Source organism: Podarcis vaucheri, assembly GCF_965113315.1.
Source record: "Podarcis vaucheri genome assembly, chromosome: 10".
Lineage (NCBI taxonomy): Eukaryota > Metazoa > Chordata > Lepidosauria > Squamata > Lacertidae > Podarcis > Podarcis vaucheri.
Window position 1 is genome coordinate 46669957 of NC_138748.1, and position 56285 is coordinate 46726241.

Here is a 56285-nt window from a genome sequence, read left to right on the forward strand (position 1 = left end):
GAGATATAATGCATGCATGCCTTGTGTGGTTAAACTCTAGAATTTGGGTTTCCATAACACAGAATTTGAGTCTTTGTTTTAGTGTGAATGGCTTGCCTCTGACCTCAAGACTATTGCCCTGGTCCCTGCTGTGTGACATCAGGTCAGGAGTCACTAATACTGCTCCATCTCTCACTCTCCTTCTCTGAATGTAATTTGGAATTAATGACCTTCACAAAACTCAACCTGCAGGGGTCACTAGAGAAGTACTGGGAAAGAGGAGTGCAAAGCCACTTGATTGACACTTTGGTCCTATAACTAGCACTTATGAAGCTGGAAATAAGAGTCTCATGGAAGAACAGGAACCTTTTTCTAATTGGCTAGGAACAGCAGTATTTCCTTCTGGAATTTTTTTGTATGTCCATTTTGTTTTAGGAACTGGAAGTAGAGAAAACACACACGCACAAAACCTCCAAATCGACTTTTACAAGCTTTGAAAATGATTACATGGGAAGAGCTGTGGGGTTTGATTCAAGGGCATGTGGGAAAGGGAAGGTTTAAGGCATCTCGTTCATGGCTGTGGGTGAAGGGCTTGGATAAGCTGCAGAAATAAAACAAGTCAGATTGAATTGGTTTTACTCGAGGGATCAAGGATAACACACAAAGGTCTTTCTGAGTTTCTTTTCAGGGGTGCTGAGTGTTTTTAAATATCTCCAAAATAATGTGACAGAAAGTGGAAGGACAACCGAAATATCTTATATTCCCTCAGACCCAGCTCATGTAAACAGAGGAGACTGTAAACCTGTTTCCAGACTGAACTACTTTTAGATATAGGGACTCCCTATCAAAAGTAATAAAATCCCTTCATGTGGAAAACTCTTGTCAGGCTTAAGACTTCCAGCTTCACCTTCTCTCTGACATGCCATTTTCTCTGTGTATAAATATTTCCCCCTCTCAATACCAGTTCCTGGGGCTACAAGGAAGCAGTGGGCTGCTGCACTCAGGGCCTGCTTGTGGGCTTTCCATGGGCATGTGGCTTGATCACTGCAAGAACAGGATGTTGGACTAAATGGGTCTTTGATTTAACTCAGCAGGGCTTTTCTTATATTCTTACGTAAGCCTCAAGAGGGGGACATGGTAGAGATGTATAAAATTGTACGTGAGGAGAAAGTGGGCAGAAATAATTTTTTTCTCCTTCATAACACTGGAGCTCAGAAACATCAACAAAACTGAACGTTGGAATATTCAGGACAGGCAAAATAAAGTTCTTTTTCAGACTGTGCCTTGCTAAACTATGGGATTCACTTCCATGAGAGACAGTAGTGGCTGCCAACTTGTATGGCTTTAAATGTCATGAAAGTTAAGACCATCGTTGGCTACCAGCCATGGTGGCTAGGTTCTGCTTCTGCTGCTGGACTCAGATTGCCTCTGAACGCAAGTTGCTGGAAATCACAAGGGCAGAGTGTGCTGCTGTTGACCGCATGTCCTGCTTGTTGGTTTCCCAAAGGGAGCTGGTTGGCCTCTGTGAGAACAGGATGCTGGACTAGTGGGCCTTTGGCCTGATCCAGCAGGGGCACTTACACCTTTATGCTCTGTGTCTACTGCCAGTGTTGAACGAAGATCTGTCCTACTGCTCGTATTGAAGGAAGCTTCAACAGCCCAGTTTGTTTTTATACATGGAAGGAGAAGAGAGGGCATCATTTTGTCCTTCACCTCAGTTAGCATACCTAACTTGAACTGAGAAGAAACCTCTTTTGCAGGCCCTAATCTCCCTGTGAACTGTCACCTGCATTGCCTTTTCCCCACCTAACCCAACTCTGCAATTGACTGGGAGAGAAATGCCTGGGGTAAAGGAGGTTAAGATAGGGGAAAGTTGCACTCCCCTAATTTTTGAGCCCCTTTTTGATGTTGAAAACACACATACACTTTGTTTAACAAAACCTGGCTGATGGTATCATGTTTCATTTGGCCTTCCGAATACTGACCCCAATGTGTGGTTTCCTCTTTCTTACAAGCTGTAAATCTGATAAAAATCTATACAAACACAAATAGACTTTCTAGAAGGAAAGTGCTTTCTTCTTGGTACAGAAGTGTTTGGTGCCTTATATATGTTGGCTAGGTGAGCCAGGGACAGTTCCAGGTTTGAGCAGGTCCTGGGCAAAGTGAATCCTGGGGGTGCTTATCAGGCAACAGTGGCAGCAGTGCTCCTCAGACCAAACAACTGGGTCTAGCCACCACTTGCATTAAGGCATCACTCTGGGGCAGAGGTTTTCAACCTCTTTGTGTCTGCGGCTCCCTTGACCACATTCTTTCTGTGACACTCCTGTGGGTCTCAGGAGCCCAGTTGTGTCACCCCTTGCCTGCAGCCTCTCACCCTTTTTTGAACAGCCTCCTTTGTGGAGTGTTCCCTGAGCCTCCTCTCTTCTCCCCCTCTCCTTGGGAGTCCTCTGGGCAGCTGCAGCTTCCACCCTGGTCTCTGAGCTGCCCCCTGCCCCAAAGAAAGGTGCCTCCCCACAGGGACCTGGGAAGCACTCCCTGGCCAGCCCCAGAGGCACCATTCTCCTGTGGAGCTTGTAGCCAGAGCTGCTGCAACGAACAGCTGTGCAAGCCTTTGGGAGGCAGAGATGCAAGAGGGCATCAGAGGAACAGAGGGTAGAAAGGAGGGACAGAGGTCAGTGTGCCCACAGCACCCCTGACCATCATTCAAGGCCCCCCAGGGTGCCAGGGCACACTGGTTGAAAACCACTGCTCTGGGGCATTGTGAGAAATTTTAATGACTGCTGAATCCAGCAATCCAGCACTGCTCAAAGAGCTAGAACAGAGCTGATGTTTTCTGAAAGGTGAGCCCAAGACAGGTGTTAGCTGGGGCTCTGGGCTGCATAAGAAAGCAGTGTTTAATGTGGCCAGCAGCATGCTTTTGCAGAGGGCAGTGCTGCTGTGCCTTCCAAAACCTCAAAACCTCTCCCCTTTGCTCTGCCAGCTTTTCATATTCCAACAAGGTCAGACTTAACACTGAAGCACTACCTGGTCACTATAAGCGACAAGGCATTGCATGTTGATGAACGAGTGGGTTGGCAGAGGAGGGTCACAGCACCCTCACTAGGCTAGCATTTATTCATTCATTTATTTGCTTATTGCAGACTAGCAATTTTTGTAGACTTATATGCAAGTCTGGGCAAGATTTCTGGACCTTTTAACAGTTACAAAAACAGTTTAAGTGGTGAAGCTTTCCCCAACACTTCATGGCAAGAAAGCCCTGCATTTACCTTGCCAGACAGCTGCTAAAGTCACAGGAACTCTGTTGGAAGAAAAGTTGGCTGCCTTTCCATCATCAGTGCACACAGAACCAAATGACAGAAGGCATGTCCTGGGCATGGGGCAAGAGGTGATTGCCAGGACATCTTAAAATGCACTATAGGAGTTAGAAAGCACCCCCATTCCCCATTTGAACTCATATCATTTTCTTCCTCCCACCCCACATTTGCCTATAGGCTGTCATAACAGAAACCTACTTTATTCTATACCCCACCTTTATCTTCCGAAGGATTTCAAGGGGTACATGATTCTCCTCCTCCCCATTTCATCATCACAACACCCTGTGAGGCAGATTAGGCTTTGAGAGGCAGTGGCTGGCCCAAGGTCACCTAGTGAGCTTCATGGCTGAGTGGGGATTCAAACCCCAATCTCCCAGGTCCTAGTCTGACACTCTAACCATTTCACCACACTGGCTTTCACGTACAAAATCATGCCATTCAAATTATAGAAAAACCACAAGGGAATACAAAGAAAGTATGCTAATTTAAACATGCCTAGCCTGTGCATTCCTGGTTTGCATATATTTTGTGGGCTCCATATTTCTTGCATTGAGATTTCCCTCTGTTTCCAATATTGCTTTCTAGCAGGGCTTTCTGGTAGTGCTCCTGGAGAATGGAATCCCTTCTTCTGGCTTCAGCAAATCACACGTAAATCACTTCCTTATTAATTCTAAGGCTGGGACTTACGCCTCACCGAAGTAATCCACATTCTGTGCTAAGAATAAATTGCACAGATTAAGGACATTTGCATCTATTTGCTTTGCATAATTTGTTCTGCTTCCATGGTTGAGTTCTTAAAAGAGGTCGACATTGTTTGACCATGAAAAGAGTGGCAGAGGTCGGAAGTTGCGGGGGGGGGAGGCCACAGAGACAAGAGTGAGGGACCGGAAGAGACAGCAGGCAATGCCCACCTGGCTGCAGGATTGCCAGTTCACAAGCTGGACACCACGACACATTCTCTTAAATCCCCCCACCCCAATTCCCCAGGAGGCAGTCCTACCATTAGACAGAATGAAGCAGCCCAACAGAGGGGAGGGGTGAGGGTAGGATCTGCCACCTGAAACAAATAGCTTCACCTCACCTAATTCTGTAGGTCCTTACTGGACCTCCTGGAGTGGCTGAGGGGGTCACTGCAGGTGAAGCCAACTTGTTTCGGTTCTTCCTCATTTGTTGACATGTCAAATCAATGCTGTAGTACACTTACCGTATTTTTCCATTTATAAGACACCCCCATGTGTAAGATGCCCCCTATTTTGGGGGACTCAGATTTAAGAAAATGGGAGGGGGGAGATGTATCTGTGTATAAGACGCCCCCTAATTTTTGACATTTTTAAAAGGAAAAAACCTAGTCTTATATACGGAAAAATATGGTACTTAGCATCTAACCAAATGGAATAGTGTCTGTCAGGCTCCAGGGACTTGGCTTCCTCCCCCCTCCCCCCTCCCCCCTTTGGCCGTAGATAAGCAGGACAAAGCGAAACGAGTCCCTTACCATTTAAAGAGTCTTTAATAATCAAATATCCATTCTCAGAATAAAGGTGTTCCCAATTAAGGATTCTACCCACTTCCCTCCTAGTCACTTCTGTCTTGCAACCTGATCTCACAACCACCCTGCTTCTTGTGTAGCCACCTTATCTGCTCTACGTGACCTCGGACTGATAGGCTGGACACTCTCCAGCAAGAAAGAGTCTGTTAGCTCTCTATCTCTCTTCCAGCTCTTCTTCACTTTGCTGCTCACCCCTCAGTTCTTCCCAACTTTTGTCTTCAGAACTATGCCCCTCTGCAAACCACTGTTCCGAATCTCCACTGCTCCTGGGCAGCTTCAGGATCCTGGTCAGGAGCGGGAGGGGAGGCTCCCACCATTCCTCATCAGAGCAGTACTCTTCAGCCTGCTCTCTGACAGTGTTCCTCCTTTTTCAGTCTTTAGCAGATGTATAAAAGAGGGAACTTAAGCAGCTACAGGTGCCCTTGAGTTACCCTAGTTGCAGAATAGGGAGAAATTCAGCAGGTGGATATTTTTCATGCATGAGGATGATAGGGAAGCTGGGCTTGAAAGATTTCTGCTTGCCATGCAGCTGTTTCCATTTATTTGCTGCATTTTACCCATCCTTCCTCCAAGATTTGTAAGTGGGTCAATCTTCACAACTCTATGATTTCTCCCTTCCACGTATACCAGGAGGCACCCTTAGGAAACCGGCTTGGCACTGCAGGGATGGCAGCAGGTGAGTGACAAGTGCAGGTAGGAGACATCAGGGCTACCTTCCCTCCCAGTGAATCAGGGGTTTCTACTGTCTGGGTTGCAAGATGGCAGCCCTATCCCACTCTCAGTTCCAGTTAATCAGGTCTTTCTTGTTTTCATTGAACTCTGCAAAATGTATCTAGCTAGAGAGGATGTGGAGCAAAAAAAAAAAAAAAAAAGACTATGTACATCAACCTTCCCAAACTTGATACTCTCAGGAGTTGTGGTCCAAAAAATCTTATCATCCCTGATCAAACATTATCAGGATACAGATGAGAAGATTATTAGGGGAGTGAATCTAAGATGTTGCATCACCACATTTTGAGAACTATGCTGTCACTCCAGGAATTTTGACAGCTATGTTTCGCTTCTCATGCCCTTTTATGGTGTATCATTCTGCATTCCACTTGTAGAAACCTTTCCTTGTTTGAAACCTTTGAGAAACACTTGATCACACCTTATTTGCATAAAGCTATAACTGTGGTCTCTTGACCATTTGGATCTTATCATCATGTGCAGCCTCCTGAGGCTTCACCAGCACTTCCTCACCATATTTCCACCTGCACATCTCATGCAAATATTCCTTGGTCTTTTTAGACATTGGACCCACATTTTACTTTTTTACCTGCTGTTTCCCCCATAGTTGGCAATTGTGGCAAGTAGGATCCTAGACCTGCCTCCTTTTGAAGTGATCAGTGCTATTTTTCTAGAAAAAGAGGAGCTGGTAAAGGTAAAGGACCCCTGGATGGTTAAGTCCAGTCAATGACAACTATGGGGTTGTGGCGCTCATCTCACTTTGAGGCCGAGGGAGCCGGCGTTTGTCCGGAGACAGCTTTCCAGGTCATGTGGCCAGTGTGACTAAACTGTGACTGAAACCAGAGTGCACGGAAATGCCATTTCCCTTCCCACCGCAGCGGTACCTATTTATCAACTTGAACTGGCATGCTTTCGAACTGCTAGGTTGGCAAGAGATGGGGCAAAGAAATGGGAGCTCACTCTATCACGGGGATTTGAACTGCCAACCTTCCAATCAGCAAGCCCAAGAGGCTTGGTGGTTTAGAGGAGCTGGAACTCCTCTAACCATTGACACCTCCCTTGAATAATAATAATAATAATAATAATAATAATAATAATAATATAATAACAACAACAAATTTTTATTATGTATACCCGCCCATCTGGCTGCATTTCCCCAGCCACTCTGGGCGGCTTGCAGAATATATAAAACATAATAAAGCATCAAACATTAAAGCAATGGCACCCACCTGAGAGGCACCAGAACTTAGTTCCGGTGAGTTCCTGCTGAAAAAAAGCCCCGGAAGTGATAAGATATATTTTTAAATTGTATCTTTCATTCTTTGTTATCTGTTCCCAGCTTGTGCAGCTGGTGTAAACAGAGGATACACCTCAGAAGGGACTGCCTGACCCAGCCTAACCTTTTTAGAGCAACTCTGGCGCCGTTTAAAACTTGAAAGGGTTCTGTTCCAGGAGCTGCCCTTTCAACTGGATTCCTGTTGTCGCTTTTATGGTTATTTGCGGTTTGCACACAGGTTTAAAGTGGCAAATGGGGAAAACACCAGGCAAGCCAGTTGTCTTTGCAGCTGGAAGAATGGTGACAGGATGCCACACTCAGCCCCAGAGCAGAACAGCTGGAGAGAAACTGTGGATCTCTCTCTCTCTCTCTCTCCACTGCCACGTGTTAAAAGGAAAGAAAGAAAGAGAAGTGGAGATGTAAAGAAAACCCTGAGAGGAACTCGGAAGGGAGGGGCAGGAACTCCAAAGCCAAAAAAACAAACCAAAACAAAGAGTCACTGAAAACAGAACTTCAAAATCCCAGCTGCAAGGGGGTGGGTTCAAAGGCAGTGACTGAGGCCAGAGAGAAGGCGGCTCAGGTCTGTATCTTGAAAGGAGAGCAGGCACAGCACAATGAGAACTGGGGGATCAGAACTGGGAGGCAGAAGAAAATCCCCTTGTCTGTTCAGCAACTTCTTAACAGGCACAGTTAGGAATTCCTTCCTCCTCTGTTCTCCTGATTCTCAAAGACACACACACACTTTACATGTGGTGTTGTGTTTCCAGGCCAGCTGTGTGATGTGGCTGATTTAGGATTGCCAGCTGGCTGCTATTCCATTTGTTCGTTTGTTTTGCCTTCTGGGTACTGCCCTCCCCCCTCCCTGCTTCCAAACCTTAGTGCTAGTTAGGGGAAACTTTGCAAACTCTTTAATGAATTATCAGTCCTATGGAAAAGAGCAATGGGAGGCCTGTCTCACCCCTCCCCCACCCAATCTGGAATGGCCAGCAACCCCGGGCTCAGCTAACATAATTCAATAGTACATCTGTGAGCCGGGAGGAAAAAATAGCCTAGCAGAATGGAAAGAGGATATGAAATCTATGCAGTCCAGACCAACTTATTTCTTGTTGGCCCTTGAAGCATGTGAGAAAAGCTCGTGTGTGTGAAAATGACAGAAAACCCTAGAACCTTTCAGAAATGTCACACATCTTAGTGAAACCTCTAGCATCCCTCCAAATTTCTCAGATATTCTGCTCAAGCAACTTGTTGCCTGCATTGTGCCTTGAAAATCTCTCAAGGGAATGGAGGTGTACGACATTTCTTGGACATTTTGCTCAAGCGGGAGCCTCCTGGCTTGCCTCGATTTTCACTTTAGGCGAAATCTGGTAGCAGCTCTAAGCGCCAGAGCAGCCATGCCTACCGCTTACATAGGCATACAATGGTACCTCGGGTTACGTACTTAATTCATTCTGGAGGTCCGTTCTTAACCTGAAACTGTTCTTAACCTGAAGCACCACTTTAGCTAATGGGGCCTCCCACTGCCGCTGCATGATTTCTGTTCTCATCCTGAAGCAAGGTTCTTAATCCGAGGTACTATTTCTGGGTTAGCGGAGTCTGTAACCTGAAGTGTCTGTAACCCGAGGTACCACTGTAATGTGTTCTCCTGCCTGGGGAGGCTCAGTGCCTGCAACTCTTTTCCTCCAACACTGTCTGCTTGTTAGGGTGGTCTGTGCCCACTTCCTGTTTCCCTTTCTGCCTGAGGTTACTACTATTATTTATCATCGTAACAAGACCAATGAGACATGTAAAAGGTACATCAGACACTATAAGTGATTGTTCCAGAAGATTAGCAGGCACCATCAATTTAGGCTGCATACACACCGTGCCTCACCCACCTGTAAAGATTTTGTAGCAGGTAAGGCTATTCATTGCATGTTAGCTACAGTATGAGAGGCAGTACTGCGCTTTCCACTCAAGTTCTCATAGAAATCTTGTTGGCCATTGTGGGAACAAAGTGCCCGTCTAAATGGCTTCTTAAGGTGTTACCCAGTTGTGTCGCAAATCCACTATCTTCTTTAGCACGGGTCCCCATTTTCCAGATCTGGATCATTAATTATTTATTTAGGTTTTCAGTTTTACAGTAGTGTGTCTATATATAAAGGTTTCTGGTGCTGGGATGATCACATCACACAACTTGACTCTTCTCTCTCTCTCTCTCTCTCTCTCTCTCTCTCTCTCTCTCTCTCTCTCTCTCTCTGTCTCTCTGTCACACTGTCTCTCTCTTACCTACCCAGACTCAAACTCTGGCTGCAATGGATAAATATAGAGATTCCAGGGCTTTGCTTCTGCTCAGTTTAGATAGCACATTGTCCAACTCTATTAAGACCTCAAGTATGGTTATCAATGGGAGAAGGGGCAGGCAAGAGTGGCTAGCAGGTGAAGTGGCAGTTATTGACTTCAAAAGCCAGTGAAACCTCGGTCTTTATTGCAAAATCATAACAGGATAAGATGGCTCAGTACAGTAGGTATTCAACCATTCAGAAATGTGAAATCATAACAGCTTCTTACTCTTGAAAAAGCTTTCTCCCCACTCATCTAGAGAGACATTTCACATGAACAGTTGCCAGTAAGTCAAAGTGTTAAGCATCACATTCACAAGGCTTGCAGGCCTCAGCCACCCTTCCCTCCTGTGTAGCTGCGAGGAGGTTGCCATGGCCCCAGCCTCAGACTCTGAGGCAGAGGTGGATGAGCTGCCTGAGTCCAAGAGTTCCCAACATGGAGTCTGAGGTCAGCCTCCAGGAGACCTTTTCCCTGAGCCTGAATCACTGGAGGAGTCAAGTACCTTGTGCTCCACTTTACCTACCCACCAGGGCAGGAAATACGCAAGGCAGGAAGACATAGAAAGGAGAAGTACTTGGCTTCACAGTAGACTGGATAGAGGGAATCATAAAGTAGGGGGTGGGAGATCTTTCTCAGCCCACTTTGGCTCCCAGGCATCCTCCCAAGGGCCACGTGCTAGTGGTGGGTAGGGACACAGCAGGGCCAGCCCTCCCATTAGGCAAGCTGAAGCAGCTACCTGGGTGGTAGAATCCCACAAGGTGGTGCCTGCATGGGACACACACACACACACACACACTGGTGTCACATGGCTGCGATCTCTTCCAGTGAGATCTTGCAGTGGTGAATCTTCATGAGGCCTTAAAAACAAGAACCACAGGCTGATGTGTAAATGTGGAGAGCTGGACTTACGATTGGGAAAATGAGACATGATTTCCTACTCACACCAAAGCAATAATGCTACAGAAGCTGCTTGAGACAAACATGCCTTGAGATTCTGAGGCAGAAAAGCCAGAATATGTCAGGTATAGAAAGGGAGAAGTAGTGGAAGAGATGTAAGCATGTACATAAGGGGCAATGCTCTCCCCACTCGTCACCGCATAAGCATATTTATTTATGTACCTGGTTTCAGTTATTTTTGAGTTTTAGAAGTGACTATAGCGGAGGAGATATGGTAGGGGAGGAAACTGAGATGGCCAGATGAGAAGGTAAAAGGGAAAGCGGAAACGGTCATTGACGCAAGCCAGTGGCCCCATATGCACACCACACTGCTGTTACTTTCCGCTTTATCTGTTTTAGCTACAATGCCTTGGCCGTCTTTACTTCACACACATGGGGACCACAGCCCCCTCCACCACCCACGCTCTTCCTCCCAGGGTCTGCAGCAAAGAGAGGGTGTGTGTGTGTGTGTGTGTGTGTGAGAGAGAGAGAGAGAGAGAGAGAGAGAGAGAGAGAGGGAGGAATTCAACAAATTCAAAAGGTCACTATTAAGAGACCAGTGACCTTCTTAATGATGTTACACACTGGTGTTCTGTTTGGCTGCTTTTCTGAAGGGTAACTGTGAAAAGAAAAAGTGTCCCTAAAATAGCAGCTCATAAAACCTTTGGTCTTGGGCTGCCAAATTGCAGCATGAGCTTCAGAAAAAGCAAACTTCTAGCCAGTTACCTGCACATAACAAACAACCCAGTCTTTGTTCTAAATCCAGAGAAGTTAACATCCTGTTTATGTATTTGGAACAGCAAACCACAAGGTGTTGAAACCTCAAATTAAAAAGATTTGGACTCCATTAACACAGCAACCCTGTGATGGGGTATTCCTGCGTACTGGGAACTTTCGCCAGAGGTCAGAGGTCATTGCTTTGTGTAGCAGGAGGCATGCAGAGGTGGTGTCACTCTTTCCCCCAAAGAGCATTCACTCCATATAGCATTGGATTCTCTTATTATATTGGTTGAGTGGAAATTTTGTCATGAAAAGAACTGGGAATAATAATAATAATAAATAATAAATTTTATTTATATCCCGCCCTCCCCAGCCGAAGCCGGGCTCAGGGCGGCTAACAACACTAAAATAGTGCAACATTATAAAAACATCATAAGAATTAATTAAAATCAGAATTGATGGCAACCATAAACTAAAGTATTGTAAGGATTGCCAAAGGAGGGAGTCAGGCTGTGCCCCAACCAAAGGCCTGGTGGAACAGCTCTGTCTTGCAGGCCCTGCGGAAAGATGTCAAGTCCTGCAGGGCCCTTGTCTCTTGTGACAGAGCGTTCCACCAGGTTGGAGCCGCAGCCGAAAAAGCCCTGGCTCTAGTTGAGGCCAGCCTAACCTCTCTGAGGCCTGGGACCTTCAAGATGTTTTTATTTGAGGACCGTAAGTTCCTCTGTGGGGCATACCAGGAGAGGCGGTCCCGTAGATACGAGGGTCCTAGGCCGTATAGGGCTTTGAAGGTTAAAACCAGCACCTTAAACCTGATCCTGTACTCCACCGGGAGCCAGTGCAGCTGGTATAGCACCGGATGAATGTGATCTCGCAGCGAGGACCCCGTAAGGAGTCTCGCTGCGGCATTCTGCACCCGCTGGAGTTTCTGGGTCAGTCTCAAGGGCAGCCCCACGTAGAGCGAGTTACAATAATCCAGTCTGGAGGTGACCGTCGCATGGATCACAGTGGCTAGGTCAGGGCGAGAGAGGTAAGGGGCCAACTGCTTAGCTTGGCGGAGATGAAAAAATGCCGCCTTTGTTATAGCTGTAATCTGCGCCTCCATAGAGAGGGAGGTATCGAAGATTACACCCAAACTCTTGACGGACGGTGCTGGCACTAATTGCACCCCCGCAAGAGATGGGAGTTGCCCCCTCAATCCCATATCGTCCCGTCCCAGCCAGAGGACCTCTGTCTTCGAAGGATTTAACTTCAACCGGCTCCCACGTAACCATCCAGCCACAGCTTCCAAGCATCTGATCAGTGTGTCTGGGGCCGAGTCAGGATGGCCATCCATCAACAGATAGAGTTGGGTGTCATCAGCATACTGATGGCAGCCCAGCCCAAAACTCCGGACAAGCTGGGCGAGGGGGCGCATAAAGATGTTAAAAAGCATCGGGGAGAGAATCGCACCCTGAGGCACTCCACACACCAAGGAGTGGCAGGATGACAGTTCCCCCCCAAGCGCCACCCTCTGTCCCCGACCAGAGAGAAACGAGCGCAGCCATTGAAGGACTGTGCCCTGGATCCCCACGTCGGTGAGGCGGTGGTCCAGAAGTTCATGATCGACCATGTCGAAAGCTGCTGACAGATCTAGAAGAATCAGCAGCCCCGACCCGCCTCGATCCAGCTGTCTACGAAGATCATCTGTTAGGGCGACCAGAGCCGTCTCGGTCCCATGACCAGCGCGGAAGCCGGACTGGAATGGATCCAGAGCCGATGTTTCATCCAGAAACCTACCAAGCTGTTCAGCAACCGCTCTCTCAATCACCTTACCCAGGAATGGAAGATTCGAAACTGGGCGGTAATTGGATAGATCTAAGGGATCTAATGATGTTTTCTTTAAGAGCGGACGCACCACTGCCTCCTTCAGTTCCCCTGGGAATGTCCCGGTGCCAAGGGACAAATTGATGATATCCCCCAGGGGGGCCCGCACCTCGTCTGGACATGCTCTAATCAGCCAAGACGGGCACGGGTCGAGAGGACAAGTGGTGGGCTTTCCAGCTCGGAGGAGTCTGTCCACATCGGCTGGGGATATCCGGTCAAAGTGGTCCAGTACTGGACCCGAGGACAGTCGAGGGGCCTCCAGTTCCTTTATTGTATCCAAATTGGCAGGGAGGTCATGGCGGAGCGACAGGACCTTCTCCGCAAAAAAGCTCGCAAATGCCTCACAGCTGTGTGTCGAATTGTTATTTAAATTTGGCTGTCCTTCGAGGGACGTTAAAGACCGAATTATACTAAATAATTGTGCCGGGCGAGAGCTAGCGGATGCAATGGAGGCCGAGAAGTAGGATGTACATCTCATGCTTTGATTATTTATGTGCGTTTTAAAGTATTTTCATAAGATTTATATCCCAGCCTCTAAAAATACTTTCCAAAGCATCGAAAGAACATAAGAAGAGCCCTCTTGAATCAGGCCTCAGGCCCATCTAGTCCAACATCCTGCTCCCACAGTGGCCATCCCGATGCCCATGGGAGACCCACAAGCAGGAATTGAGCAAAAAAGCACTCTCCCCACTTGTGATTCCCCACACACAGCCTCTGGCAGATAGCTCTATCCTCCCTGAATTTGTCTAATCCTCTTCAAAGTGTTGGTGCTGACCTTTAAAGCCCTAAACAGCCTCGGTCCAGTATACCTGAAGGAGCATCTCCACCCCCATCGTTCTGCCCAGACACTGAGGTCCAGCGCCGATGGCCTTCTGGCGGTTCCCTCACTGCAAGAAGCCAAGTTACAGGGAGCCAGGCAGAGGGCCTTCTTGGTAGTGGGGCCCGCCCTGTGAAACGCCCTCCCACCAGATGTCAAGGAGAACAACAACTACCAGACTTTTAGAAGACATCTGAAGGCAGCCCTGTTTAGGGAAGCTTTTAATGTTTAACAGACCACTGTATTTTACTATTTTGTTGGAAGCCGCCCAGAGTTGGAACCCAGCCAGATGGGTAGGGTATAAATAATATATTATTATTATTATTATTATTATTATTATTATTATTATTATTAAAGCCATCCAAGATAGTGGCCATAACTATGGAGCGGACAATCTCACACAAACTGAGCACTTATTGTGCTCATCCAGCTTTGCCAGGCTGTGAAGCTGATCTTTAGGTTTCTAGCATATTTTTTATCAAATAATGTTCAGCTCTTTGATGTACTGATTGCTGGTAATTAAAGGCCAATGATAAGGGGGGGGAGCTCCCGGGTTTCTGTTCCTTGATATGGTGGGTTCAGAATCTGAGTCACATCACTTCTTAAAGGAGTTTCATGCAGCACAGGTCCGGGAGGTTTCTAAGACTGCGAGGTCCAAAGAGCCTAAGGAGGCTGTCCAGCGAGGTGGTTATGAATAGATGCCACCATCAGAGTCTAAACAGGTCCTTATTTGGGGGTTTTCGCTGCAGCTTCAGTGGTGCGTATTGTTGCTGAGTTGCGCTCAATTTGAAACAATTGTTCTATGGAAAAGAGCTTCCTGGAAATGCTAAGTAACAATGCATAAACATACCCACAGAGTTGCAAGGGTTGCTTTTAACCCAACTTCGCTCCTGTGCCTTGCACAGCTTGCAGAGTTTTGCCTGCTATGTCCTGCACATCGAGCTGGTGTTAAAGGCACAAGAGCAAGTGTGTTTCCTGGTCAGTTGGCATAGCAATCCAAAATACAGTTGGCATAGCAATCCAAAATACTGAAGGAGAGCAGCACAATTATTACCTGCTCTTAGTTTCACTCCAAGAAACCCTTTCAGTGCTTGGGATAGTCTCCTCTGAAACACATACGGAGCTCTCCTAATCCCCATTGGTATACAAAGCCATCCAAAAGATGTTATAAATGTAACAATCAGCCGGAAGTCTTCGTCTAGTCTTGCATGTCAAAATCCTTTCTGTGTCTCAGACTGTAAAGATTCTAGCTTTTGAAAGTTATGGCAATATGCCATCTATTGTGAGTAGAGGGTAGTAGCATTTCTTCAGTGTTTGGTTCAATGGCTTTGGGTCAATGCAAATACAACATTTGTCTGATGCTGTGCCCATCCAAGAAGTACCATTTTTTACTGGTGCTAAAAAGCCTCCACTTTGTAGTTTTTTCAGTTGCTCTTGCACTGGGTAGCTGAGGGCAGCAAGACAGTTTTCTTCATAGAAAAGGGGTTGATTATTAAACCACTCTGGGAATTGTAGCTGTGTGCAAGGAATGGGGTCTTCTAACAATTCTTGGCAGCCTTAATAAACTACAGGATTATTTGGAGGAAGCCATGACAGTATTCTGTGGTCACTGAGCATGCTCAGTACTCTTTGGGCAGTTGGGGGGGCGAGTTTGCCCCTTAACCCTCTCCCCAAATCTTTCCTACTTCTGCAAAGCTTAGGGTTCCTATACGCATGCAAATACCTCCCTTGCATTTCACAGCGGCTCTGTTTTGACTGCAGTCCTACTGGCACTCACCAACCGAGATCACTGTTGGAGGGAGTGGTACTGAAAATAAATGTACAAGCATTGCTATGGGTGAACTTACCTCTGTGTGGACCATTCTGTCTCACATTTGGAAGGTGAGGGGGGAAACATTTTCTGTATCTCAGAGTGCTTATGTTATTGGCTCTTCCAAAATCCTTGCAAAAGTGGGATGAGCCAGTACAAACAGAATTGTAGAGAAATTGGGGGTTTCTTTTTTTCAGGGAAGGGGTAAGAAGCAGATTTAGGGATGGGCATGTATTGTTTGCAATATATGTCTAATATATGTCTATATAATGGGTTACCAATGTGGTGCTTTCAGGTACACATGTGTCCCCAAAGGCCCACCATGGTGTCCCCAGGGATCCTCTCCCCTCAGTGGAATTAACTTTGAAAGAAACATTCTGTTTCAGCCTATATAATAAGTTGCAGCATGTGTGTAATGCCTGCAACAATTTATCCGGTTTGCAGTGTGCAGAGGGGCAACTTCTGGTCTCTATCTTTATGGGCATGTTTGTGCAATAAATTTAAAGCTCTACTGAGAATACATCTCTTCAGTCTGGCTTTTCCTGAATAATCATGCAAGGAATACATGCTTGCTTAGAAGTAAGGTAAAGGTACCCCTGCCCGAACGGGCCAGTCTTGACAGACTCTGGGGTTTGTGCGCCCATCTCACTCAAGAGGCCGGGGGCCAGCGCTGTCCGGAGACACTTCCGGGTCACGTGGCCAGCGTGACAAAGCTGCATCTGGCGAGCCAGCGCAGCACACGGAACGCCGTTTACCTTCCCGCTGGTAAGCGGTACCTATTTATCTACTTGCACCCGAGGGTGCTTTCGAACTGCTAGGTTGGCAGGCGCTGGGACCAAGCAGCGGGAGCGCACCCCACCCCGGGGATTCGAACTGCCGACCTTTCTATCGGCAAGCCCTAGGCGCTGAGGCTTTAACCCACAGCGCCACCCACGTCCCTTGCTTAGAAGTAAGTCCCACCAATTTCAGTGGGACTGACTCTGAGCATAGAATTGCAGCCTGACTCTCCTTTCACTTTTATTTCCCCAATTATGAGCCTATAGTCAGTGCTTTTTTTCTTACCTTTTAAAAATCATTGTATAGCACAGTTTGATAGAAGCTGCTGTCCAAAACATCTGACCTTGTAATTTGAAATCATCTTCATTATAGTGCTACAGGTTTGCGGGTTGCTTTCAGTGGTCTCTTTGGGTCTGCTCCAGGCCTGTGGTTTTATATCTGTAAGATGGGAGTCTATAGTTGAAGGAACAGCTGCAGTAGTCAAACCAGTCTCTTTGTTCATTTAATGACCCCAGCCGAGCCTGCTAAGCGCCTTTTTTACATGTCTAAAGAGTTGGCCAAGTACATATGTGTTGCCATAAAGAACGATAAGCCAAGGGCTAGTCTGGGCTAGTCTCATCTGGAGCTGGTGGCTGAGAAGACGCAGAAGTTTGACTTGCTCCCTGTACTGAAACCAAAGCTATGGCTTTGGGGGCCTCGCTGGAACCCTAATGGGGGAGCGAGAGGTGCTGGAACATTAATGCCACAAGTCAGCTTATATATATTCATAAATAAAACCATATATCTAAAAGACACCACCAACTCCAGTGACCTTAATTTCAAGGAAACTGAAACTGAGGTAAGCACTAGTACCCATAATGTCTTTCACCACTCACAGACTAGTGTGCACACAGCACTGACATTAGAAGTGGAATATTGCTTCCTGGGAGAAGACCTGGGAGTTAAGTGTTAAAATGGAGGTTGGAACAGCAGTGCTCTTGGAGCAGATTAAGTTGATGCTTCAGTAGCAAGAAAAGCAGCAAACCCAGTCTTAAAGGAGCAATGGAGACTTTTCACATGCAGCTGAAGGGGAGTTCCCACTTGAGGTGGTGAGGGTCTGTCTGATCAGATGCTCTGAGGCACCCAGAAGCCCAGTGCTTTAGATGTGTGGTGCAGATGTGCCTGAGTTGGAGATGATATGGACATTCTGGCTATAAGGGATGTGTTTTTATTCTTTTTTTGCCTTGCCTCTTTGCTGATAGCCCCTGTGGCCATTTGAACTGTGATGGTTCTTTCACACATGCAAAACCCCTCAGTTGACAATGCACTTCTCAAGCAATGAACAATATGCATGTGTAAACTCCTGGGATCTTCTGGTCCTAGTACTGCAGCTGACTGGCTAAGTGGTAAACAGAACCAGTCATTGCAAAACCTCTTTGTGCAGATCTTTTAAATGGGGATAGCCCCGGCTTCAGAACTGACTCAGTCAATCGCACCTGCATATGTGTCTTTTGAAGTGCTGACACTTCTTGATGTATGTCCTTGAATCACACAAAAACAAGAGCCCCACACCCTTTAAAACCTTATGTAACAAACATTGGCCTCTTCTTGGAAACGTTCAACCTCAATCTTCCCAGGCAGCTTAGTCAAGAGCTCAACTGCTCAGATGGTTAGGAACATTGTCTGATTATTAGATCCTAGGACAAACAGAAAGGAATGGCCAGGAGCACCGTGCTTTACGGGCATGCTTCCCAGAGGCATGTAGTTGGCCACAACCACTACATGGACATTTGACCTGATCAAGGATGGACAAAGGCTTGAGGCAGAAGACCTCCAGAGCCCCCGGACAGTATTGCCTTGGCAGTGAGCCCAGCTAAAGGGCTTCCAGGCCTTTGACTCATGTTTAGGGTATGACTGAGGCTCCTTCTCCCTTGCCAGGGCCATGCAAGGCTGACAGGGGGCTATGGGAGGAGAGGCCTGTCTCTTATCTATCAATCATTTCAGTCTACTCTATGCTCGACACTTTTTGACACTCGATTCCCCACCCGTACACATCACCTTTACGAATCAGGAAGTGGGATGTGGTGTGGTCTGGGGCTTTCTCACTGTTGGCCTTGCGAGCCCTATTGATACTTCGGGGCCTCATCTCGCTCTGAGATGGCAAAGGAGCTGCAGTTTCCTGTGTCAGAGAGTAAGTACCAGAAATGAGTGAGTATGAGAGGGAGCTAGTTCGCTGTCTGCTGACAACTCGCGCCTTTCCGATGCCATCACCCTCTGTAGGCTAGGGGTCTCAGTGCAGAAGGCTGAATTCCAGACCAGCTGTCCTCATATACTGGGCAATCAGCCTTTGGCATGGCAACTCCATCCTGACTCATGAAACTGCGAGACGAAGAGCACCATTTTGCAGTCAGGTAAAGTACATAGGTATTAAACAGTTCTCTGCACAGGGATGACTTAAAGAGAGAAAAGCTTTTCAAGTGAGCTTTTGATCTGACAGGTTCGGCATGACTGAGAGTGCTTGTTTAATTATTGTGGCAACGCACAAAAGGAGACCTGCCGCGCAGTTGGTCCCATCTCCAAAGGCTCTTAACTTCATGGGACCCCTGCAAAGACCTAGGTCCCCCACTCGCTAGTGGGTAAACCTCATTGAGTAAATAATGTGTACGATTGCGCTGCACATCCCATTGGAAATACTGAGACTTAAGCTAACCAAAATTCATTTTATCCATTTATTTCAAGGGTCTTAGTCAGAACTTTGACTGAATACCAGTTGGGTAGATGAATGCTCAAGCTTCCTGACATACTGTGGTTGAATTCTTGGGGATAATTTTCACCCCCTTTCTTGCTAATGTAGGGTGACCACTTACACGTCACCCCCCCCCCCAAAAAAAAGAGGATACAGATTTGCATAAAGTGTGCGTGTATAGTTTATATGCAGTGCTATTTTTCTAGAAAAGAGGTGCTGGAGCTCACGATGAACTCCTCCCTTGTTTTTTTATAACGGCAATGGCGCCTAGCTGAGAGGTGCCGTAACTGAGTTCTGGTGAGTTCTGGCTGAAGAAAAGCCCTGTTTATATGTATAAATGGAGATTCAGAAATATGATAATCTAATACATCTCACCATAGCTTGGAGGACTATGTCCAGGTGACCTGTATGCTTGCTCAGTCTGCTGCCCATGTGCCAACTGCGTTGCTATCTTAGTTGGCTAGAGCATGGTGCTGTTAATGCCAAGGTTGCAGGTTCGATTCTCATATGAGAAAACTACATATTCCTGCATTGCAGGAGATTGGGTTAGATGATCCTCAGGGTCCCTTCCAACTCTACAATTCTATGATTCTATGATCAAGGCTATTGTTCTCTCTTCTTATGCTTCTTTATCTTTAAGCTTGACTCGGACCAGACAGCCCTACAAACAGGGGGTTGTCTCCTGGAGTTCTTCCAATGCAGGACTCTCCTTTGTAAAGTAAGAACACATTGTCACCCTATCAGAATGACCTGAGGTCTCAAAAACAGATGGCAGCACAAGGCTGGGAATGCTTGTTTGGAAGGAAACCCAACTAAAAGGCCATTGCTCCCATATACATGTGCATAGACTTTGATAAACTCATAGAGGATAAATCTGTTCATGTCTGTTACCCATCTTGGCAAACAATGGCTTTTTTGGGTTCAGAAGCAGTATGGTCACCAGGCGCTGGGAACAGACGGTGGAATATCGCCAACTCCAGCATGCCCTGCTTATCTGGCTGGCCACATCTAAAGGAAGGAGGCTAGGCTAGGCTAGACCTGTGTGTGAGCTAGGAAGCCAGTTCTTACATTCTGATTCTTATCTCTTTGAAATCGGTACTCATTTTACAAATGAGCCATGGGCTCAGTTCTTTGATGAACAGAAGTTTGTTCACACCTCTCCTCTCTTCATAAAACAAGTTCCACTAATGCTTGTGGGTATCATGCTTTCATGTAAAGAAAATGGTAGGACATGTGTATAAATAAATTATACTGTATTATAATTGTATTGGATATTATAATGGGTTGGGGGCTTCTGAATGATCTCTCAATAATTCTATTCCCAACACCCAACCTATGAAATTCGTTGTAAAAAGAGATGGTTAAGGAGGTCAAACCAATTCAACAAGGTTAGCCTTGTAGATTCCATTTTGTTGGAATGCTGGGCTTTTGAGTAACTAAGGAGATGGCCAAGTGTTTGTTGCCCTGGAAACAAATGGTAAGAGATCCTTTTAGAAAGGATCGCCTGGCTGGATATTATGTCAACAGATCAGTGTTTGTGAATGAAATAAATACGCTGGAGTCCTGGACCTAAGTCCAAAAGGGACACAGACATGACTTGCTCCCTGTGAGAATACAGCTCTTAGCAGTGTTGAACCAGGCATTCTGAGTCAGCCTTTGATTGTGAAATCTTCCACTGCAAGTTTAAATGTCATCACTGCTGATTAGTCTGTAATTACTGAGAAATGCAACCAGGAAAGGAGATATATGAACATCGGCCTAATAGATGGAGTAATGTCATCTTCTGATGAACTGGGGTCAAGGGAAAACCCAAGGAAAGTATGGGCCATAGTATTTTGCTGTTTAACATTGTGTGTGTGTGTGTGTGTGCGTGCATGTCTGCATGTCTGCATGTGCGCACAGTCCCAATTGTGAACATGTTTGTTTTCCACGGTTTGTTGCTTTTAAGTTATATGCAGCAGGCAATGGGGGAAGCATCAAGTCCCACTCATGTATCTTTCCAAGCGCTGAAAAATATGCCCAAGTGCCCTTTGCTGCAGACGGCATTCATATCCAGTAAGTGATGAGATTCAGGCCATCTGAAAACAAAAGGCACTGTAAGAAACCCATGAAAAAGGGTCCTGATGCATTTGTCAAGGGGGAGGTTGCTGCGCCAGAGAATGGTCATCCAGGTGGACAAGCAAATAAACATGCAGGGCTTTTTCTCAGTCAGAACTCAGTTTTGGCACCTCTCAGGTGGGTGCCATTGCCACTCTAAGAGAATGAGGGAGGTGTTCATGGTGCGTTCTAGAAAAAATAGCACTGGGAATATGTATGCTTGCTGTTGAGACTCCATCTTGATTGCCACTTTTTCTCCATCAGTGTTTCACTCTGCAGTCATGAAGACCAGCCCTCCAGCACTGCTCTACATTCTGTCAATCTTGATGGCATTCACCGATATGTCTGCACCATGTTGGCAGCCTGCCCCATCTGGGCCTTCTCCAGGTAAGCAGCGGTGACACTGATGTTGGAAGAATGGCTCTGCCTCATTACAACAGCTTCTACTGTGTTCCCCCATAAATCCATTTCACATTAAGCTACCGTTATGTACTGAAGTTCTCACCCTGGACCAGCAGGGGGATTCTGTAGATAATTTTCACTCAGGTCCACATATGCAAATAAGGGATTGAAAATGATGTTCAGTGATTGGATAGTTACAGAAAATGGTTACTGTTGCATTCTAGTGGAGCTCTATATAAGCAGGCTGGCTGAACCCTTCAGTTCAGTTCTGGCCTGTGAATAAACAAGAGCTGTTTGAAGAATCGCTGTGTCGGCTGATATGTTCACCCACAACTTAACAGCTACAAATGTTTAAAAACAAAATACAACATTTTTTTAAAATTTAACTAGCTATAGAACATGTATTTTCTCTCAAAATATACATTTCAAAACCTATTTTGATATCCCTTTTTGAACTGAAAACTGAGTTGCAGCCTTCAGAAAAGTGAGCTGGGTAGCTTTATTCCAATCCACACGCTGGCCAGGGAAGTGAGGATCAGACTGATTTGTATCAGAATATGCGAAGAGTGGTTTCTTTAGGTTTCCCCAAATGTGCCAGAAAGCAGGCCCCGAAATTCTCTGCCATGCACTGAAGTTCCACAGCAGGAGTTCTTCAGCAGTCCAGTTAATGTGGGAAGGGTTTCCTTGAAGGTGGAAAAGCCCCAAACACCCCACCATAGTAATAAAATTCATTGCATATAGCCAAAGGCCTTTGCAAACATCACCTAATTCATTCTGCAGAATTAACAACTGACAATATATGATGTACATCAATAGCATTCAAAAATATGTCATTGATAAAATCCATATCTACTATATTCACTGCTCATGTAACTAAGCTCCATAACATCCATTAATAAAATGCATTTTAAAAAATGTGCATGTGATTTCTTGGCACCTGTGACAAATGACAGCACCATATAATAAGTTCTATAAAACTGGTTATCTAATAATCACTCTGTCACAATCTTGTTAGATGTTTGATCCACCCACTGTAGAAAGATGAATGCTAACCATTTTTCTCATGGGTCAGCATATAATGGGCAGAATAATAAACTGTGAGTTGTATCACCATATAATATAATTGGAGCCAAAGTAACATTTGGGCTTCTGTTGTGGCATGCATATATTATCTCCCTTGCAAGATACATGAATGGAATTATTTTGAAGGCAAGTCCTGTGAACACCCTAAGTAATTGGAGGAAGGTTACTGTCTGAGTATAATGTGCCCTCATATACAGCCCCTCCAGGCTTGTGTGGGGTTTTGCAGATGTATGTTGCAAAATGCCATTGACACAATAATATTGCATTAGTGGTGGCATTATGCAGAACCGTCTACACATCATTCCAATTTTTAATTTTTTAATAAGATATTTATTAAGATTTCAAAGTATTACGAAATAAAAAAGAAAAAAAGAGAGAAAAATACAAAATAAAAAATGGTTAAAATCAACTCCATCTTTCCATTACTTATTTTTCATTAGCTTGTTTCCCGGACCTCCTCACGCCTCCCTTTTTTGTATTCCAATTCGGTTTGTTGGTTCAGCAAATCCCTACCCTCTTTGTTTATCCTGGTCTTTAATTTTAAAATATTATGACATTAAATTTTTACCTAAATAATCCATTTTTCATATTCCCTTATAATATTACAGCTGAAAACCGCTTAATTTCTATCCAACATCATTCTAACATTCATCAATTTTACAATATTTCTGTAGATAGTCTTTAAATTTCTTCCAATCTTCTTCCACCGACTCTTCTCCCTGGTCTCTGATTCTGCCAGTCATTTCCGCCAGTTCCATATAGTCCATCACCTTCATCTGCCATTCTTCCAGAGTGGGTAGATCTTGTGTCTTCCAATACTTTGCAATGAGTAGATCAAGGGAAGTAATAGTGCTAATGTATTCTGCTCTGGTCAGACCTCACCTGGAGTACTGTGTCCAGTTCTGGGCACCACAGTTCAAGAAGGACACTGACAAACTGGAACGTGTCCAGAGGAGGGCAACCAAAATGGTCAAAGGCCTGGAAACGATGCCTTATGAGGAACGGCTAAGGGAGCTGGGCATGTTTAGCCTGGAGAAGAGGAGGTTAAGGGGTGATATGATAGCCATGTTCAAATATATAAAAGGATGTCACATAGAGGAGGGAGAAAGGTTGTTTTCTGCTGCTCCAGAGAAGCGGACACGGAGCAATGGATTCAAACTACAAGAAAGAAGATTCCACCTAAACATTAGGAAGAACTTCCTGACAGTAAGAGCTGTTCAACAGTGGAATTTGCTGCCAAGGAGTGTGGTGGAGTCTCCTACTTTGGAGGTCTTTAAGCAGAGGCTTGACAACCATATGTCAGGAGTGCTCTGATGGTGTTTCCTGCTTGGCAGGGGGTTGGACTCAATGGCCCTTGTGGTCTCTTCCAACTCTATGATTCTATGATTCTATGAGTATTCTTGCTGCTGTTGTAGCATACATAAAAAAGTTCTGTCCTTCTTTGGCACCAATTGGCCGACTATGCCCAGGAGAAAGGCCTCTGGTTTCTTCAAGCACATCATTCCAATTTATTCATTTTTGTTCAACACTTCCCTAGGGTTACCACATCTGGAAGGTCCCTCTTCTGCTATAGTGTGACTCTCTTTTTTTTTTTTTTTTGCATTTTAAAATTTTATTGATTTCCAACCAGTTATACATTTTATCCATATCTCAACATTCTTATCCATTTTTGACTTCCTTCAACGTTACTGACAATCATTCGTAGTTATTCCTTTCATACGCATTCCATTCTTACATATTGCCATTTTTCCTCCCTTCCTTCATTATTTCTAATAGACAATACTTCTTAATTCTTTACAGTGCCTCTTTAAAACCCACTAGCGTTGTATTTACATCACAGTTATTTTCCAGATAACCCACAAATTTCCCCCAGTCCTGTATAAACTTTTGATCTTTATTATATCTGATTTTTCCTGATAATTTATCCAACTCTACATATTCTATCAATTTTCCCCTCCACTCTTCCACCGTCGGGGTTTCCTCCTGCTTCCATCGCTGAGCTAACACAATTCTAGCAGCCGTTACCGCATACTGGAAAAGTTTACGGTCCTTTCTTTCAATATCCTTTCTTACAATACCCAATAGGAAGGTTTCTGGTTTTTTAGCAAAGGTGTATCTCAGCATCTTTTTCATTTCATTGTAAATCTCCTCCCAAAAACTTTTAACTTTTTTGCATTCCCACCACTGATGATAAAATGTACCCTCTTTCTGTCTGCATTTCCAACATTTATTGTCTACCTTGTACATCTTTGCCAGCTTCACTGGTGTCATATACCACCTGTAAAGCATCTTCATCATGTTTTCTTTCAGTAGGGTACACGCCGTAAATTTTATATTCACCTTCCATAACCTTTCCCAGTCTTCCCTTTGAATATTGTATCCGAAGTCCCTTGCCCACTGAACCATCACTGGTTTCACTTCTTCATCCTTCGTATTCCATTCCAGCAATATTTTGTACATCTTCGACAAATTTTTATGTTCATTATTTATTATCTCTTTTTGATATCTAGATTCTTTTTCCTCATAACCCCTTTCCTTCATCTCTTTTTTAAACATTTCATTAATCTGAAAATAGTGCAGCCAATCATATGTGAAAACTTTAATCTGGTCATACGATTTTATTTTCCACTTTCCTCCTTCGTTGGTAACCATTTCTTCGTACTTTCCCCACTTTTCTCTCATATTAATTTTCTTTACCCCCATTATCTCTAACGGGGATAGCCAGTGGGGGGTTTTTGGTTCTAGTAAGTTTTTATATCTATCCCAAACCTCTATTAATGCACCTCTGAAAACATGGTTACCAAACCCCTTATGGACCCTCTTTTTATCGCACCAAAGGTACGCGTGCCACCCGAATTTGTTGTTAAATCCTTCCAGATCTAGAAGTTCTTTATTATCCAACTTTACCCACTCTTTTAACCAGCACAAACATGCTGCCTCATAATACAGTCTCATGTCTGGGAGGGAGAAGCCACCTCTTTCTTTTAAATCTGTCAATAGTTTAAATTTAATTCTGGGCTTCTTCCCTTCCCAGACATATCTTGAGATCATCTTTTGCCAATCTTTGAAATCTTTTGTGCCTTTTATTATGGGTATAGTTTGAAACAAAAATAACAACTTGGGGAGCACCATCATTTTGACCATTGATATTCGTCCCCAGAGTGATAATTTCATTCTGGCCCAGGTCTCCAAATCTCTTTTTATTCTATTCCATACTGGGGTATAGTTGTTTTGGTATAAATCAATGTTCTTTCCGGAAATCCATATTCCCAAGTATTTAACCTTTCTAACTACCTCAATCCCTGTTCTTTGCTGTAGTAGTTCAGTCTTATCTTGGTCCAGATTTTTGACAATCATTTTTGTTTTTCCTTTGTTCAGTTTAAATCCTGCTATATTTCCGAATTTCCCCATCTCATCCAACATCTCCTTTATACTTTCTATCGGCTCTTCCACAGTCAGAACCACATCGTCTGCATAAGCTTTGACTTTATACTCATTGGCACCTAGTGTAACCCCTTTAATTTGTTTGTTTTGTCTTATTGCGTTTAGTAAGGTTTCCAGAATCACTATAAATAGCAGTGGCAAAAGCGGGCACCCCTGTCTTGTTCCCTTAGCTATTTTGATATCTTCAGAAATAACGTTGTTGACTATCAGTTTTGCTTTCTGTTCTGTGTAGATTGCCCTAATACCATTCAAAAATTCCTGGCCCACCTCAATAACCTCCAAGTTTTTCAACATAAAGTCCCAGACTACATTATCAAACGCTTTCTTCGCGTCTACAAAAATTAAGCATGCTGGTTTATCACACCTATCAGATAGAAATTCGATGATATTAACTATATTTCTTGTATTATCACTTATTTGTCTTCCCGGTAAAAAACCAGCTTGATCTTTATGTATGATTTTTGATAGTATCTTTTTTAATCTTTTGGCTAAAACGCCAGCAAAGATCTTGTAGTCCGTGTTTAATAAAGAAATAGGTCTGTAGTTCTTGATTTGAGTTGGGTCCGAATCTTGTTTTGGGATTATTGTAATGAATGCCTCTTTCCATGTTTCTGGAAAGTCCCTTTCTTTTAAGATGTTATTCATTACTTCAGTTAACGGGGCTATCAATATATCTTTCATTTCTTTATAATAACTTGATGTAAATCCATCTGGACCCGGTGCCTTCCCTCTTTTTAATTCTTTTATCACTTCTTCTACCTCTTCTCTACATATTAGGGCATTTAGTTGTTCTTTTTGGTCTATCGGGATCTTCCTCAACATCTTTTCTTCCAGATATCTTTCTATTTTTTCCTTATTATTCCTTTCATTATTCCTGTATAATTGTTTATAAAAGTCCACAAACCTATAGTGTGACTCTCTTGGCTGTGTGTATATGAATAAAAGCCAGTCTCCTCTTGCAGCTGGAGTTGGGAATACATAGAAGCCTGATATGCTCTCTGTGAAAATCCAAAGCAGTAGCTTTGGTGACCACCAGAACCCTAATGGGGGACCGAGAGCTGCTGAAGTGTTAATATTCTGAACCTTATGCTCAGTTTGCATGTATGTGTAAATACATATATATACATATACCATGAAGAAGCCACAGGCTCCCAAGGAAACCATACCCAAGATTTGCACAGAGACCCCGACTTCCACTACTGCTTAGAGATTGGGGTGCATGTAGCACCATATCATAAATAGATGAAATTGTTGTACATGTCTCTAACAAGCCCTTTTGAGAAGCATATTATTGCACACCACCCCAATCTCTGAGCAGCTCACCCAGAGTTTGTGTTTCTTCTTGGATTGAGGCATAGTGGAGACTGTGGGGTCTTTATGATATACGGTTTATTTGCACAAATATACAACCTGAGCCTATGATGGAAGGGTCTCACAGCATTAGCACCCCCAGTGGCAGAGGAAGGGGGTGCCGGGGGTGTGGACCACCCCAGGTGTCATCACTGAGGGGGGGTGACAAAATGAGTTTTAAAAGGGGGGGCTCACAAACGTTTTTAGGAGTGATGTGGTGGGCTTAGGCACCTGCAGGTTCCACACTGCCTGAAATGGCAGCATGGGACTTACGTCTGCCTACTGCCTCTCCCTCAGTCGCCCTACAGCTGAGGGGGAGCTGGCAGAGAGGCTCCAAGCATTGGAGAGGCTCACCCCACCCCCATGGGCAGATCGCCCAGCCCCCAGCTACAGGACATGCCCCTGAACCAGGCACCCGAGTGGCTAGCTACGCTGCCCAGCACCACCAGAGAGTCTTGTTTCTCCCATAGCTGCAGCCTTGGATTCATACAGAAATCAAATGTTGCTCAGGCTTGCTGCTCTGCTTCTGGCTCACATCACTGCCACTCAATTCCAGACTCTGGCTTCATCTTTCTTCATCTCTGAGTTGAAGGAGGGACCCCACCCTACTTCCTCCTGCCCCCCCCCGGGGGGGAAAACCCACCTCATAACAATGTTAAAAACAGTTTTCAGTGGGCAAAGACAAGGGAATTCTGGTTGGAAAAGATGGTGCCCTTGCCTGTATTCAAGGTCCAGGTGGGCCACAAAGGTCAGCCAAAGGCAAATGGGATGCCCCAAAATGAAAGTAATTCTCTGAGCTTGTGTGAAACCATTCTTATACTCCCCAAACAGAATAACCTGTCTTAGTATTTTTCACAGAGCATCAAATGAAACTCCATGCTATTTAGCCTCACCTTTTCATTAACAGATTCCTCGAGTCTCAGCTGCTTTTATGACTCAGTGGAGATTCTCTCTTGCACTTGGATCCCGATGAAAAATATCACTGAAGCACAATGTCAGCTCGAGGTTCGACTTGAGTCAACGTGAGTAATGAGTGAAATATGTTTATGAATGATAAAGAACAGCCTTTTTGGTCTATCAGGACTATTGTCCTCTCTTCGGTCTTTGTTTTTAAGGATCATATGCACTATGCATTTAAAACAGTATTGTAACACTCTAAACTTCAATTACTTCCCCCAAGGAATTTTGGGTTCTGTGATTTGTAAAGGGTGCTGAGAGTTGTTAGGAGTCTCCTTTTCCTATTCCTCTTACAGGGACATGGGTGGCGCTGTAGTCTAAACCACTAAGCCTCTTGGGCTTGCCGATCAGAAGGTTGGCGATTCAAATCCCTGTGACAGGGTGAGCTCCCATTGCTCTGTCCCAGCTCCTGCCCAAAAGTGCAAGTAGATAAATAGGTACTGCTCCAGCAGGAAGCTAAAGGGCATTTCCGTGTGCTGCTCTGGTTCGGCAGAAGCGGCTTAGTCATGCTGGCCACATGACCTAGAAAAACTGTCTGTGGACAAACACTGGCTCCCTCAGCCTGTAAAGCAAGATGAGTGCCTCAACCCCATAGTCATCTGCAATTGGACTTAACTGTCAGGGGCAGTGGCAGAGGAACCCTCTCCAGCACCCGGGGCAGCGCAGCCCGTACAGACTGAGCATGTGTGGCATCCCGTGCGGACTGCGCATGTGCGGCGACTGTACAGGATGCCGCACATGCACAGTCCATATGGGCTGCCACTCGCTTGCAGCAGCCGGTACAGTCACCATGCGAAAGCAGCAGCCCGTAAGGATGCCTGTACGGTGAGCGAGAGTGGTGATGCGAGCGAGAGTGATGGTGAGCGAGAGCAGCAGCCCATACGGACTGTGGGTGCCCTCGGCCGCTCTACAGCTGGGGGGAGGCAGGGGCCATCTTGTCACCCCTCCCACAGTGGCAACTAGGGTGGCCCGCCCACTCTGCCCCTCCTTCCTACGCCACCGGTCAGGGGTCCTTTACCTTTTTTTATTCCTCTTACAGAGCTACAGTGGCTTAACAATCGATCCCTCTTCCCAGGGAACTCTGGGGATTTTAGTTCTGTGAAGGGAATCTTACCAATTCTCAGCACCCTTAACAAACCACAGTTCCCAGGATTCTTTGGGGAAAGCTATGACTGTTCAAACTAATATGATACTGCTTTAAATGTGTGGTGCAGATAGAGCCAAAGAAGACTGTTATTGCAAAGAATATTTACAGTATGTTTGCCCCTGAAAGTTATTGCAGTATTCTGTGCTACTCCACCTGTTTAAGGAAATGTTCCAGCTTGTTTTGAATATCCCTTATCATTTGCTCTGTGCTTTTAGTACTTTTAAGGACAGCTGGAATCTGGAAAAGCATATTGGGAGATAGCAGCTCCTCCCTAACCTCTAAGAATTCATTTAGCACTTGACTTGGTTCATCACACATAATGGTTTATTGCCTGACAACAAGAGCATGTCAAGGCTTGCATACGTGAGCAAGCCATAGCAGGAATGGCTTGGTTGCTATGATTCACGTCTTGGTTAACCTCGCAATTGGGCTACTGTAATGCACAATGCCCTGCCTTACAACAACAACAACAACAACAACAACAACAACAATAATAAATTATTTATACCCCCCCATCTGCCTGAGTTTCCCCACTCAGCTCCCAATCAAGTGTTAAAAACAATACAGCATTAAATATTTAAAACTTCCCTAAACAGGGCTGCCTTCAGATGTCTTTTAAAGATAGGATAGCTGCTTATTCCCTTCACATCTCAAGGGAGGGCGTTCCACAGGGCGGGCACCACTACCAAGAAGGCCCTCTGTCTGGTTCCCTGTAACCTCACTTCTCACAATGAGGGAACTGCCAGAAGGCGCTCGGCGCTGGATCTCAGTGTCCGGGTTGAACAATGGGGGTGGAGACACTCCTTCGGGTATATAGGACTGAGGCCGTTTAGGGCTTTAAAGGTCAGCAGCAACGCTTTGAATTGTGCTTGGAAATGTACTGGGAGCCAATGTAGGTCTTTCAAGACCGGTGTTATATGGTCTCGGCGGCCACTCCCAGTCACCAGTCTAGCTGCTGCATTCTGGATTAGTTGTAGTTTCCGAGTCACCTTCAAAGGTAGCCCCACGTAGAGCGCATTGCAGTAGTCCAAGCGGGATATAACTAGACTGTATGAAACATCCACCAAACATGAAGCTTGAGGAGCAGAGCACCTCACAGGAATTGTTTCTTACAGGTCTGACAGGTACAAAGGACCGGAGACATGTCAACTGCAAGGTATAGCCAACAGGAGCTGTGAGCTGAACGTTTTGGTGGGTAATCTAATAAGAAAATGCTAGCTAACGAGGAGAAGCTGTTTGTTGCTCTCATTATAATTGTTTGAAAATACATTTGCTGCAATAATATAGAATTTCAAGTGCCCCTAGATCAGGGGTCAACAAACTTTTTCAGCAGGGGGCCAATCCACTGTCCCTCAGACCTTGTGGGGGGGGCCAGACTATATTTTGAAGAGAGAAAAAAATGAACGAATTCCTATGCCCCACAAATAACCTAGAGATGCATTTTAAATAAAAGGACACATTCTACTCATGTAAAAACACGCTGTTTCCCAGACTGTCTGTGGGCCGAATTTAGAAAGCAATTGGGCCAGATCCGGCCCCCCGGACCTTAGTTTGCCTACCCATGCCCTAGACAAATTTGGCCTCCAGATGTTTTGAGACTACAACTGCCATCATCCCTAGCTAACAGGACCAGTGGTCAGGGATGATGGGAGTTGTAGTCCCAAAACATCTGTTTGCCTATGCCTGCCCTAGATTCTGCTACAATTTTAGTCTGTTTTCCCTTTGTGAGCAGCTGTGCCATAAAGTTGAAATTTCTGCCCCAGCAGCAGAGAATAGCTCAAAATTATTTACTGTTAGGATGTAGGGAACCAGAGGCTATACCACTATTACTCCTCTCTCCATGTTGTTTTGGTTATCTCCTTCTTCCTTGGAAGTGGGAGGAAAAAGGGGCAGCATTCCTCTGATATTCCTCCTACATCAGGTGCAGGGAACCTCTGGCTCTCCAGATGTATCCAAACTGCAAAACCCATCATCCCTGGCCATTGGCCATGCTTGGTGAGGCTGATGGGAGTTGTAGTTTAGCAACATCAGGAGTGCCAAAGATTCCCCACAGCTGCCTCACACCATTCTTCTATGGATATATCTCTACAGCCTGAAAACTAATCTAATAGCCCTAGGATATGTGTTTTATTTTTTATTTATCTGTTACATGCATATGCTGCCTTTCTGCAATGAGAGCGGCCCTTAGGGGGGCCTTACAATCACAATCCATAAAATTACTAAAGAGTACAAAGTGTTTAATGTCATAATAAAGCAACTCACCATTGAATGATGATGATGATGATGATGATGATGATTAACTTCATGATGAACCTAATTTGCCCTTTCCAAAATAATGCACAAACTGAAATGGGACAGCTCACCTGGTTAGAGCATGGTGCTGGTAATGCCAAGGTTGCAGGCTCAATCCCAATATGGGACAGATGCATATTTCTGCATTGCAGTGGGTTGGACTAGATGATCTTGAGGGTCCCTTCCAGCTCTAAAATTCTTTGATTCTATACATGTATTCATGAAAATTACATTATATTATAGGAAACTGCTTTGTAAAAATGTGCATGTTAGGCAAAATTACGCATTAAAATGTGTGTCTTAGGATAAATTCACACTAAAGTGCTGATTAATTTTCATGAAGGCTTTTTTGGGGGGTGGGGAGGAAAGCAATATGGAAATGTGGAGAACTGAACTGGGAAAGTGAGAAACAGAGAGAGAGAGAAACCAAAACTGACACGTTCACCCATTGCTACTTCCAGTTACAATTTGTGAAGCTGGGTGGTGGGGTGAGCAGGTGTGGCACAGCTGTCAGGTATTTTTGACTCACCAGCTGATGGGTTCAAATTATAGATACTAGCCTTTCCAACTATTATTTCCAACATCCCTAATGATAGTGTAACTGATCATGATCACAATAATGCTTTTATTTGTCTTCAGAAATTTGACATGACTATTACACACGCTATTCTTGTGGAAGTGTATTGCCATACTGGGCAGAACTGGACGTGGATGCAGAATCAAAGGATGTGTCCTTTTCAGAACCGTGAGTTTAAAGTGCCTACTTTTTGGACCATATACCAAGGTTCCTTCCAGATGTTGCTGGACTACAGCTCCCCTTGTCCCATGCTAGCTCAGACGGATGGGAGTTTGAGTCCATCAACATCTAGAGGGTACCATGTTGACTACTCTGATATCATGCCTTTACCTATTCACTGCACCTGAGCTCCCATTTGACAGCTTCTACACAGCCAGTTTGTTGTTCAGCTGTGGATAATAGGACATGAGTTCATCTCAGGGCAAATAATCTTGCCTGGATGGAAGCCATTGTGATGCTTCACAATCCATTGTAATGCACAGGCACCCACTGGGCAGCTATAACCCCAAACTGTCCTTGAAACCCAATCCCAAATATATATTCACACACACAACCAAGGCTGTGCCCTGCCTTGGTTCACATGATCAAATCTGGGGATTGAGCTCAATGCATCTACCCTCAGCCCCTTTGCTCCAGCTTTGATCCTCCTTTGCACAGACCAGAAGCCATGGTTACATGAAAACTGGGAACTATGGTTAATGGCTTCCAAACAATCCAGATCTAGAAACCAGCTTTGTACAGCCAGCTTTTGGGGATATGGCTGCAGGAGGGCTAGACCCTGTTTCTAAAGAAATATTGGACCAGCTGGCAGCATTAAATAAGAAAGCCGACGAACAAGCAGCTAAATTTGAGGAACAAGCGGCTAAATTTGACCAGGTAACAGCTACAATCAACAAACTGACAGATCAAGTCGCTCAAAATACACAGGCAGTTGGCAATATTGAAAAGATCACAACAGAAAACCGAAAACTAGCACAGGAAGCAAATACTAAAGCAGACCAAAATAAAGAGAAGATAGAAGAACTAAGAGGAGAAGTAAGGCCACTGAGCAGACAGGTCACTGAACAGCAAGCATTTCTGTCCATGGCGGAATTGAAAAACAGGGAATGCAATCTCAGGATTAGAAATATCCCAGAAACAGAAAAAGAAGACTTGATCAGCTTTCTGACATCAGAAATATCCAAGTTCTGGGGTTTGGCTGAAGAGAAAGACTTTAAAATAGTTACCGCCTTCAGATTGGGAAGAGTGGTGAAGAAGGACAAACCAAGAGATTGCTTGACCATTTTGAGATTCAAGCAAGAAAAAGAGAACATACTCGGCCTACATTTCAAAAACCCACTGGTGATTCAGGGAAAGAAGGCAGAAATCTTCAGAGACATCCCTAAACAGTTATTGGACTTAAGAGCTACTTATAAAGACTTGGCAAGTTTACTGAGAAACAACAAAATCCCTTACAGGTGGGAATTCCCTCAAGGACTATCTTTTACCTTGAAAGAGAAGAAGGTAAGAATCAGAACAGCAGAGGAGCAAGAAAAGTTCCTAAACGACTACAGGGAGGACCTTCGGAAGGGAGTAGCAGGAGCCTGGCCACCTCCTTCGTTTGGTTTCAACCCGGTTCCACCTCCAGACAAAGACGACAAAGGAGACACCCCTACAGGCCAATAAATTAGCCCGAGATGTCTCTGCAGCTCCTTAGTTGGAACATCCATGGTGCAAATTCTCCCGAGAAAAGGAAAAAGATTTTTCATATATTGAGAAAAGAACAATTAGATGTTATCTGTCTTCAAGAAACACACGTGACTGGGCTCCACAGGAGAGTGTTAATTAACAAGAGACTAGGCCAAGAATTCATCTCATCAGACAAGGTGAAAAAAAGAGGAGTAGTGATATACGCAAAGGAGAACCTAGCACCAAAGTTGGTCTTTAAAGATGAACAAGGAAGAATTTTGGTGGTTGAAATACAAGCACAAGGAGAAAAAATTTTGATAGTAGGAATCTATGCACCAAACGATGGAAAATCGGAATTTTACAAGAAGCTGCATGAGATAATGTTGGACTATATTGACTATACTAACATCATCTTGATGGGTGATATGAATGGAGTTGTCTCTACATACACGGATAAGTCACAAAATCAGAATTTGACCAAAGATGGCAGACTTCCTAAGACTTTCTTCAAACTTACAGACAGTATGGATTTGATTGATATCTGGAGGACAAAGAACCCTCTGGGCAAAGAAGGAACATTCTTTTCTGAGGCCCACCTATCGTGGACAAGAATCGACCAAATTTGGACATCTAGAGGACTGGCACCTAAGACAAAAAAAGTCGAAATCTGCCCTAAAACCTGCTCCGACCATAATGCCTTGAAAATAGACCTGAGACTCACACCAGCTGGATCTTTCAGATGGAGAATGAATGATTACTTGCTTAGAGACCAGGAGATTGTGAGGAAGGCCCAAAAAACAGTGAAAGATTACTTCGAGATAAATTTGAATACTTCGGTGGAAAAGAAAACAATCTGGGACGCGAGTAAAGCTGTTATGAGAGGGTTTCTGATACAACAGAACACTATTAAGAAAAAACTCTGGAATGGCAAAAAGGATAAGATTTTGGAGAAGATAAGAGACGGAGAGAAAAAGTTGAGACTAAACCCAAAATCAAAAGAAGTTTTAAGAGAAATAAAATTCCATCAAGCACAATATGCCAAACTGATAAATCAAGAAATCGAATGGAAAATTAAACAGATGAAACAAAGATCATTTGAATCTGCAAATAAATGTGGGAAGCTGCTGGCATGGCAGCTGAAAAAGAGACAGAAATTGAACTTTGTTACCAATCTGGAGGTAGAAGGAGAATGTATTCAGAAACCAGAAGACATCAGAAAGTGTTTCCAGAGATATTTTAAAAAACTGTTTACTCAAGGACCCCAAGTAGAGACTGAGATAAACAAGTTTCTAAAAAGTTATGGCCTGCAAAAACTAACACAAGATAAACGGACACTCCTGAATTATAATATAACACAACAGGAAATTGAAAGTGCCATTCAGAATTTGCAGTTAGGCAAATCTCCAGGCCCAGATGGACTTACCTCCAAATATTATAAGATACTGAAGGAATATTTGGCCCAGCCATTATTGGAGGTATGTAACCAAATTATGGAAGGGAAGGGGGCACCCGAATCGTGGAAAGAGGCATTCATCACTTTGATACCAAAACTGGAATCTGAAAAGACTCAACTTAGGAATTACCGTCCCATCTCACTCCTAAATGTGGATTACAAAATTTTTGCTGATATTCTAGCAAACAGACTGAAAAAAGTTTTAATTGAAACAATCCATAAAGACCAAGCAGGCTTCCTTCCCGGCAGGCATTTGTCTGATAACACCAGGAATATTGTCGATGTTTTGGAGTTACTACAGACGAATTTGAACACGAAAGCAGTTTTGATTTTTATAGATGCCGAGAAAGCCTTTGACAATGTATCTTGGAAATTTATGAAAAAAAATTTGGAAGGGATGGGAGTGGGAAGGGCGTTCCAGAATGGTATTGAAGCAATATATTCAGAGCAAAAAGCTAAACTGATAGTAAACAATGTGGTGACAGAGGAGTTTAAAATTGAAAAAGGGACACGACAGGGATGCCCCCTATCACCCCTGTTATTTATTTCTGTCCTGGAGGTGTTGCTGAACTTGATTAGGAAAGACCAGCAGGTGGAAGGAATACAGGTCGGAGAAAGACAATATAAATTAAAGGCCTTTGCAGATGACTTGGTTTTGACATTACAGGAGCCAGAAGCTAGTGCAAAAAGAGCTTTAGAATTAATTTCTGAATTTGGTCGGGTGGCGGGATTCAAGCTGAACAAACAAAAAACTAAGGTTTTGGCAAAAAACTTGACACCTTCAGAAATAGATGGGTTCCAGAAGGAAACAGAACTAAATGTGGTAACAAAGGTGAAATACCTGGGGGTTAACTTGACTGGGAGAAATTTGAATTTGTTTAAAGATAATTACGAAAAATGTTGGTCAGAAATTAAAAAGGATCTAGATATTTGGTCAAGATTGAAACTTTCCTTGTTGGGAAGAATTGCAGCAGTTAAGATGAATGTATTGCCAAGAATGTTGTTTCTGTTTCAAACCCTTCAGATCGTGGACAGAGTGGAATGCTTTGGAAGGTGGCAGAAGGACATTGCGAAGTTTGTCTGGCAGGGCAAAAAGCCCCGAATAAAATTTAAGATACTAACAGACGCAAAGGAAAGAGGGGGGTTTGCCCTGCCGGACTTAAGATTATATTATGAAGCTGCATCCTTCTGCTGGATGAAAGATTGGTTTTTGTTAGAAAACACTGATGTCCTAGATCTGGAAGGGTTTAACAATGCTTTTGGGTGGCATGCATACTTGTGGTACGACAAGGTAAAGTCTCACAGATTGTTTAAAAACCATATTGTCAGGAAAGCTCTATTCACTGTCTGGACCAAATATAAGGACTTATTCGAAAACAAGACTCCGAGGTGGCTATCACCAATGGAGGCAAAGGCCCCAAAAAGACTCAACATGGAGGTCGGCTGGGCAAAATACTGTGAAATAATAGAAAAATGTGGAGATAACTGGAGACTAATGAGTTTAGAAAAATTAAAAAATAAGGTGCGAGACTGGCTACATTATGCCCAAATCCAAGAGGTTTTTAAAAAAGACAAAAAAAATTGGTTTCCAGGTGGAAAAATCAAAATTAGAGACAGAATTACTTGAACCTAAGACGAAAGTGCTTTCAAGAATGTATAACCTGTTGCTGAAATGGAATACTCAAGACGAGACAGTTAAATCAGCTATGATAAAATGGGCACAAGACATTGGGTACAACATAATGTCTGAAGACTGGGAAAGGTTATGGACCACCGGTATGAAATTTACGGCATGTAGTGCCTTAAAAGAAAACATTATGAAAATGGTATACAGGTGGCACATGACCCCAGTCAAACTTGCAAAGATATATCATCTGTCTGACAATAAATGTTGGAAATGTAAGGAGGCTGAAGGAACTTTTTTTCACCTCTGGTGGACATGCCCGAGGGTGAAGGCTTTTTGGGAAATGATTTACAATGAGTTGAAAAAGGTGTTTAAGTACACCTTTCAGAAGAAACCAGAGGCCTTCCTCCTGGGCATTGTGGGCCAGAGAGTGTCAAAAAAAGATAGAACTTTCTTTTTATATGCAACTACAGCAGCAAGAATTCTTATAGCCAAATATTGGAAGGCACAGGAGTTACCCACGCTGGAAGAATGGCATTCGCAGCTGATGGACTACATGGAATTAGCCAAAATGACCGGCAGAATCCGAGATTTGGGAGAAGAGACAGTGGAAGAGGACTGGAAAAAATTTAAGGACTATTTACAAAAACATTATAAGTTATATGAATGTTGAGAATTTGCTAAGTTTTTGGGAAAAACACGCTTCAGCATCGAGATTGGTAAAGGAGAGAAACTAAGTTACGAAGTTAAAAAGTATAAATTATAGACTATATAATTAAATGAAAATACAAAAACACATAAAATAAGGTATTAAATTGCTGTTTATTTTTATTGAAAAGAAAGCAGGGGATGGAAGATCTGGGGAAGTCCAGTTGATTATGATAATTAATTTGGAAAAGTAAATTTTCTTGTACAATCTGTTTATTTCTGTAAAACCGCTTTTGATGTGCTGTTGGAGATGTATTTGACCCTGGAAAAAAAGCAATAAAAAAATTATTAAAAAAAAAAATAGAAACCAGCTTTGTACCAGGGTATAAAAGTTGGTTTCCAAATTCTGGCTTGTTTAGAAGCCAATAGCAGTACTTCTCCAATTAGCACATAACAAGAAGTCATTGTTTTACTGCAGGTTCTGGGTTTGTTTCATTACTTGGGTGGTGAAGGAGTAAAGTGGCAGCAACTGGACTATGTGTGGGTGCAAGTTAGTTGTGCAGATCCCTGTAGAAGGGCTGTAACCCATTGGTATAGCATAGACCTTGGATGCATAGACCAAGGTCACATCTCCAAATAGAACTGGAGAGACACTTGCCTGAAAGCCAAACCACTGCCAATCAGTGTGGAAAATACTGAGCTAAGTGGACCAATGGTCTGTCTCAGAATAAGGCTGCTCTCTGTGTTCCTGTATTATTAAATCAGGATTTGATTGTGTGAATGCAGTTGCTGTTTGTGTACCTTCATAAGGAGAAAGACACGTGGCAAGCAACAGCCCCATGCACCTAAACCCTACTGATCGATGAATCATTAGCATCATAGAATTTTAGAGTTGGAAAGGACCCAGAAGACCATCTCATCCAACCTCCTGCAATGCAGGAATCACAACTAAAGAACCCATGGCAGATGGCCACCCCTCCTCTGTTTAAAAGCCTCCAATGAACAAGAGTCACCACCTTCCAAGTAGCACCAAAATAAGGTTGCAAAGAAGAGATGCTTTATTTGTAACTAACTTGACATTAGCAGTCATCAAGGTCAGGAAAGGACAATGTGTGTGTACCAAGTCCATATAACTTAGAATGGGCCAAAGATAAGAGTAGGGCTGAGCCCAACCACATCTTCCCTCTTGTCATTTCATGTAGTATCTTATCCTGCCATCAGATCTCCTGTTCTTGTGCGTCAAACTGACAGTAAATGAGACAGACCAGATACTATGGCCAGGGTGGAGGAACTTCTGGTTATCAGCCACAACAAACCCAATAAACTTACTCCTGTTATGGCTGTGACTCCTTTAAGATGGACTCCACTGGCCCCTAGACACACAACATGGTGTTTTTCTTTATCTCATTGTAATTCTATCTGCTGTCCACCACCCTGCTGTGTTTTTTAAAAAATAAAAATGTGGTCTATAAATTATTTTCATAAATAAACATTAAGTGAAAAGGGAGAGCAATGTAAATGGTAAACGTCTCTCTCTACCACCCCCTTCCCCTATAGCTGTTACAGCTGTGACTCCTGCAAAGGGACCCACCCCCAACAGAAACAGAGGGAGTGTGGCATTGGTTCCTGACTGTACAGCAACAAACACTTGGTTATTTCAGTTCCCCTACCTGCAAAGAGGGGACGCGGGTGGCGCTGTGGGTAAAACCTCAACGCCTAGGACTTGCCGATCGTCAGGGGTTCGAATCCCCTCGGCGGGGTGCGCTCCCATTGCTCGGTCCCAGCGCCTGCCAACCTAGCAGTTTGAAAGCACCCCCAGGTGCAAGTAGATAAATAGGGACCGCTTACTAGTGGGAAGGTAAACGGCATTTCCGTGTGCTGCGCTGGCTCGCCAGATGCAGCTTGTCACGGTGGCCACGTGACCCGGAAGTGTCTGTGGACAGCGCTGGCCCCCAGCCTCTTAAGTGAGATGGGCGCACAACCCTAGAGTCAGACACGACTGGCCTGTACGGGCAGGGGTACCTTTACCTTTACCTGCAAAGATGTTCCATTTATTGTTCCTCCAGTAGTGAGTGACAGGTGTAAGTTAGATGGGAGGACAATGTGGTTTGTCTCACTGCAGGCATTGTAGCTGTGATCAGGGGCGGGGGAAGGGGGTGCAGTAGGGGCAGTTCTCTCTGGGTGTCACCACTGAGGGGCATGGCAAAATGCCGGGTGGCACTCACCGTGGGACCTGTAGCGTGCCTTAGCCACACATCTCTCCTGGGAGAGACGTGGTGGCTTGGGCGAGCGCAGGCTCCCCGCTGCCCAAATGGTCCGCCCGCCACCCCCCCTCAGCTGTAGGGTGGCTGAGTGGGAGGAGGCCCCTTGGGGGCCCTGCGGAGTGCCCTGCCCAGGTTCGCTCCTCCCCACAGGCAGCTGGCCCCACCTGGGCTTGCTCCACCACTGGCTGTGATTTTCTATCTGTGAGACAGTCATGCAGAGAAGAGTGGAGCAAGGCCCGTTTTCACTGAGAGATTGAGGCTTACAGCTACAACAGACTGTGCTACAAGGATTGGGAAACTGTGGACTCCAACCTCCATCATCCCAAGCCAAGATAGCCAATGACTGAGTATTATGAATATTGTAACTTAACAACATATGGAGTGTCGTAGGTTCATTCAGTTCAGCTTGCATTTTAATGCAAGCCTACCCAAAACAAGGGAAGTAATAGTACCATTCTATCCTGCCTTAGACCACACCTGGAGTACTGTGTCTAGTTTTGGGCGCCACCATTTATGAGGGATATTGACATGCTTGAACATCTACAGAGGAGGGCAACCAAGATTATAAAGGGTCTAGAAACCAAGACTTGTGAGGGAGGTTGAGGGAGCTGAGTATGTTTAGCCTGGGAAAGAGGAGACTGAGAGGGGAGCCATTTTAAAATATCTACAGGGTGTCACATGGAGCATGTTTTCTCATTTCTTCAGGAGCTAGGACTTGAATCAGTGGCTTCAAGTTACAAGAAAGGTGATTCCGAATAAACATAGGAAGAACTTTCTGATGGTATGAGCTGTTGGACAGTAGAATGGACTCCCATGGGAGGAGATGGACTCTCCTTCCTTGGAGGTCTTTAAGCAAAGGTTGAAGGGTCATCTGTCATGTATGATCTAGTTGAGAGTCCTGCATTGTAGGAGATTGGACTAGTTGACCCAGAGGTCCCTTCCAACTCTACAATTCTGTTTCTATGATTCTGTGTAGCAAACCTTAGAAATTTGTACTTCTCCACATTTTGAGATGCAGTTCTCAACCCCCTAGAAATGCATTAAACTGTGTATATTAGTAGGAAAGGTGCATAAAAACACATTAAAAAGAGTATATTTTATAGTCTTAGCAAACTGCTTTAAGGTTTCATTTACAGTTAAGTGATATACAATTTTTTCTTAAATTGCATGCGTGTTTGAAAATAACACAAAATGCATTGTATTAGGGGGAACTGCAAAAATGTATGTATTAGGGGAAATTGTATGTGGCAATGCGTACTGTATCGTAGGAGAAATGCACACTTAATTGCTAGCAGATTTTCGTGAGGAGGATTTTTTTCTAATGCAAATTGATGTGGAACTGTTTTGAGCTGAGTTGAAGATTAGAAAAAGGAGAAACTGAGAAGAACTGAAATTGAAAGATTCATCCATCGCTACCTTTGGCTAAGGCACACAGTAGAGGCTTAAAATGCTGCATTTCATGTTGTGATTTGCATGCTGTTCTATACACTAGAGAGTCTTCACCTGGTGCACATTACCTGTTGGATTTCCCCGCCCCTGCACCCCCCCTGAACTGTCAGTCATGAAGGTGTCATCTGCACGTGTGCAATGCCTGTCTCAAATGCACACACGTCAGCTTAACTGCCAAGCGGGTGTGGCCCAAGTTTACCTTTCAGATTGAAGCTGGTTTCAGAGAAAAGGCACCAAACAACATAATTTCTCGAGAAGCGACAGGATAGCTCTGTGTTGCGGGTAACTTCATGTGTAGACAGATTCAAAAGTCAGCAGTGGAAGAGCACTGGAACCACAGCAAATGTGAATGTGTACCCAGCTCAGCAGTTTTGTTGTTAATGTTACCTGCTGGTCCTCTCTTGTTGTCTTTAGTTCGACTGCGGTCTCCTTGCAACGTCCAAATGGAAAATGACGAGACGCTTTCCTACAATTTAACTTGGAAGCTCTGTGCTCTCTCACATTATTTGGAAAATGAGGTGGAGTACCAAATACGATATAAAAAAATAGATCCTAGCAAGGTGAGTGTGAAGAGACATCTATATGGATGGTAAAGATTTGATCTGGTTTATTCTTTTGTAGAAGACAGGAGTGCCTGGGAAGACAGGAGTGCCTGGCGTGCTCTGGTCCATGGGGTCACGAAGAGTTGGACACGACTAAACGACTAAACAACAACAACAATTCTTTTGTAGTCCACTTTCCTTTCCTTTCCTTGGACCCAGACAGCCATTTTAATACAAGATCCAAAACAATAAAGTGATACATTTTAGAGGTGCAGCAGAAATGCTACCTTCTCTTGAGAAAGCAGGGGCACCAACTATACCTTCCGCCCCCTCAATATTGGTGGGTAGGGGACTGACACCCCCCCCCATTTTGAGGGGGCTGACATCTCCTGCCACAGCCAGGCACCCTCTGCGTTCCTCAGCCCCTACCTGGGAGCTCAGGAGCTGGGTGGGGGCTGGAACGAGCAAAGGCAAAGATCGCCCTCCATGTGTCCTGCCCCCACCCGGCACATGCTGGGTGAAATCATGTGACACGTCACATGGCTGGGCCCCCTCAATGTGGGGGGCAAGTCGGTGCCCCTGTGAGAAAGTGAAGTATTTATTGGTTAGCTGCCCATACCTTTTGTCTTAGAAGTTAAGTAGAAGGTCAAAGAAGTCAGGCTCTCGTGCCTCAATCAGTTGATCATCCCTAACGGAACAGATCAGGATAATCACTGAGTGTGTGTCCATATAGAGATTAAGGAATTGTTGGGCAGATCCCAGTACAATACCTCAAGGAACACCTCTCTCCATATGAACCCACCCGGACCCTGAGATCATCCTCTGAGGCCCTTCTACGAGGGCCTCCTCTTTGAGAGGTCTGGAGGGTGGCAACACAAGAACGGGAGTTTTCTGCAGTGGCTCCCCATTTGGGGAATGCTCTCCCCAGGGAGATTTGCTTCGCACCTTAATTACAGTGGTGCCCCGCAAGACGAAAAACTTGCTAGAAGAAAGGGTTTTGCGGTTTTTGAGCTGCTTCGCAAGACGAATTTCCCTATGGGCTTGCTTCGCAAGACGAAAACGTCTTGCAAGTTTGTTTCCTTTTTCTTCACACCGTTAATACAGTTGTGACTTGACTTCGAGGAGCAACTCATAGAACGCGGTGTGGTAGCCTTTTTTGAGGTTTTTGGTGATTTTTGAAGCTTTTCCAAAACTTTTCCGACACCGTGCTTCACAAGACGAAAAATTCGCTAGACGAAAAAACTCGCGGAATGAATTAATTTCGTCTTGCGAGGCACCACTGTATACACTTTGAGGTGCCAGGCAAAAATGTTCCCCTTCAACCAGGCTTTGGGCTGAGTGACATCCAATGCCCTTTTAAATGTGTCATGGAAGGAGGGGATTATTGGTTTGTTGCTGTTTTTATATTTATCATGTATTTTGCAGTTTGTATAGTGTATTTTTATGTTGTGAAGCACCCTGAGATCGACGGATGCTATACAAATTTAATGTAGTAGTAGTAGTAATGGATACAGCATTTGGGACTTCGTCATTTAGAGAAAGGTGAGCTAGAGGAGATACGGTAGAGGTATATAAAAACTCTGCTTGGTGCAAAAAAAAAGGGGATTGTGAAAAGTTTCTCTGCCCTCTAATAACATTAGAATTTGGGAACATCCAATGAAGCTTATTGTTGGAAGATTCATAATTACTCAAGAAAATACTTATTTACAGAGTGCATAATTATACTACAGAATTCAGTCCCAAGAAGTAGCAGTGATGGCCACCAACTTAGATTACTTTAAGGGAGGCTTAGATAAGTTCATGGAGGATAAAGCAATCAGTGGCTACTACCGATGAACTACATCCACTGCCAGATGAGAACAGAATGCTGGACTAGATGGGTTCTTCTTACGTTCTTCTTACGCTCTTCTAGAGGGCAGCAATGCACAAACATGTTGTGTATAATCAAGGAGTGCACACAGTCTGAAATCATTCCCCACCTTTGACTCCATCTTGCAGGCTTACATAATCGGCTCCAATATCCAGGATCAGAGGTGGATGAAATTTGAGACTCTTTCTCCTGACACAATGTATGAGGCCGCTGTTCGTGTGAAGGTAATAAAGAGCACGGCTCTTTACAATAGCACATGGAGCAAATGGAGCATGCCTGTAACATGGACGACTCATAAAGGTAAGGCTCACAGAACAAAACCTGTAGGATACTTGAAAAATGGGACAGATAAGGACCCCAAGGCCTTTATAAATTTGGGGGTGGGGTGGACTTAGTGTCAAACAGGCTCTGAGCATGTAATCAGGGGTGTATCTATGTACTGGAGCACGGGGTGGAAATCTTCAAGAAAAGCATATACTTTCCACCCTAGCTAGATCTACACAGCTACTTAAAAAATGCTATGAAAACACTCTGGGGAAAAAACTTTTTAAACTTCTCACAATGGAAAATATTGAGTTGAGATTTCAGTTCTGCAACGCCATCTGTTGCCTCTGTGATATAACACATTTATAACGTTGTAATTTGACTAATGTAGCTGTCAGTGTAAAAACATCTTGCATTATCAGAGGCCTTTGCACATACAGCCTGCCACTCTAGGAATGAGCAAATCGGGCTGTTTTTAGCTGATGTTAATTTCACATGAGATCACCCATAAGTCTGTTCAGTCTCATTCAGACATTAATTTGAGATACTGCATTTTTAAAAAAAACTGCATGAAGATTCACGCTTAAAAGTGTAATTTTATACATTTCCCCCCCACCCTTCAGAGTATGCATTTCCAAACCTTTTTGATCCTTATAGGTTGCAGGCCTGAGCATACTTACTACAGCAAGGTTGTCTACATGGGGCCCCTGAGTCTCCCCTTGCTGAAATTAAGTATTAAAAAAAACAACCCCTTCTGTGGTTGCCCATAAAATAGGATGCAGCAGCCAGGGGTGATGAGAGTTGTAGTCCAGCAACATTGGCAGGCCACAGGTCCCCCATTCCTATTCTAAAGGTACTGTTTTTAGGCCCTTCTCATTTTTTTTCCTTGTTGTACATATCTGCTTTTAATCTGGAAGCCATCATGGGACACTTTAGAGGTTATCAAGGTGTGTGTTCGCAAGGGGAGAGCAACAAAATAAAAGTGCAAATGTTATTTGCTATTAATTATTCAAGGCAGCACTAAAAAAGTGCTTCAGCCACCCATATATAAATATTCCCTTCCACTTTTTTTTGTTGAATGGAGACCAACACTTGCAGGGGTGCATTGAGTTGCACACCCTTAAATCCATGCACTCCATCTGAGGATGAAGGCTGAGCCAAAATTTCCCAGAAAACATTTTTTCTTTTCTTTTTAAAATAATTTTTACTAAATTTCCATTTTAACAACCCAATCAAATCACATTAAGTATTCCAAATTATACAAATACATATCATATAGTCCAAATATTCTGCCAAATTTCAAATTTTAAATTCAGAAAACATTTTTTTCAGAGGAAAATTCTGAGATTGCGCTCTCTCTTTTCTAACCCCTTAGAGAAAATAATGCCACTTTGCAGAACTTTTTCTGAATATTCTCCACTGTAGGTGTGTGTGTGTGTGTGTGTGTGTGTGTGTGTGTGTGTGTGTGAATGCCAACCATTCCACCTCCCTTCTTCCTTCACAATTCCCTGGAATGACAATAGTCTGGGACACTGTGGAGGTTGTAGGAAAGGGGCTAGCCTGACAACACAGTTGCAGCACCACATTCAAAAAGAATCTTAGGAAACAAGCACTGCTAAGAACCAACCCTGGGTTGGTGAATTTCTCCCACACCTGGAGAAATTCTGTATCTCTGCACACCAATAGGGTGGATAATTTTAAGAGGCAATTTGTATACACCTGTTCCTTTGGTTCAGATGGGAATCAACTGTCTTCAATGAATGGCTAATTCCTCCTCTTTGTAGGGGATGCATCGTCTCCAAGTCTGCTCCTGACAGTTCTTCTCACCCTTTTGGGGAGTCTCGTCTTCATCTTCCTCTTCTTCATCGCCATTTTCCTGAGGGGCAAATCACCGGCATCAAAACGGTAACAGGGAACAGAGATCTTGCTTCCATACTCTGCCATCCAGGGACACTAACCATGTTTCCTTAGCCAACAGCTAAACTGTGATAATGGTCACTTCTGCATGTGCTGGGAATGAGGTGGTAGAATGGGCTGTAGCTTCTGACTGCAGCTGGAAGAATCCACTTTTAATGATACTTGATGTAAGCACTTCCTAAGCAGAAAATTAGCTGAGCAAGGAAAGGACTCATCTTGAACCTTTCTCCCCTAGGCTTTAGTGTTCTTCGTACAAGGAGTTTTCTTCTGAAGGGGAATCTTCAGACATGATACCCACACACACCTGCAGTCTGAAAGAGTACAGTCTGTCTTCTCCACTGCCTCATGTTTCTACCGCTACACTCTGCTGAATGGGCAGAACCAGCCTGAAAAATGGCATCAGGGTTTTCTCTGGATTTTTGAGACCTAAGTCAGAAATCTCACATGGTTCCCAGTCATCCAAATCCTCTGTTTCTGTTGTTGTTGCTGAGGAGGAGGAGGAGGAGGAGGAGGAGGAGGAGGAGGAGGAGGAGGAGGAATGATGTGTCCTTAGATTTCATTCATAATAAGGACACAGGTGGCACTGTGGTCTAAACCACTGAGCCTCTTCTTGGGCTTGCTGATTAGAAGGTCGGTGGTTTGAATCCGCACAATGGAGTGAGCTTCCATTGCTCTGTCTGAGCTCCTGCCAACCTAGCAGTTTGAAAGCACACCAGTTCAAGTAGATAAATAGGTACCAGTGTGGCAGGAAAGTAAACTGTGTTTCCATGCACTCTGGTTTCTGTCACGGCGTTCCGTTACACAAGAAGTGGTTTAGCCATGCTGGCCACATGACCTGGAAAGCTGTCTGTGGACAAACGCCGGCTCCCTGAGCCTGAGAGCAAGACGAGTATCGCAACCCCATAGTCGCCTTCGACTGGACTCAACTGTCCAGGGGTATTTTACCTTTCTTTTACCTACTAGGCAAAGGCTTTATGTTGCTGTTAATACCCTTTTTGCCTTTTTTCAGTTGAACAAATTACATTTTATTATTATTTAATTGTTAAATTTGTATACTTCCCTATACTTGTAGATCTCAGAGCGGTTCACAACATAAAATTACAATATAAAACACCCACTAATAAAAATAAGAACAAAGACAACCTAATAATCCCCCCTTCCACAAGATGTCTAAAAGGGCATCAGATGTCCATCAACCAAAGGCCTGGTTAAATAATAATAATAATAATAAATTTTATTTATATCCCGCCCTCCCCAGCCGAAGCCGGGCTCAGGGCGGCTAACAACAATAAAACAGTACAAAAGTACAACATAAACAACATTCTAAAATCATTCATTATAAAAATTAATTAATTCAAGCCACTAGCAACCATTGGGCCAGAGCTCTGCGAAGATTGCCGAGGGAGGGAGTCAGGCTGTGCCCTGGCCAAAGGCCTGGTGGAACAGCTCTGTCTTGCAGGCCCTGCGGAAGGATGTCAAGTCCCGCAGGGCCCTGCCCAACATCCACATGACTAGTCCACCACCCTCCTCCATTCCTGGCTATGCTTAGTTGTACTGTTGTCCAAACCCATATTCCCTTTGCACCCTTCTCACCCTAAACTCTGTTTGCTTTAGCTTAAGGAAGGTGCTGAAGATCCATTTGCCAGACCCTGCTGAGTTCTTCCCGTCTCTCACTTCTGTCCATGGAGGAGATATCCAGGTAAGGTGGACTTGGAGGTTGAGGGGGTAAGGAGATGGAGGACAAGACTGCTGCCTATAATTTGGGATGGATAGTTTTTGCTTATCTTAAGCTTCTCATTTATCCAACATTTAAGTGCAGCTTGCAACATTTCACTTTGCATGTTTTTTTGTGTGGCGCAGCAAAGACTCTCAGTCCCTCCTATTGTAGTATTTGTATTCAATCTGATTTTTGTTTGTCTGAAGGTTGCTATTGGTAGATTTAGACAAGTCACAATCCACACAAATATTGCATATCTGTGGTAGGGATTAATCCATCAATTTCATATTTTTTTCTCCGTTTCATATTTTTCCAGTCTTATGTTGAGTTTGCCACACTCCCACATTGGCGCTATTGAAAAAAATAGTCATCGCAAAAAATAATAATACTGTGCATTTCTCCTGATATACTGAAGTTTATGTACAATTTCCCTTAACATAATGCATTTTTGTACACATTATTTGCATGGAGAACTGCATCTCAAAATTCAGAGAAGTGTGAATGTTGAAGGAGGGAGCTGCTTTTCAGCCCACATGTTGTTTCAAGGAAGTGCAAATTTGGTAGAGTCATGTGAAAATGCAAACTGAAACACATTTCTTCCCCTCCAGTTTTAGCCCTTATTGTAAGTGGCATGACCAAAATCGTTGCTACCGTATTTATTTGCTGACATATTTTTAAACCACCCTGCATCAGTTAGAAATCAGGGTATTGTACAAAAAGAGACAGCTCTCCTGTCAAAATGGGTCCTGCCAACTGGATCCAGTTCCCCAGCCCTAGATTAAAGATCAGGGGAAGCTATTCTGTATGAGTTCAATTTATTGAACTACGTGAATGGAACACTCACCAACTTCTGCTTGTTTCTTTGATGGTGGCATCGCAGCTGTTTGAACGTTACCCTTTGTTTTCTTTTTGTGCTTCCCCACTAAAACCAACAGAAGTGGCTCTCCTCACCAGCGCCCATGTCTTCCTTCTACCTGGCTGCAGCAGTTCCGGATATTTCTGTGCTTGAGGTGATGCAGAAAGGCAATCAAGAGCCTTGCCTCCTCCTTCCCAAGGAACATCCTACTAATACGGATGCACCAGAGACTAGTGGACATTCTTCATCCAGCTGCTTTACCAACCGGGGCTATTTTTTCTTCCACACTGATGATTCCCTCGAGATTGAGCCCTGCAAGGTGTATTTCACCTACGACCCTCTTACTCAAGAGATCAGTGGCAGTGAGGACAGCGACCCTGACTCCTACAAAGTGCTCCATGAAACTTGGGACAACCGGTCGCCGCCACCTGCCTACAGCATCATGGCAGACCAGGAGAGTGAGTCTTTTCTGCAAGAAGCAAAGGTCCCAAACCAGAAGATTGGAGGTTGTCCAAGGACTCTTCCATCAGCAGAGAGCTTCCCTGTGACATCAGAAGTGAAACAGGATGAGAACAAAGAAGGGAGTGAGGCCATTGCTCACCCCCACAAGTCTCTGGAAAAGGACTTTTCATGTGTCTGGGAGCCGTCTGGCAGCATTACTGATGGAACAGAAGCAACTGGAAGGGTAGACCCTTCTACAGGCTCTGTGGAAGACAATAGGGCTGCATTTGCCCAGCCTATAATTCAGAACTCAGGCCAAGCCAATGATCTCTGCAGAGCTGCATCTTCCAGCCAGGTGCTGAGCTCTTCGGAGGCCTACCTCACCCTGAGGGATCTTCAGGGCCATTATGGCCATCACTCGGTCTGAATTCTGAACTGTCCCTGAAAGCAAGAAAGCATCAACACCATCAGTTAAACGTCATCAAAGAAAATGAAAGGGGACATAAGGCTTTTAACAGGCAATGGGACTTACATTTTATCTCTCCTCTCCCCCTCTCATTATGCAATAGTGACCCCCACCCTGTAGTGTTGGGAAGCCAGGAGAGCAACAGAGCCCCACCCTTACAATAAAGATATTCTTATTCTTATTCTTATTCTCTTACCGCATCACTGGATGCTACTGCAGTATAAGGAGGTTTTGAGGTGCTGTAAGGGGTGGGTTTGGGGGGGGCTAGCTGTAAGGGGGAGGGGGTTGTGAGTTATAAGGGGGCGGTGAGCAAAGAGGGCAGGGGTATACTCCCTAGTAACTAATGAAAATGGTAATAGGAATCAGATTTATGACATGGGGTGGGAAGTATATGGCTGCATTTTATCTTGAAAGTGGTTACCCAGAAACTTATAAATAGAGCCCATTGTCATCTGTTAATCCATTTTCTTGAATAAATTCTTGAATTTTGGGAGCATGTGATATACCACTGAGGCATGTCTTTCCCACAGAAACCTCTGCCTTCTCCACGTGGTACACCCTACTATGGATAACATGGACAATGGCATTCTTGTGCCCATTAGGAAGCAAAGATCCTACCTCGGTACAGTGGTGCCTTGGTTCTTGAACTCAATCCGTTCTGGAAGTCCGTTCGATTTCCAAAACATTCGCAAACCAAGGCGTGGCTTCTGATTGGCTGATGGGCCCCAGAAACAATGCCGACAACCAAAACGGACATTCAGCTTCCAAAAAATGTTCACAAACCGGAACACTTACTTCTGGGCTTGCAGCATTCAGGAGCCGATTTGTTTGGAAACCAAGCAGTTTGGGAACCAAGGTACAAGGTAGTCTAGAGGTCTAAAAGAATCCTATAAGTCTATGAAGCTCCAGTGGAGCAGCACGTGCCCAGTAAATTGTTGCTCAGGGATGTAACTGGAAATTTTCTGGTGCTTTTTATTATATGGGTTTATACCTTATTGCTACTACGAAAGAATCTGATGCACTGAAGATGTGAGGTGCATTACCTTCTGCTGGTCTATAAAATCTTCTGTAATTCCATATGTTAAAAACAGATGAACATAGTTTACTGAAGTCATTGCAGCATTTTAGCTAAGAGTATTGAGTTGTACTTGAGTAGACCCACTGAAATGAATGAGCCTAAGTTCATTGTGTGTATTAAGTGGGTCTTCTCTGAGTAGGACTAGCATGGGATCCAACCCATTATTTGTATCTTGGCTAGTTGTTTTAAATTGCTTTCAATGTTTGATTAATTGGGGTTACCTTTCTTTTTTCAATTTAAGCTTCGTTACAGCAAAGGGAAAGGGCTTACTTCTAGTAATAACTTGTTTAGCTTTTGAATACGACAACTTTGAAATAATCCCACTTTCACCCCAATTGTTGATTTTAAATTTTCCCTTCCTGGATATGCATATGCCATTGATGTTCATTATAACAAGATCCCAAAATTTAATGAGCCATTTCCTTAGATGTAGGGCATCTTTTGCAGCAGTCAGCATATCGCGGTTGTGCTACCAGGACCGTGTGAAAGAGTAATGTTCCTTTGTCTCTAGGCACTGCTTCATTTTTTTTTAAAAAAAAAAAATCCCTTTAGGGTTTAGAGGCAAATGAAGGTCCAGAATCTTCTTGATCATCTACAGAATGTGGATCTGGTAGCTTCTTGCTCAGAATCTAGTTTGGGGTGTGTGTGTGTGTGTGTGTGTGTGTGTGTGTGTGTGTGTGTGTACTTTTAGTAGTATAGCTTTATGCTTGGAGGCTGCTACAAGACAGCACTATGGGCTACAGATGTGAGGCAGAAATTCCATAGATTAAAAGTTTTGTTAAGCCTACGCAGATGCTTGTTGAATACTGCAATGCATACGCAGACTGTCCAGAAGCATTCGGTTGCAAGCTGGCAGGATGAAGCAGGAACAAGACGCTGCTACTAGTAGCTTGGTTACTTAGAGGTTTATTATTTACAGCAGACTCACAAGTTACTATATACAAGATACAGACACGGATCTTAACTCTGTCTCTGAACAAACGCCAACAAACTCTCAAACAACCACTGACCAACCAACCAACCAACACAGGAAAGCCATAAGTCACCATGCCTATATGGGTGACCTTATGCAATAGCAGAGTTGTATCCAAGGTTCTATATCACTAGGCAGAATAACTCCCCCTGCTCAGTCTTCCAGGCCTTCGGCCTACTCCTTAATTGCTTCTGTGGGAAGCTGCACGTAGGCAAAGTCCCAACACCCTCTCACAGCTTCCCACAGGGTCGCTTAACTGGCCCACTCTGTCGGTTCCCATGCGCCGCACTAAACCGGCGCAGAGCAGAGCAGGGACCGCCTTCTGCGATTCTGGCCAGCTTTCCATTGGCTGCAGGAAGCTCCTACAGCCAATGGGAAGCTGGCCTCCTCCATGCTGGAAGGAGCGTCAGAAATAGCATTTGCGCATGTGTGCGTACGCGCACACACACTCCAGCACACCGTGGCGTCTGCGGGACCGTGAACCGGCCCAAGCCACAAAAGTTTTGCCAGCCCCGGTGTATGTGATAAAGTGTAACCATACCAGGGTGAAGGCGTCTTCTTCCATTTGTCCCCGTGTCAGTTTCAGTTTGTTGTATTTTTAATCTTTGTTGGAAGCCACCCAGAGTGGCTGGGGAAACGCAGCCAGATGAGTGGGGTACAAATAATAAATTATTGTTGTTGTTGTTGGTTGGTTGAAACACCAGAGAGTTACCTGGCTGAGGCTGCATTTCTAAATGTACTTACTAAGGAGTAAGCTCCATTGGATACAGCAGGATTTACTTTTGAGTAAATATGCACAGAACTGCACTGTGGAGCAGACCTGGCCCTAATCATGGGCAGGCTAATCCTATGCCTGCTTGCTCTGAGGTAAGTCCCATTTGACTTCAAATGGCACTTTCCCCCCACAGAGGAAGCTGCCATATCAGATCAGACCCTTAGTCCATCTAGCTCACTATGACTGGCAGCGGCTCTCCAGTATTTGCTACAGAGGGTCTTTCCTTTGCTCTGTTTTGCATGCAAGGCTCCACCACTGAGTTTCAGTCTCTTCCTCTTGACCTTTGGGTCCAGACACGAAGCTGAATGAGTCAAACGACTACAGTTGAAGTGATTCAAAGGTTGATGATTCAAATTGAGAACATGACACTGTAATTGATACAAAGGCATTTAGTCACTTTTATTTTTACTGCCGATGAAGTGTAGTTTCTTGTAGTTTCTTAACAGCCTGTAAATCTTACTTCTGTTTTTCGCTCTCTTCATTATAGTGCTTTTGATGTACTGTGTTGATTATTTTGATGGTTACGCTCTTAGTTACTTTGAGTGCCTTTTGCAGAAGAAAAGCAGACTGGAGAATATTCTAAATGCACTTACAACGGGACCATGCGTGCATGTTCTTCCATGTTTGAACACAGGAAACATTTTCACAGCAAAAGCCAATCTAATTTCCCATTTCAACTGGAATATTCCAGTGATGTCGCTCTGCCTTGCAGGACAAAATATCCCTCTTTCATTTGATTATGATAAGATTATTACAGAGCAGTACAGCTCATAGCCTGTGCCAGTGAAAAATCATCTTAATTGATATAGCCCATTCCATTGTTTCCCTTGCTTGAGGAAATAATCGCATAATTAACAGAGATGATGGGTGAATCATCTCACATAAATAGATACAGATCTGCACCTGTGCCTGAAACCAAAACCAAATTATTTACTTCAAAGCATTAAGTATTCAATTAACATTTGACATGCTTTCTCCCTGCTTTGAGGAACACATACTACCATCACCATGACGCAGCACAGAGATACTACTTTTACCATGATGCAGTGGAAGGGTAGATGGCAAAAGACTGATTGCGTGGCTGCTGTGATGGCCATTTTCAGTGGTCGCAATGTATTCTTTTTTCTTCTTCATCGTCTCTTTCTTCACTTGTGACAAGAATCAAGAAATATCAGAAAATGAATTCCTTCCACTTAAAATTTTCCAGAAATATCTAAGGATGGAATGAGCATTTAAGGAACCTCTCCAGTATTCTATATTTTTTTTTTCATTTAAAAACAGAAAGAAATGTGCTTATATAAGTGTACTGAAGTTAGGATTTTAGATCGTAAGCTCCTTGGGGCAAAAACTTGTCCTCTGTAAGGCAATATGCATGCCAATGGCACCTTCTCACTACCTCTCATATCTTTTAATTCTATTGATCATATAGGAAAGCCAAAACATCTACATAGTTATAGTAGATGCCTGTTACGTAAAATTTTGTCAGGCGAGGGGGAATTTATTGGGTGTGAATCTTATGATGGGGAAAATATTGCACCAAAGAGTTTGTCCTGGTTATAGAACAGGAAACCACAAAATACCTACACATTTCTGTGCTGCCACCTCTGCAGCCGTGCATTGGTGGGTGGTTCGCCTGTTAATATTGTGCTTGCCACAGTGTGAGGCTAACCTCAGTTGTTTCCTATGCTCTTTGTTCTAAAAACAGGAAGTGTGTGTCAACACATTTAATTTTTGATGGTACTGATCTAATAACAAGCACACACTGTGTACAGACAGGTTTGTTTGTTTGTTTGCTTGCTTGCTTGCTTCCCATTATCAATAATTGGTTGGCTAGAATGCCAAACCATAGTTCAGCACAGGGCCGGATTTAGGTTTGATGAGGCCCTAAGCTACTGAAGGTAATGGGGGCCTTTATATGTCCAGCTGTCCTTTGTCAACAACAAATTGTCACTATTTTTTTGTGTTGAATATATGCTATATGGTTATGTATGTACCTAATAGGTATCTAAAGCCATTTGCGCATAACAAAATATGTATTTTATCAAAGTAATTATTAAACTGAAATACAATTAAGAAAAAGTATATTAATAGTGAAATGGGGGGGCGAGAGAGTGGGGCCCTAAGTAGTAGTAGTAGTAATAGTAGTAGTAGTAGTAGTAGTAGTAGTAATTTATTATTTATACTCCGCCCATCTGGCTGGGTTTCTCCAACGACTCCAACAAAATATTAAAATACAATAGTCTATTAAACATTAAAAGCTTCCCTAAACAGGGCTGCCTTCAAATGTCTTCTAAAAGTCTGGTAGTTGTTTTTCTCTTTGACATCTGGTGGGAGGGCATTCCACAGGGTGGGTGCCACTGCCGAGAAGGCCCTCTGCCAGGTTCCCTGTAACTTGGCTTCTCACAATGAAGGAACCGCCAGAAGGCCCTCAGCACTGGACCTCAGTGTCCAGGCAGAATGATAGGGGTGGAGACGCACCTTCAGGTATACTGGACCGAGGCCGTATACCTATAGCTTGTTTAGCTTATATGTAAATCCGGCAGTGGGCGTTCATTTGCACACTAGAGGTGATAAAAAGAACCATTGATCATATCTTAGTGGAGTTCTTTAATAACCCTGTAGGGGGCTTACCTCTCTCTCAGCTGTAAAGTTGACTGTGATATTGGGCCATTCAGTCTCTCAGAGATGTTGCATGGATAAAATGAGGGAGCGGGGATCAATGTGTGCTACCCTAAGCTCCTCAGAGGAACAATGGGATGCAAATGTAACAAATAATAAAATTCCTGTATTCAAACATGATTGCATTTATTGTGCTAATTTCAGAACGGTTGGTTAGAGGGCAGCTCTCACATGCCACACTGTATCTTACGATGCTTGCGATATATCTGCATTTCCATAATGGCTGGGAATCCATTTTGACTCTCTTGGCTCTCCTCAAAAAACCTCAAAGGGGAGCTACTACCCCGCTTCACAAAACAATTCCTTTCAGGATGCTTTGCTTGGGAGCCATAGAAGTGAAACGGACTTGGCACTAGGGTTAAGTGAAGAGATTCACTTAGCTTCTCATTTTTCTCGTCTCTCCATATTTTCACATCAGTTTGCAATTTTCTAAAAAACACACCCTCATAAAAATTCATCATCTCTCCTAATGTACACATTTTTGAAAAGCAATTTCCCCTAACATAAAGCATTTCTGTGGTTTTTTCACTAATATGTTCCATTTTCATGCACGCTCTCCCCTGGGATGGGTGTTTTTGTATGCATTACTTGGCTGAAGAACTGCTTTGCAAAATTCAGATACGTGTGAATTTCAACGGAAGCCTGGGTTCCGATTTGCATATTGTTTCAGAAAATGTGAGTTTGGTAAGTTTGTATTTAATTGCAGACTGAATCAAATTTGTCCCCTATCCATACTTAGAACTGAATTAAAAGTAGCTGTGTCAACAGTCACAGTTTGGGAGATTTGTCATCACTTTGCTTCAGGGGAGGGGAACTTCCGGCCCTGGGACCAAAGTAGGTGGTGAGCCAAGGGACCTTTGAAGATTATGCCTAATGGCTGAATAATGCATTAAATTCAGTAAACACAGCACATTCCCTAAGGTCGGTTAGGGATTATGCACAAAGTGCATATGTACAAAGTTCAGCTGAGACATGCTCATTCCCCAAGGAGTATTGTAGGTTATATATATTGACCGGGAAATGTGCAGAATTCCCTCTTCATGGGACGATGATGCATGCATTTTCCATGAGGCCTGGTGAATGTGCACAACGTCCAGTTTTTATGCGCATTAACTGCTCAGCTTATATTCCCCTTAAGGCATAAACTCCTGCTACAAGTAAGTGCTATGCTTCTGCTTGGTTAATAGTACCCAATGCATCAGGGATATGGGCTAAAAGGCAACACTGTACAGATCCCACATAAGTAGAGTCAGGTGCCTGATGTTATCTACTCTTAATGCCAGCTTTGTCAGCTAAACATGCCAGAGCCTGAAACTTCTGCTTGAAAAAGGAATGATCTACAGCTGGCCTTCCTTTCCTTTAGAAAGGTCTGGCATGGAAGACCTTGGGACTGGCTGTGGTGTTTCAGCACTACCGTTTACTACACACAGTCTCCAAGGAA

General features: G+C 44.0%; 1 protein-coding gene and 1 long non-coding RNA gene across 3 annotated transcripts; both read left to right on the forward strand.

Moving 5' to 3' along the window:
- Nucleotides 1–18187: 18187 nt before the first annotated feature.
- Nucleotides 18188–49492, forward strand: IL2RB (interleukin 2 receptor subunit beta). Of its 2 annotated transcripts, none has more exons than XM_082240898.1 (10): nt 18188–18256; nt 21173–21295; nt 28095–28209; nt 30407–30482; nt 32223–32328; nt 41681–41826; nt 43807–43978; nt 45727–45847; nt 47474–47558; nt 48512–49492. In XM_082240898.1, exons 1-10 carry the CDS (start codon nt 18223–18225, stop codon nt 49298–49300), a joined length of 1767 nt encoding a protein of 588 aa, XP_082097024.1. In that variant the 5' UTR covers nt 18188–18222; the 3' UTR covers nt 49301–49492. The 2 variants fall into 2 exon arrangements, with proteins under 2 accessions (XP_082097024.1, XP_082097025.1); XM_082240899.1 differs by lacking the exon at nt 18188–18256 and adding an exon at nt 18265–18476.
- An 80-nt stretch (nt 49493–49572) lies between these two features.
- LOC309542248 lies at nt 49573–54961 on the forward strand. The gene is made up of 2 exons (XR_014224155.1): nt 49573–51076; nt 51109–54961. It is a non-coding gene; the product is annotated as an uncharacterized lncRNA (long non-coding RNA).
- Nucleotides 54962–56285: the final 1324 nt, after the last annotated feature.

Coding starts and splice junctions, on each gene's coding strand:
- IL2RB (XM_082240898.1), top strand. CDS start 18,223: ATGGCAAAGGAGCTGCAGTTTCCTGTGTCAGAGA. Junction 21,296..28,094: donor CCCATCTGGGCCTTCTCCAG/GTAAGCAGCGGT, acceptor TTTCATTAACAG/ATTCCTCGAGTCTCAGCTGC. Junction 32,329..41,680: donor GATGTGTCCTTTTCAGAACC/GTGAGTTTAAAG, acceptor TGTTGTCTTTAG/TTCGACTGCGGTCTCCTTGC.